Genomic DNA, 69,647 nt, shown 5'->3' with positions numbered 1-69,647 from the left:
TTTTTTTTTTTTTTTTTTTTTTTTTTTTTTTTGGTGAGACGAAGTCTCGCTCTGTCGCCCAGGCTGGAGTGCAGTGGCCGGATCTCAGCTCACTGCAAGCTCCGCCTCCCGGGTTCCCGCCATTCTCCTGCCTCAGCCTCCCGAGTAGCTGGGACTACAGGCGCCCACAACCGCGCCCGGCTAATTTTTTTGTATTTTTAGTAGAGACGAGGTTTCACCGTGGTCTCGATCTCCTGACCTTGTGATCCGCCCGCCTCGGCCTCCCAAAGTGTTGGGATTACAGGCGTGAGCCACCGCGCCCGGCCTCTCTTTCTTTTTTTTGAGACGGAGTCTCACTCTGTCGCCCAGGCTGGAGTGCAGTAGCGCGATCTCGGCTCACTGCAAGCTTCGCCTCCCGGGTTTCCATCATTCTCCTCCTCAGCCTCCCGAGTAGCTGGGACTACAGGCGCCTGCCACCACGCCTGGCTAATTTTGTTGTTGTTGTTGTTGTTGTTGTATTTTTAGTAGAGATGGGGTTTCACTGTGTTAGCCAGGATGGTCTTGAGCTCCTGACCTTGTGATCCGCCCGCCTTGGCCTCCCAAAGTGCTGGGATTACAGGCTTGAGCCACCACACCTGGCCTGATTCTTCTTTTCTTTTCTTTTCTCTTCTCTTCTCTTTTCTTTTCTCTTCTTTTCTTTCTTTTCTCTTCTTTTCTTTATTTTCCTTCCTTCTTTCTCTCTCTCTCTCTTCCCTGCCTCCCTCCCTCCCTCCCCAGTACCTGTAACTGGGATTACAAGTACAAGCCATCACATCTGGCTAATTTTTGTATTTTTAGTAGACACAGGATTTTGCCATGTTGCCCAGGCTGGTCTCAAACTTCTGGCCTCAAGTGATCCACCCGCCTAGGCCTTCTAAAGTGCTGGGATTACAGGCGTGAGCCACCACGCCTGGCAGAATCAAATGGTTTTCAATACAGTTTTTCAAATTCAGGGTCATCAAAGGAGGCTTCTGGAGACTTCTCTCATGCTTCCCCCAGCACTGGCTGCCGTAGTCCCACTGCATTCCCGTTACCCTGACCAGGACTCTGCTGCTCTCCCAGGTTGGGCCCTTGTTCTCTGGAGCCTTTGCTGCCCTCTCTTTTTGCATGTACTCCTTCTATTTTTTCAGATGAGATCTCCCTCTGTCGCCCAGGCTGCAGTGCTGTGGCATGATCTCGGCTCACTGCAGCCTCAACCTCTAGGGCTCAAGCAATCCTCGAGGCCACCTCAGCCCCCACCTGCAGCCCCCCAACCCCCCGCCCTAGGAGGAGCTGGGACTGCAGGTACGCACCACCAAGCGGAGCTAATGTTTGTGTTTTTGTTTTGGAGAGACAGGGTCTTACTATGTTGCCCAGGCTGGTCTCGAACGCCTGGGCTCAAGCCATCCACCTGTGCTGAAATTACACTGCGCCTGATTGTTTTTTTTTTTTTTTTCAGGATATCCCTCAAGCTTTCTAACTTTCCAGAAAGTCCAGTGACATTTTGATTTCTGATCCTTTGTATGTGACCTGTTTTTGCTCTTTGTAAATTAACGGTTTTGTTGAGATAGAATTTATGTACCAAAAAACTTGCCTATGTAAAGCACACAATTAAATGGTTCCTAATGTATTTATGGGGTTGTGAAACCATCAGCATAATCTAATTTGGAACTTCGTCATGATCCAAAAAGAAACCATGTACCTATTACAGTCACTCCCCTTCTTCCCTTGTTCCCAGGCTTAGGCGATTGAGAATTTCCTTTTTGTCTCTATGATTCGCCTATTCTGGACTTGGCATAAATGGAATCACGCAGCATGGGATGCTCTCTGTGATGCTCTTTCACTTAGCGTAACATTTGCAAGGTTGAGAGCATGAAGGACGCTCCACTCCAAAATATGCCTAATTAGTATATCGATTATTTCCAGTTGCAAGTCTTGGAGAAATGGTGGCTTCAGAAAGGACCAGCTGACCTGCCTCTTCCTGCATGCAGCAAGCAGTGAAGATTCCTCTGGGAGGGGTCCCCTCTCCAAACCAGAGAGAGAAAATAGCCCTTATCACCAGAGACTGGAACTGAGGATGGCAATGGACCTGAATAAACATACTTCATGAAATAACACTTATCTTCTGCCTTTTTACACCCCCTCCTGTACCTCCTAGTGGATCTCCTAGAACATTTTATCACCCTTGCCAGATTTTCTTTGTCCTATTTTTCCTCCTCAAATTTATTGTTCTTTGTCTAAAACGTATAAAAGCATCTTGCTCTGCATAGTCTAAGTGATGCAGAAAAAAAAGCGTCTTGCTTTAGCCACTTCAGACTCGAGCCTCTTGTGAAGATCTCCATGGACATGCCAAACTAATAAAATGTGTATACCTCGCTCTTGTTAATCAGCTTGGTGTCAGTTTGGTTTCTAGATCTAGCTGAAGAGCCCACTAAGAGCGAAAAGGGGGATTAGAGGTGATCACTGGCTCCCTGCGAGGCTCATCCATGGTGTAGCATATATCAGTATTGCATTCCTTTTTATGGTTGAATAATATTCCATGGAATAGATGGAGAGCTACCACGTTTGTGTATGCATCGTCAGTTGAGGGACATGGGTTGTTTCTGCTTTTCTGCTATGGGCCTTTGTGTACAAGTTTTAGCGTGGACGTATGTTTTCATTTATCTAGAGGAGACATGAAGAAGTGGAATTGCTGAGTGATATGGTAACTCCACATGGAGCTTTTTGAGGAACTGCCCAACTGTGTTCCAAAGGGGCTGCATCATTTTACATTTTCAACGCATATATAATTTTATAAACAGCTATATTGAGATAAAATTACATACAGTGGAATGCACATATGTAAACTATGTAAGTTTTGACCTGTGTACACTTACAAAACAATCACCACAGTCAAGATAGTGAACACATCAACTCAAAATAACCCTTGTGCCCCTTTGAAATCTGTCCTTCCAGCTGGGTGCAGTGGCTCATGCCTGTAATCCCAGTACTTTGAGAGGCTGAGACGGGCAGATCACTTGAGGCCAGGAGTTCGAGACCACCCTGGCCAACATGGGGAAACCCTATCTCTTAAAAATACAAAAATTAGCTGGGCCGGGCACGATGGCTCACGCCTGTAATCCCAGCACTTTGGGAGGTCAAGGTGGGCAATCACTTGAGGTCAGGAGTTTGAGACCAGCCTGGCCAACACGGTGAAACCCTGTCTCTACTAAAAATAGAAAAATTAGCTAGGCATGGTGGCGCACACGTGTAATCCTAGCTACTCGGGAGGCTGAGGCAGGAGAATTGCTTGAACCCGGGAGGCGAGATTGCAGTGAGCCGAGATCGTGCCACTGTACTCCAGCCTGGGTGACAGCGTGAGACTCTGTCTCAAAAAAAAAACACAAAAAAACAAAAAAACTAACTGGGCGTGGTGGCACATGCCTGTAATCCCAGCTACTCGGGAGGCTGAACCCGGGAGGCAGAGTTTGCAGTGAGCTGAGATCACGCCACTGGCACTGCCCCCAGCCTGGGTGACAGAATGAGATTCTGTCTCAAAAAAACAAAAAGAAATCCATTTTTCCCATCACTCCCCTATCCCTACTCCCCATTCTCCTCCAAACAACCACTGATCTGTTTCTGTTACTATAGTTTAGTTTGCATTTTCTAGAATTTTACATACATGAAATCATACAGTATATATCTTTTTTTGGTCTGTTTTTTTTTTCATTGAGAGTAATTATTTTGAGATTCACCTATATTTTTGAATGTGTCAATAATTCATTCTTTTGTATGTTTATACCACAATTTGTTTATCCATGCAGCTGCTGACGGACATCAGGTTGTTTCCAGGTTATGACAACTCAAGCTGGTGTGAACACTCATGTAGGAGTCTTTGTATGGACACATGTTTTCACTTTTCTTTCGTGAAATACCTAAGAGTGGAATGTTTGGATGATATGATAGGTATACATTTCACTTTTTAAGAAACTTCTAAGCCACCTTTGAGAGTGGCTGCACCATTTAGTATTCCCACCACCAATGTGCTCTTTCTAAGCTTTTTTTGGAAATTATCTTTGTTTTGAAATGTCATGCAGGTGCACCTTGTTGTAGGTCTGATATTGTGCCCATTATGGGCTTTTTCCATTTGGAGATGAATTTTCTTCAGTCTGGGAAATTCTTTCTCTCCTCTCCTCTCCTCTCTTCTTTTCTTTTCTTTCAGATGGAGTCTTGCTATGTTGCCCAGCCTGGAGTGCTGTGACTATTTCATAGGTGAGATCATAGCACACTACAGCCTCAAACTCCTGAGCTTAAGCAGTCCTGCTGCCCCAGCCTTCTGAGTAGCTGGTACTATAGTTCACACCACCATGCCCATCTCAGTCTGGGCAATTTTCTTGAATTATATCTTTAATTTTCTCTTTAACATTTTCTCTGTAATGTCTTTCTGGAACTCCTATTACTTGAATGGATTCTCCAATCTTTCTTCCTTTCTCTCCTTTTGTACATTTCTTCATCTGCTCTAATTTTCAGGAGATTTCTTCACCTTTATCTTCAAACTCCTGTATTGAAATGTTCTGTTTCTACTTCATTTTTATATTCCAATCTTTCTTCTTTTATGAATGGATGAAATAGCTTCTCTCTCCCCTTCTCTGAGCTAGTTAGAGTATTTTAAAAGATTCATGCCTACTCTCTCTTGTCTTTCACCTGAATTCCTATTTTCTGTTTCTCTCTGTCTCTCTCATTAGAGACATTCCTTAAATATCTGTGGTCTTTGCGTAGTCCTCACCCTTGAGAAGGAGGTGTCCAAAGCTCTTTGGAACTGTGTGTGTGAAAGAGGCATGTGGATTGTGTATCCCTCTGTAGTTGACCAGTGCTAACTCTGGAGAATGTTAAATGTTAATTTCCATTGTGTTTTTGTTTTGCTTTTTATTTTTGGAGAGATTAAATTTGTTCTAGTACATCTGGCTGCTGGGGAAGGGGCTGAGGAAGAAGGGGCTCCCAATCCTTTGTGCAGACATAGGCTTAATGCTCTCTTTGACCCCCACAGCTCATCTGCACCCTTAGCTCAGCCAGTGGTTCATAAGTCCAGAGCTTCTGTGCCTCACTATTTCCCAAGATAATGATTTCCTAAGGTAGGTGGCAGGGGAACTGAAGTCTCCTTATATAGACTTCTATCAATTCCCCCTTTTCAGTCCTTGCCTGTCCTCTTCTCTGTGGTCTGTGCCTTCGGGTCAGGAGCTCCTCTGAGGCTCTGCAGAGTGAACTGGCTTGTTCTCACTGGCACACCCTGCCTGCATTTAGGTTGTAACTCCTTCCTCTTGTTAAGTGTTTCTGCTTTGCCATCTCCTTTCCAATTGGCTGAAATCTCTCTCCCATTATTGTCTCCTTTTTCTTTTCTTTTCTTTCTTTTTTTCTTTTTCTTTTTCTTTTTTTTTTTTTAATGGAGTTTCGCTCTTGTTGCCCAGGCTGGAGTGTAACGGCGCAATCTTGGCTCACTGCAACCTCCACCTCCCAGGATCAAGCGATTCTCCTGCCTCAGCCTCCCGAGTAGCTGGGATTACGCCTCCCGAGTAGCTGGGATTACAGGCACGCACCACCATGCCCAGTTAATCTTGTATTTTTAGTAGAGATGGGGCTTCTCCATGTTGGTCAGGCTGGTCTTGAACTCCCAACCTCAGGTGATGTGCCCGTCTTGGCCTCCCAAGTACTGGGATTACAGGCATGAGCCACCGCGCCTGGCCATGTTGTCTCCTTTTACATACACCTTGCCCAGGTGGGTTTATACCTTGTTTTATTTTTGTAGAGGCAAGGTCTCACTATGTTACCCAGGCTAGTCTCAAACTCCTGAGCTCAGTGATCCTCCTGCCTGGACCTCCCAAATTGTTGGGATTACAGGTGTGATCCGTGCCTAGCCTCTACCTTATTTTTTCATTATTATTATTATTATTATTATTTGAGATGGAGTTTCACTCTGTGTCCAGGGCTGGAGTACAGTGGAATGATCTTGGCTCACTGCAACCTCTGCCTCCTGGGTTCAAGTGATTCTTGTGCCTCAGCCTCCTGAGTAGCTGGGATTATAGGCACACACCACCACACCTGGCTAATTTTTGTATTTTTTTGTGTTTTTAGTAGAGACGGGGTTTCACCATGTTGGCCAGGCTGTTCTCGAACTTCTGACCTCATGTGATCTGCCCACCTCGGCCTCCCAAAGTGCTGAGATAACAGGCATGAGCCACCATGCCTGGCCTTAATGCCTTTTCTATCATCTTAGTGGACTTTGGGGAGAGAGGAGATAAGTATTCCTTCTCTTGATTCATCAGCATATTTTTGTTGAGTGTTTACTCTGTGACAGACACTCTCCTAGGTGCTAGGACAGCAGGGAAAAAAACAGTGACAATTCTCTGCCTCCACTGAGCCCACATGCAAGGGAGCATGTAATGTAGCGGATGTGGGCTGCAGGGAGAGGCAAGCAGTGGACATACTAAGTGGATCATAGTCTGTTAGAGGGCCATGCATGCTTTGGAGAAACGTGGCAGGAATGGAAATAAAAGGTGTGAAAGTGCAGGGGGAGGGGCTGCTATTTTAAACAGGATGGATGGATGAGAGACCTCACTGAGAAGGTGACATTTGGATAAAGACCTGGAGAAACTGGAGGACGATGCTATGCATGTGCCAGGGAGGAGTGTCCCAGACAGAAGGGACTTAAGTGGGTCATGAGGCGGGAATGCATGGAGGAGTTTCAGGGATGAGGAGGAGCCCTGTGGCAGGGGTGAAGGAGTAAGTGGGAAGGCCAGGAGTGGAAGGATTGGAGACCCAACCACGTGGGACCTTGCAGGTCTCTGCATGACCATGGGCAACCTCTCTGGGCAACGTGGGGAGCGGCTACAGAATTTTGAGCAGAGGGTTGACGTGGTGAGATGTCCCTGGTTTTGAAAGGATCACCCTGGTTGCTGGGTTTGGAATAGGTGCTGGCAAGGTCGCCCTTAGGAAGCACCTGTGGTACTCCAGGCAGGAGATGGTGGCTTTGGCAAGGGTGACTGCAGTGGAGATGGAGACGACGGCTTGGGCAAGGGTGACTGCAGTGGAGATGGAGACAGTGGGAAGTGAGGGATTCTGCGTGTATTTCGAAGGATTCCTTGATCACTAGTCAAAAGACATGAGAAACGATCCCAAGACAATGATCTGAGCAACTGGAAGGTTGAAGTTGCTTTTAATGGAGGTGGAAGAGTTGTTCTGTTTGGATGTATTCCTTTTCAGGTGTCCTATCAGACGTCCAAGAGGAGATATCAGGTTGGAGATAGAAAGGTGGGAGTCCTGCCCCTTTTCAGCAGGAAGTAGCCAGAAAGAGTCATCATCCAACACTCCCTAACAGCAGTTAGGGTTACCACTTCTGAGGGGGGAATAATACAGGAGTTAAGAAGAAATTACTCAGATAGTGAGGGTATGGGAGTCCTCAGTGAGGTTTTCCTTTTTAAGAAAGCAACCCTAAAATCACTTCCTAACAAAGAGCAGCCTGTAAAATCAAACTGCAGACATAGACAAGCAAGCTGGATGCTGGCATGGGTGATTGCCGGCAGGAAGAAAGCTACCAGGGACTAGGCATGTTCAAAATGGCGGCTCCATCTTCCCTTGTCTTTGCCAGCCACATGTATATAAGGAGCAGACAGGATGTCACCAGTCAAGTGGAAAACTCATTTGTGTAATAGCATTAGGGTGGGGTGGCCAGCCTTCCCTGCGCGCTATGTAAACGTCACATCTGATGAAACCAGTCTGTGGGCCCTACGTAAATCACACACCGCCTTCTCAAGCCTGCCTATAAAATCTGGGGAGAACCCCCCACTGGCCGGTCTTTCCTTTCGGAAGCCCCTTTCCCTCCCTAGAGAGAGAACTGTTCTGCCTTCTCTTTCTCCTGCCTATTAAACTTTCCGCTCCTTAGCCCCCCGCCCCCCAAAAAAGGTGGGAGTCCTGAGATGTGAAAAGGGTATTTGATACGAACTTTGGATGATAACAATGTATCAGTGTAGGTTCCTTGATTGTCCAAATGTACCTCTCTGGTGTGGGAGGTCATATGCTATGAGAGGCTATGCGTGTTTGGGGCAGGAGGCACGTGGAATTCTACTGCCTGTTCAGTTTTGCTGTGAACCTAAAATTGCTCTAAAAATAAAATTTACTTTTGCCAGGCACGGTGGCTCACTTAATCCCAGCACTCTGGGAAGCCAAGGTGGGCGGATCACGAGATCAGGAGATGGAGACCAGCCTGGCCAACATGGTGAAATCCCGTCTCTACTAAAATACAAAAATTTAGCCAGGTGTGGTGGTGCACACCTGTAATCCCAGCTACTTGGGAGGCTGAGGCAGGGGAATTGCTTGAACCCGAGAGGCAGAGGTTGCAGTGAGCCGAGATTGTGCCACTGCATTCCAGCCTGGTGACAGAGTGAGACTGGGTCTCAAAAAAAATAAAAATAAAAATAAAAATAAAATAATAATATAATAAAATTTACTTTAAAAAACATGGTATTATAAAAATCCAGCCTGCTGGGCACAGTGGCTCACGCCTGTAATCCCAACACTTTAGGAGGCCTAGGCGGATGGATCACCTGAGGTCGGGAGTTTGAGACCAGCCTGACCAACATGGAGAAATCCTGTCTTTACTAAAAAGTACAAAATTAGCCGGGTGTGGTGCCGCATGCCTGTAATCCCAGCTACTCGGGAGGCTGAGGCAGGGGAATTGCTTGAACCCGGGAGGCAGAGGTTGCAGTGAGCCGAGATCGCGCCATTGCAGTACTCCAGCCGGGGCAACAAGAGTGAAACTCTGTCTCAAAAAAAAAATAAATAAATAAAAAATAAAATAAAATTAGCCATTCATGGTGGCATGTGCCTGTAGTCCCAGCTACTTAGGAGGCTAAGAAAGGAGGATCGCTTGAACCTAGAAATTCCAGATGAGCCTGGCAACAAAGGGAGACAGACCCCCATCTCTGCAATAAATAAATAAATAAATAAATAAAAATTAGAGCTAGGCGTGGTAGTGTTCACCTGTGGTCCCAGCTACTGAAGAGAGCTGAGGTGGGAGGAGAGGATTGCTTGAGCCTGGGAGGTGGAGGCTGCAGTGAGCCGTGATTGCACCACTGCATTCCAGCCTGGGTGACATTACGAGACTCCGTCTCAAACAAACCAGATAAAGAGTGCTGTACCAGGAAAACTGCCTGACCAGGAGTCGGGAAACCTAGTATCACATCATAGCTAAACACAAGTTCAGCTGCTGTCTGAGCCTCAGTTTCCTGATCTGCAGCATAATATGCTGATCCCCAAGGATCCTCCAGCTGTGATATGCCAGGAATGTGGGACTTGAAGTGCAAGAGAGATCGAAGGTGGGAAAGGCAGCCAGTGTCTGCTTGCTCCTTCCATGGGAAATTAAGAGTTTTAAGAAAGCAAAACTAATGTAAAAATGAAGGTTTACCCAGGAGTGGGTAGCAGTGAGCTATGATTGTACCACTGCACTCTAGCCTGGATGACAGATGGAGACCCTGACTCTTTGTTTTTATTTTTGTTTTTTGAGACGGAGTCTCACTCTGTCACCAGGCTGGAGTGCAGTGACGTGATCTCAGCTCACTGCAACCTCCAACTCCCTGGTTCAAGCGACTGTCCTGTCTCAGCCTCCCGAGTAGCTGGGATTACAGGCACATGCCACCACGTCCAGCTAATTTTTATATTTTTAGTAGAGACAGAGATTCACCATGTTGGCCAGGATGGTCTCAATCTCCTGACCTCATGATCTGCCCCCGTCGGCCTCCCAAAGTGCTGGGATTACAGCGTGAGACACCTCGCCCAGTGAGACTCTGACTCTTAAAAAAAGTTGGAGTTGGGGGAGGAGGTCGGGGACCAGATGCTCTAGCTCACACCTGTAATCCCAGCACTTTGGGAGGCCGAGGTAGGAGGTCAGGAGTTTGTGACCATCCTGGGCAGCATAGCAAGACCCCATCTCTACAAAAATAAATGAATAAATGAATAAATGAAAAAAAAAATAAATGAATGACACCTGTAATGCCAGCACTTTGGGAGGCTGAGGGGTGGATCACGAGGTCAGGATTTCAAGACCAGCCTGACCAACATGGTGAAACCCTATCTCTACTAAAAATACAAAAATTAGCCAGGCATGGTGGCAGGTGCCTGTAATCCCAGCTACTCAGGAGGCTAAGGTAGGAGAACCACTTGAACCTGGGAGGCAGAGGTTACCATGAGCCGAGATTGCGCCACTGCACTCCAGCCTGGGGAACAGAGCGAGACTCCATTTCCAATAAATAAATAAATAAAATTAAAAATAAAAAAAGAATGAATAAATGCATACATACATACATATATACATAAGTAGCAGGGTATGGTGGTGCACTCCTGTAGCCCTAGTTACTCAGGAAGCTGAGGTAGGAGGATTGCTTGAGCTCAGGAATTCAAGGCTGCAGTGAGCCATGATCACAGCACGACACTCCAGCCTGGGCGACAGAACAAGTCCCTGTCTCTGAAAAACAAAACACAAAACCACAACAGAAATGAAGCCTTATATATTTTTGTGGCATTAAACCCAGCAGAGATTTCAACTAGTCTCTAATTAGTGATTTTTCTCCGATTTAAAAGCACATACACTGCAGAAGTTTGCAAAACAGGAAAATGTAATGATGAAAAGTAAAATAACTCATTATCCTATCATCTAGAGATATAGTCTAGTAATATTTAGGTGTAATTAACTGCTAGCTTGCTATGCATAAACATACCATATTCTCCTCTTCCTCAACACTGACAATTTTCTGTATATTTGTATCCTGATTTTTCAACGAGAGCTTCGTCTAAGATTCTTTCATTTTTCTCTTTGCACCAGTTTTTTCCACCAAGTTCCAAAGATTTTTCACAGTTTTTTACAACTGTTAAATATTCTATCACAAGAATATGTTATACCTTAGTCATTCTCTCAGTGGGCATTTTTAGCTACTGTAAATAACGCTGATAAAAAGAAGTGTTACGTTGTTTAATTGTACACCTAAATGTTTGCATCATTTGTTTTTCTTTTGGCACAAATTACCAGTTATAGAATTATTCACTAGTCCAAGAGGTATAAACATTTTGAAGACTCTTACATATGTTGTCAAATACATATCTTAACACATCTGCTTCTCTTCCTTCTAGAGAGTTGCAACAATTTACTTTCCCTCTTTCACAGCATAGTAACAATGTGAACACCACAGTGTTACTAACCCTGCCAATTTCCTATAACTGAAAAGAAATCCACTTTTGACTGGCTGTATGATAAAGTTTATCATTTATTAAAACATCACTGTAGGGGGAGTAAGAGTAATTAAAATTCCAGTAATTTTTTTGTGTGCCTACATGTGCTGGGCACTATGCCAGATGCTTTTTTGTTTATTGCTATCAAACACCACTTGCTTGGAGTGTAGGTGGCACCTCTCCTTGCCCTGTCCCTTGAGGCTGCGATGTGTTTGAGGACACAGCTGGTGTGTCCACACAGCTGGTTGCTGTTTGCTCAGGATTAGTACCCAGGTCTCTTGACTTTAAGTTGGCCACTTAATCATTTTACTATAGCTTGTCTGCCTCAACTGGCCTAGAATAGTCTTGTTATATAAACTCTGGTGATGAGAGGCTCTAAAATGTATTCACGGCTTACCAATTTTTTAGTTTCTGGGTAGAATGAAAATATTGAACTCCAAAGCCAGTAATCCCTCTGAAATCTTGTGTTACCAGAAGACATCTGGGTCTCTTGCTTCTTGCCTGATGTGAACGCCCTTGAACCAAAAGTGAGACCAGCAGGGGCAGAAAAGGGGCTAAACTGCTCATCCTCTTCTTCCGCACACTGGCTACCACAGTTTGTTTGTGAAGACTTGACTTAGGAGGCTAAGGAAGGAAGATCACTTGAGAGCCCAGAAGTCAGAAATCAGCCTGGACAACGTAGTGAGACCCTTGTGTCTACAAAAAAAAAAAAAAAAAAAAAAAAAGGCTTCAGAAAGTGCATGCTGGACTTACAGGAAAAATGCCATTTGGATGGTGAGCACCTTCAATCCAATGCAAATCATGGTTGGAATTTAATCGTGTGTGTGTGTGCCTGTGTGTGTGTGTATGTGCGCGTTTGGCAAGTTTTAGGAGTTAGGAGGCTTTATACTTTTATACGTGTTTTTTTTGCACAGTGCACTTCGAAAACTGGCTTTTGAACCTTTAGAAACTTAAAACAGTTATTTACAGCAATTTCATGAGGACAATCTTGCAATGTCCCAGGCAAAAATTTTAAACTGTGTACATTAAACATTAACCATGCATTTTTTTTTTTTTTTTTTTTTTTTGAGATGGAGTCTTGCTCAGTTGCCCAGGCTGGAGTGCAATGGCTCGAGCTCAGTTCACTGCAACCTCTGCCTCCTGGGTTCAAGCAATTCTCCTGCCTCAGCCTCCCGAGTAGCTGGGATTATGGACACCTGCCACTACACCCAGCTAATTTTGTATTTTTAGCAGAGATGAGGTTTCACCATGTTGGTCAGGCTGGTCTCGAACTCCTGACCTCAGGTGATCGGCCTGCCTTGGCCTCCCAAAGTGCTAGGATTACAGGCATGAGCCACGGCGCCCAGCCTTTTTCCCCTTTTTTTGGAGACAGAGTCTTGCTCTGTCACCCAGGCTGGAGTGCAGTGGTGAGATCTCGGCTCACTGCAACTTCCTCCTCCAGATCTTGGCTTACTGCAGCCTCCTCCTCTGGGGCTCAAGTGATTCTTCTGCCTCAGCCTCCTAAGTAGCTGGGATTACAGGTGCCTGCCACCAGGCCTGGCTAATTTTTGTATTTTTAGTAGAGATGGGGCTTCACCATGTTAGCCAGGCTGGTCTTGAACTCCTGACCTCAGGTAATCCGCCCGCCTCCACCTCCCAAAGTGCTGGGATTACAGATGTCAGCCACAGCGTCGGGCCCTAACTATGCATCTTAATTTTTGTACTTACTGTCTGATGTGCTAACAGGACAGTAAAAGTGATTTAAGGCTGCTATATTTTCCCTTTATTTAAGAGATGCCTGGGGTTCTCAGCTTAGGAGGGATTCATAGCATGTCTTAAGCCACACCAGTGTTTTTCAGGACACGCTAGGGTGGACTTGGCAACTAGCATAACATTGAGCTGCTGTGCCTAACTTTTACCCCTGTGTGCCAGTGTGCTTATTTCCTGTGTTAGGATTACTTGTAATTTCGTCTCGGGGAAGTTTTCTGGGTGGGTGCGTTGCACCAATTCCCTTGTTATTGTTACAAGAATGCAGTGACCTCACTTGGATCCAGGACTCTGCCAGCATTTAAAATCCTGCTCTTACGAAAGGTGAAACTCTTGCCTATAGTTAAGTATCACAGCTTGATCCCATTACAATGAGATGGAAGTTTGTCTGCGCCCAGAGCAGGCCAACAACAGCAGTTTTAAAAGCAGAACGCCCCTCGCTGGGTCTAACCTTGTTCTTGGTCACCGCGTTCGCTTCAGGAGCCTGGAAATCCTCTTGTGGCAGAAGTGGGAGAGTGCTTGGAAATGCCCTGAGGAAAACGACTTTTAAGGGGGAATAGCGGGGAGCAAAACAAGAAGCAACCACCGGACACACTTGGGGTGCAACTGGGGCTGTGGGGTGGGTAGACGGAGAGGGAAAGTGAGCAGAACTGGAAGCTCAGAATAGAAGATACAAAAGAAAGTGCCAAGTAGTGAAAAAAACTGCAAAAGGACGGGGGGGAATGGGGGGGAGGGCGACTGGGGAACAGTTTAGAAAAACAGCAATTAGTACAGCTAAAAATAAAGACCAATTTAGAGACAAAGCCAGATACACAAGGAGAAAAATAAAACTCGCCAGAAAGACAATTTCTTGCAAACCAAATGTTCAAGAAAATGGGGGCTAATGACATCCCCTCTGGGGCTGCTCTGTAGAAGAAATGAAATAATAGGAGACCGTGGAGCGCGCAGCGCCCAGCAGGTGACGCCGTGGGGGCCTGAGTGGTCCCGGTCGTGGAGCCTGAAGGCCCTGCCAGAGGCTGTGCCCACGTGTCCCCAAAGTTCAAGAAGTGTCCCGAGAGCGCGGTTTGCCGGACAGAGCACCGCCCGGCGCTGGAAGCGGGGGGTTCCTGCGGAATTCTCTCAGGTCTCCCCGAGTCCTGGCGCCCGCGCGGCACAGCCAGGGGAGAGGGCGCCCACCCGCGGCGGCTCGGCTAGCTCAGCGCACCGGCCTTGGGGACGCCCCACACGCATTCGCGGGGCGGGAAGGCGCAGCGCCCACGAAGTCGGGGAGCAGCCAGGCCCCGGCAGGCGGGGATCCTGGTGACGAGGAGGCAAAGGCCACGGGCTGGGTCGCGCCTGAACTCTGCAGAACAGCGAGGCCTCGGCTTCCCGGCCTGTGACCCAGGAGGGGACCCCGCCTGCCACCCGCGAAGGCTCGCTGGGAGCCCCGAAGCGCGGTGCGCCCGCGGCGCCGTGCCCGTTTCTCCGGGGCTGCAGGGAGAAGGCGGGAGACCGCGATGGGCGCGGGAGCTTGAAGCTGGGCGGGGCCGGCCGGAACGGCATCTCGGGCGAGGGCCAGGGATCCCGGGATGCGCTAACCGCCTCTGCTGGGCTACTAAGTTCCCGGCGACGCGGGCTCCCTCTGGGCCGGCGCACCCCATCCCAGGCGCAGGACAGACTCCCGGCGATCGGGGGTCACCCGGGGCTGCCCTGCCCCGCCCAGGCACCCCGGAGCGGAACCGCGAGCCCCCACCGGCGGGGGCGGGCAGGGCGCACGGAGCGCGCCACGCGGCGCCTGGCTAGGAGGAGGGCGGCGGGCGGGGACTTAGCGCTCCGGGGCGGTGCTGAGCCCGCTCCTCCTCCTTGCCCTCCTCCTCCTCCTCCTCGCCCTCCTCCTCCTCCTCGCCTTCCTCCGGCTCAGCCGCCGCGCCGCCGGGTTGCTCCTGCTTCCTCCCCGGGCGCCCGCGGCGATGTTCAACCGCGCCGTGAGCCGGCTGAGCAGGAAGCGGCCACCGTCAGGTAAGCGGCTCCAGGGGCCCGCGGGCTGGGGGTCGGGGCGCCGCTTCGCCCACCCGGCCTCCTGCCCTCCCTCCTGTGCTCTGGCGCGGCTCGGCGGTACCTCCTAGACTGGAGCCCGGGCCGACCGCACCACTTCTCCACGCTGGGTCCCGCACCTTCGCTATCCCAGCTGCGACGGGAGCGCAGAGCTCCTCCGGGCGCCCCGGGGAGGAAGTTTGGCTGAAAGAGGAACAGCCGCAGTTTTCTTTTTAGTGATGGTCTGGGAGAAAAAGGAGCGCCCAAATTCCCCAAACTTTGGAGGTGACATGGGGCTCCAGATTCCGAAAGCAGAACGGCGCGCGGGCTTCTCCCTCAGTGGCCCTCTCCGCCTCCGCTGCGGGCGTGGGTGGAAGGGTGCCGAGCGCCCGGGGGAGCACGGCTGGACCCGGGCATCCGACTGGGCGCCTGGGCCTGGGGCGCCGGGGCCTTCGCTTCTGCCGCAAGGAGCCGAAAGGTGCGGTCGCGAGGGTGGCGGAACCCCAGGATGGAGAAGGGCACCTCTGCGGTGCGTGCCAGCGAAGTTCTGACGTTACGAAGGATTCGCCTTGGCTGTCACTCTGGGCCAGCCTGAGCCACCATCTGGGGCAACTTGATAGGACAAAGACCCCACGGTGAAGGTGGAGCCATGCCCTTGATTCTGGTCCTTCTACCCTTTGGCTCATCACAATAGCTACGACCTGTACAGGCCTTCGGGTGCGCCAAGGGCTTTGTCCACCGCGTTGGGTGAACTCTCCCTTCACCCCTAGGACAACCTGGTGCGCGAGAAGGGAACGAAGCCAGGCGCTGTTAGGTGACTTGCCCCAGTCACACCCAGCAGGTGATGGGGAGGCTTTCAAACTCAGGTTCGCCTGACTCTGGAGTTCAGAGGCTTTGCCGGGCTTCCCACGCCGAGATTCACTTCTGCTTGGCGCTCAGAGTCGGAACACGTTGGTGCATTTCCTTTCTGCTACCTGATACTTTATGAGGGACATTGTGGTTTAGAGACTGGGACCAGACTGGCTAGATCCGAATCTCACCTTCGCCATATTCACCAGCCGTGGGACCTCTCTGCAGAATAAGGGTCTGCAAAATGGGAATAACAGTAGCTACTCGCCTTTTTAAGCACTTAATTGGAACCTGTCTCCCATCCATCAAGTTTTGCAAATTATTGTATTTAATATGTAGGATTTCGTAGGGTTGTTATAATGATCTTACATTGTTGCCCGGCACGTACTAAGTGCTCCATTAGCGTTAGCGGTCATGTAAACCTTTTTGTGTTGCATGTGAGTCAAAGAATTCCCTTGTGGGTGTTAATGTTAACTATTCTCTGTGGTTGGCACAGGCCTGTGGAGCGCTGCTCAGAGCCTGGACTCGAATTAAACTCTTGGTTCTAACCTTGACTCTGTCATTCAGCAACACTGGGCAAATTACCTAATCTTTCTGTGCCTCTGTTTCAATGATGTGCTGGAACTGGCTCAAACTGGCTTGCAAGAGCCAGTTACTAAATATTCAAAAAGTTTGGGAACTGGTTGCTAAACCTTAGGTAGCTTGAAAGTAGTTATGATGGGATATTTACATCATGAAAATCAACAAAGCTAAAAATGAAGGCTTCATTTTGACTCAGGAGAGCTGATTTCCAGCACACCTCTGAATCACTTTCTCCATCTGCAAAGTGGGTTTCATGGGATCATGGGGTTAAATACTCAAAACCATATGAAGCCCCTAGTACAATGTGTGGCACTCAATAAATGTGTAATAATTATTAGTTTTTCTCCCTTTTGCCTGTTATAAATAGAGCTGCTATGAATAGCCCTGTACACGTTACTTATTACTTTAGATTACTTTTGGGTTGAAGACTGACAAATACAACCATTGTATCCTGGGAGATACATGGATTTGGGGTGATTTTGCATGTAGCCATGTTGCACTCCAAAAAGGCTGAATGCAGTTTTAGGGAATAAATTGTTTCAGGGCAACAAATTTTAAGCCTCATGAAATGTGGTTACATCATTGATAAAAAGGCAGTCTCAGGCCGAGCGCAGTGGCTCACACCTATGATCCTAGTACTTTGGGAGGCTGAGGCAGGAGAATTGCTTGAGCTCAGGAGTTCCAGATAAGCCTGAGAAACGTGGCAAAACCCCGTCTCTACAAAAATAAAAAATAAAAAAATTAGCCAGGCATGGTGGTGCATGCCTATAGTCCCAGCTCCTTAGACGGCTGAGATGAGAGGATGACTTGAGCCTGGGAGGTTAAGGCCGCGGTCAGCTTAGATTGTGCCACTGCACTTCACCTGGGTGACAGAGTGAGACTCAAAGAAAAGGAAGGAAGGAAGGAAGGAAGGAAGGAAGGAAGGAAGGAAGGAAGNAAAAGGAAGGAAGGAAGGAAGGAAGGAAGGAAGGAAGGAAGGAAGGAAGGAAGGAAGGGAGGAAGGAAGGAAGGAAGAAAGATCAGCCACTAAACATCGTGGATTGGTACTGGATGCCTCGACTCCAATAGCCTGATTTTCTTTGGAATTGTAGGTCTAGGGTCTTTCCCCATCATGGAAAATAACAGAAGTTCTTACCTGACTGGTCATCACCACCAAGCCATGGGCAAAGAAGAAGCCTAGTGAGAAAGGGGTCGTTTGGGCCTGGGGGCGGAGGTACTGAGAAGACAGCCAAGTGATTTTTGGGACCATGTACTGATTTTTTTTTTTTTTTTTTTGTAATTTTGAATTATTTTTCTTAAGGAGGATTCTCAAATTGTATAAACTTCAGGCTCTACAAAAGCCGGAGCTGCTCCTGCAGGACCCCTGATTTGGACCTGGTTGTGGTCCTGCCTCCCCCAGCACTTTCTATTTTACACTCTTCCTACCTTTCAGCAGAATCTCACTGGAGACACTGTCTTTCCGCGGAGGATTTGGAGCTCCTAACCCCACCTTCCAAGGTTCAGAGTGGGATTTCCTTATTCTTCTTCCTGAGGTTTCTCAAAGTGTGTTCCACCCGTCCTGTGGGTTCAGGAGGGCCTGGATAAAGTCCAGCTTCTCGGGCCTCGCCCAGACCCACTGGTTCAATCTTGGGGACGGTAGGTAGGTGGGAGGGTGGGGTGCGTCTTTGACAAGCACCCCGGGGAATTCTCAGGCCAGTGAAATGTGAGGGTCCCCCAGCAGAATTCTGTCCACTCACCCTGCCCAGTTATCAACCTTGCATTGTTGGTAACTGAAAGATGCCCATCTGAGATGCCAAGCTGAAGCCACCCGACTCCCTACCCCTGCAGCTGCACCCAGGGGTGACCTCTCAGGGGAATTCCCACCCTGCCAGGCAGGCATCGGCCTTCCCCTCGGGCCTGTCATGCAGGATCCCATTAAACCCTTGGGAACAGTTTTAAGTTTATGGCTGGGCTTGTTTTATGTAAAGATGACAGTTTGCATAGCAGTTTAATGTCTTTGTTTTAACAACGCGGCTGCAGGGTAGCCTTGGCAGCTGGGGCAACTTTCTCTGCAGAACATCACTGGCCCAGGCCTGCGGGGAAAGAGGTACCGGCTGAGGGGTGTTGTTTTCTATAGGTATGGTCAAGCCCATGAGCCAGCTGAGCCTCTGGGACCTGCTCTGGTCACCACCTAGTGCAGCCCATAGCCTGGTGGGTGTGAGGTGCTCACTGTGTTTTATCTGCGTTGGCTGATTTGTATTTGATGTGATGCCGCCTTTCTTCATGGTTAGAAAATGTAGCTGCCTGGCATGGCCATTTCCTAGGGCTTCCTGGGTGAAGTGAGTCACTTCCCTCCCTGGGTTGAGTGAGTCCCCGGACGCTGGGCTCTGGGAACCTGCTGCTTAAACTGCACTAAATTTATGCCCCCAAGTTTCTTCTGCTTCCCCCAGATAGCTCTTTGCTGCAGCAGCCCGGGGGTGGCAGCAGGAGCGGAGGAGGCCCTGGCAGGCAGAAGCAGTGGCCCCTTGATAAGAGCTGTCAGGCGGCATCCGCTGGAGTGAGACAGTCCGTTGCAGACTTGTGGGGACAAAATTTCCCTTCCAAGCAAGTTCCCATCTGTTTAGAGCCCAGCTAAGCACCCTCAGGTCCACCTCGCTGCCCCACTGCCCAGTGGGGGGCCACTTATCTGACTGAGTCCTTCCCAGCCCCATTTTTCTTGCTCCCTAGTCTATCCCTGGAGGGACTGAACAATACCTCCTCTGTGCCTTTGCTCCCCCAGGTGTCCTTTGTCCTGTCCCAAAGCCTGGGTCTCCCTGCTCCAGCAGACCCACCCTTCTAGGCCTCGCTGCCTCCCACCCTTGGCACTTGACAGAGCAGCTTGTCTGAGCAGGAGGGAACCATTTCATTTCTCCCTGGAGGGCTGCAGAGGCCACTAAGGGGCAGGGACTTGTCCGGAGCCACCCATTGCAGAAGGGGCAGAGAACTCAAGTCTTGGACCCAAGTCCACGGCCACCTAAACACAACAACCATTTAGCGACTTTGCTAAAATATATTTAGAGAATGAATGTGGAGCTGACAACTTTCCTCCCTTCCTCCATCCCTCTCTCCTTTCCTTCCCTGCCTCTGTCCCTTCCTCCCTCCCTCGCTTCTTTCCTCCCATCCTTCTTTTCTCTAGTCAGGATGTTATCTTTCGTAGGAAAGATATAATCTCAGGTAAAGAGCTGTCCTGATCCTGTAGAATCTTCTAGAGGTTGTCGCTCCTGGGGAGAGACACTGGGCACCTGAGGGACAGAGGTGTGAGGAAGACTATTACACCACACTCCCTTTTGTATGTCCTGAACTGTAATCTTTTTCAAAGCAAAAACAAAACAAGCAACCCAAGACTGTCCTTACTCTACCAGCACAGCTGACTTGGTAAGTATTTCCTTGTCTTCCTTCTTGTTTATTCGTGGACTAGTGAAGAAGACTTCTGACCAGCCTGTGGCACTGTGGGCAGGCGACCACCTGGGAACTTCTGGCCTCCTCTCCTCAATTCATTTTAAGTTCCATGAGAAAATGGGCCCCACCTTTCATTTCTGGCATCTTTCTCTGTGTTTTTCTCTCCCGCCAGACAACCTGGGGTTGAATCCCAGCTCATCCACTTCCTTGCTTGCTTCTTTGTAGCAAATTTTTTATCTCTCTGTGTCTCAGTTTCCTGATGTATAAAATGGGGCCCATGAGGAAACCAACTTCCAAGGATTGTTGTAAAGTTTCGATGAGACTTGTAAGTAAGTGCTCAGTAAATGTCAACTTTTTTTTTTTTTTTTTGAGACGGAGTTTCACTCTCCTTGCCCAGGCTGGAGTGCAATGGCATGATCTCAGCTCACTGTAACTTCTACCTCCTGGGTTCAAGCCATTCTCCTGCCTGAGCCTCCTGAATAACTGGGATTACAGGCATGCACCACCACGCCGGCTAATTTTGTATTTTTAGGTTTCTCCACACTGGTCAGGCTGGTCTCAAACTCCTGACCTCAGGTGATCTGCCCCCCTCGGCCTCCCAAAGTGCTGAGTTTACAGGCGTGAGCCACCACGCCCGGCCTCAACTATTTTTAATAGCTATCCATCCTCCTTTCTGTGCCCTCTACCCTTAGCCTGGTGCCTGACTTTGCTCATTCCTTAGCAAATATTTATCACTATAAAATATATACTTGAGTACCAGACATCATGCTGACCCTGAGGAAGACGCAGCCCTTGCTTTCAAGAAATGCACCATCCACCTGACTGACCTTGGAGGGAAAAGTCATTTACTTTGCCTCCAGGGAGGGCAGGACAGATTGAGCAGAGTAGGAGAGTGAGGGCAGCTTTACGCAGAAATGTGAGGCCCCAGAGGACACACAGGGGCTTCTGGAAGTGGAGAAAATCGATGACAGGGTCTTTGTTTTTAGGCTAGGGCTGCTGGGCCGTTTTCTTTTTTCTGGCTTTTGCCTAGAAAGTGGAGAGTCTAGGGAGGCTACAAATAACAGTTCGGCGTTCTTATTTCCTTCCCTCTGGTAGAAACTGGAAACCAGTGGCCATCTGTTGTTTAGTCCACTTAAAAGAGGATGTTGAGGCTTGTTTTTTCTTCGGACCCAAGGGTGCTGGGGAGCCCTCCAGTCCCTGCCTTTCTCACACAAGGCGTCTCTGGGAAGGCAGTGGATTGTTGGTCTGCGTGGAACTTCTCAGGTGGACCCCAGAGCATGGAACGTAAGGAATGGCCCCCACCCCTTTCCATGTCGGCAGTCGCCTTGGCCCTGGGTGGGGCAGGGGCTGGGAAGAATGTGCTGTGAGGACACAGAGGTGCACAGGTGACTTTGGAAGGGCCAAAAGGAACACTTGGCTTTCTGTGAGGCCTGTGCCCTCGTGTGCAAACGCCACGATGCCCTTTCTGAGTGGAGCCAACCCTCCGTCACCTGCTTTCCTTCTCCTGACTTGGATGCTGGCTATTACTATGATTATTGAAAAACTTTTTTCACTTTTGATGTTATTTCCTGCTAACTGCGGTTCAATCAAATCTCCCCAGCAGGGGAATTGCATGCAGGCGGGGTAGTTATTCTCAGCAGCTAGATACTGGAGCCGATAAACACTTAAGTAATATTTAGATACGATGTTTCCATGACCCAGTTTCTTGGGAGCCTTACACAGATCACCAGTTGTAACAAAATGACTCTCTGATTCCAAATTAGGAGGACGTTGTAAAAAATGTAATATACTTGATGTGGCATAGGTGACAAGAGGTTTTAAATAAGTTTTGTGGGGTGTGTACTTTCTTTGAAACTTCATTACAAAGTAGGGTATTTTAAAGGTGCACGCCTGTGCATGTGAGTTGTACCAAACCGCTTTGGAATTTAGGGTTAATATCTCTGCCTTTTCCTGGACTTGAATGTTTAATAGCCTGTGAGTTTGAGGGAGTACTTAGGACAAACCTTCTGAGGATGTAAGTTGACTCTGCTGTTGAGGAAACTGGATAGTGAGATATTACTAAAATGTTATTTGACTTGGAGAAATTGTCTATGCAGGATAATTACACAGACCTTCCTGCAGATTAACAGCAGAAATCCATGCTGTGAGCATTCATCTCTGATGAGTGTTACAGATGCCTTTTGAGTATGGATTTCCAAGGAATTAATGTCTGGAGAAGGTCTCTGTTAGATATGACATCATAGCATCTATAAATAATGCATCATAAAATAAGCTCCAAGCAACCAGCCCCAGCCATCTGCACTGTGATGCTTCACCCATCCTTGAAATAATGGCTTTTACTGACGCCAGAAGCCACATAGGGCAGCATAAGCATAAATGGAAAACGGATATACATTGTGTTTGTGTGCTAGATGATTCCACCTGGTCTTATGTGACTTTTTTTTTCCTGCATGGATTGGACTCTTACCCAGTTTTCTGTTTTTTCCCCAAAGTGTGATTGTTCTTGGTCTCTTAAAGGCTGTTGTGTTCTGGTCTCTTTGAGTACAAAGATCAGCAGATATAAAAACTAAAAATGGCAGTAGAGCCTTTGGTAAAGAGCATGTACTCTGGAGCAGGAGTACCTGGGTTTGGGCCATGATTTCCCATTTTCTAGCTGGGACCCTTGTGAGTTACTGTGCCTCAGTTTCTTCATCTGCAAAGTGGAAATAACCACATCAGTAGGTTATTGTGAGAACTGAATTATTTAATTCAGGTAAAAGCCTGGAACAGTACCCAGCACGTTGTACATCATTTGCAAGTTTTTCTTTTTTCTTTTTATTTTTTTGAGACAGAGTCTTGCTCTGTCACCAGGCTGGAGTGCAGTGGCACGATCTTGGCTCACTGCAACCTCCGCCTCCCGTGTTCATGCAATCCTCCTGCTTCAGCCTCCCGAGTAGCTGGAATTACAGGCGTGCACCACCACACCTGGCTAATTTTTTGTATTTTTAGTATAGATGGGGTTTCATCATGTTGGCCAGGATGGTCTCGATCTCTTGACCTCGTGATCCGCCTGGCCTCTCAAAGTGCTGGGATTACAGGCATAAGCCACTGTGCCAACCTTTTTTTTTTTTTTTTTTTTTGAGACGGAGTCTCGCTCTGTCACCCAGGCTGGAGTGCAGTGGCCGGATCTCAGCTCACTGCAAGCTCCGCCTCCCGGGTTCACGCCATTCTCCTGCCTCAGCCTCCCGAGTAGCTGGGACTATAGGCGCCCGCCACCTTGCCCGGCTAGTTTTTTGTATTTTTTAGTAGAGACGGGGTTTCACCGTGTTAGCCAGGATGGTCTCGATCTCCTGACCTCGTGATCCGCCCGTCTCGGCCTCCCAAAGTGCTGGGATTACAGGCGTGAGCCACCGCGCCCGGCCATGCCTCCTGGTTTCAAGCGATTCTTCTGCCTTAGCCTCCCAAGTAGCTGGGACTATAGGCACCCACCACCACACCCGGCTAATTTTATATTTTTGGTAGAGATGGGGTTTCACCGTGTTGGCCAGGCTGGTCTTGAACTCCTGACCTCATGATCCGCCTGCCTCAGCCTCCCAAAGTGCTGGGATTACAGGCATGAGCCGCAGCGCCTAGCCTTTTTTTTTTTTTTTTTTTTTTTAAATATAGATTCTTTTTCTGTTGCCCAGGTTGGAGTGCAGTGGTGTAATCTCAGCTCACTGCAACCTCTGCCTTCCAGGTTCAGGTGATTCTCCTGTCTTAGCCTCCCGTGTAGCTGGGGATTACAGGAGTGCACCACCACACCTGGCTAATTTTTGTATTTTTTGTAGAGACATGATTTTGCCATATTGCCCAGGCTGGTCTTGAATGCCTGGCCTCAAGTGATCCACCCACCTCAGCCTCCCAAAGTGCTGGGATTACAGGTGTGAGCCACCATGCCTGGCCCATTTGAAGTATTAACCATTATTATTAGCTAATGACAGATTAGTCTGAAAATAAATTTGCTGAAAAATATGCATTTTGCATGCAAAAAATTTGAAGGTCTAAAATGATTTAAAGAGCCTAGAAGCTAAGAAAACAAAACACCAAAAACTTTTATTCAAAACTTTTATTGCAAAAATGTTTTACAGCTGAAGTAAACAATGACAACAAAAATCAAACAGCATGATAAAATTGAAACAAACAAATATCACAGGCAGGTCTTCCCTAGCTGGAGAGATCGTAAAACTGCTGGAGAACATGCTTGACATTTTTTCCACCTATTCATATCAGTCCTGCTTTCTTGTGTAATCTCTCTGAATTGGAAGCTTTTATCAATGAAAAGGGATAGAAGAATATTGGAACTTTGTGGATCCAGGTACCAGTAGTTGGGCACCTGGGAAATCTTGGTTTTGCTTTATTCTTAAGTTCAGAAGTAAACCTGTTTTGCTATTGAGAAAGAGTATTTATTTCTTCTAATATTACTAGACTGGTTGTAACATTTATGTATGTATGTATGTATGTATGCATGTATGTATGTATTTACTTACTTACTTACTTTAACCTGCTTCCCCTTCCCCCTTGGTTGTAGCATTTTTCTCTCTTTTTTTTTTTTTTTTCCCTGAGACGGAGTCTCTCTGTCACCCAGGCTGGAGTTCAGTGGTGCAATCTCAGCTCACTGCAGCCTCCGCCTCCCGGGTTCAAGCAATTCTCCTGCCTCAGCCTCCTGAGTAGCTAGGATTACCAGTGCGTGCCACCACGCCCAACTAATTTTTGTGTTCTATGTTGGCCAGGCAGGTCTTGAACTCCTGACCTTGTGATCTGTCAGCCTCAGTCTCCCAAAGTGCTGGGATTATAGGTATGAGCCACTGCGCTGGGCCTCTTTTCTTTTTTTATGATTTTGTTTGTTTTTTTGTTTTATTGAGACAGCGTCTGGCTCTGCCACCCAGGCTGGAGTGCAGTGATGCAGTATCAGCTCACTGTAGTTTCTGCTTCCTGGGCTCGAGCGATCCTTCCACCTCAGCCTCCTGAATAGCTAGGACTACAGGCCCACACCACGATGCCCACCTAATTTTTGTGTTTTTTGTTTGTTTGTTTTTGTTTTGTTTTGTTTGAGACGTAGTCTTGCCCTGTCACCCAGGCTGCAGTGCAATGGCGCCATCTCGGCTCACTGCAATTTCCACCTCCTGGGTTCAAGCAATTCTCCTGCCTCAGCCTCCCAAGTAGCTGGGATTACAGGTGTGCACCACCACGCCAGGCTAATTTTTTGTATCTTTGGTAGAGATAGGGTTTCACCATGTTGGCCAGGCTGGTCTCGAACTCCTGACTTCGTGATCTGCCCACCTCTTCCTCCCAAAGTGCTGGTGTGATTCGCCATGCCTGGCCTTATTTTTGTATTTTTTGTGGAGACGGGAGTTTGCCATGTTGCCCAGGCTGGTCTTGAACTCCTGAGCTCCAGCAATCAGCCTGCCTTGGCCTCCCAAAGTGCTGGTATTACAGGCATGAGCCACCCCGCCGGTGGGCGGAGGCGGGCGGATTGTAACATTTAAAGTGAGCTGAGATGGCTTAGGAATTTATTACTTAGTATGTCCCCTGGGCAGGGGACCCTGAGTTGCAGAAGTGCCCTCGGCCTAAGGGCTATCCCTGTCTGCTCAGTCATATTGGAGGCTGGGGATAGCGACTTGGAAAAGAGAGATGCCACTTGGCGAGTGGAGTTTGCAAATGCTGTCTCATCAAGATCTGTCTATACTGATATCAGTCAAGATGGATTTTAGAAGGGTGGGGTGCAATAGCCAAAAGCCTTCAACTCGAAAGACAATCAGGAAGTCTTAGAAAAATTCAAACCAACATTTCTGGAGAAAATAAAAACTTATGACAGATAGAGAGTGGGTATCTCAGATAGAAGGATCTTCTATGCCACTTATGGGGACAGAAGGTGGGCAAAAGCAAGAAGGAATTACTCTTTATCTAGAGCACCAAAGCCAGAAAACCAATACCCATGGCTATAAAGAGCAGCTCCATCTCGGTGTACTTTCTGACCTGCCCCTGAAAATTCCATGCTCTTCTGTAATAGTGTCCATTGTAAATGTATTTCATGACATGTGATATAAGGGAGATGTTAGCCCAGGAGACAGTGGAATGGAAGGGCCCATCGGTTTTCTAACTGTGTTCCCAGGAGCCCTGGGATTCTGCAGACATGGCCCTGGTGAGGACAGCTGATGTCCCACATAGGTCCCCGTATTGGGTCCATCCCGGGATTCATTAGCTGCATCACCTTGGCTAGGCCATTTTATCTTCCGCATTTTTGCTTCCCAGTCTATAAAATGAGGTGGTGGGGGAGGTGGGGTTGGACCACATTAGTGTGCTTTGAGTTGTAAAACTTTTTGTTCAAATGAAAACAGACACACAAACCTAATATGCAAAAATGATTAGAGTATGAAATAAAGGGTGGGGGTTGGCGATTGTCTAACAGTGAGGTCAACTCTCTTAACTCTCAGACACTCTGTTGGCTAAATGGTAATCTACTGTGTGTATTTATTTGCAAGACGGTGTGACAGTGAAAACTCAAACATGGTCGGTTTATTATGGAAAAGAGTGTCCAGAGTTTTGGAATCCTTTCAGACCAAGGTTGAAAACTTATGGCCAAAGTGGTTCTGCCATGGCAAGAGAAATTTGCAGCTGCCTAGATTGTTCCTGGAACAGTGAACTTGTGTCTCTAGATTTATTTACTTAAGAGAAGATCTGCTGGGGAAATGGAGTAAATTGTCAAACTGTATTCTCTGGGCAAAGAGCAGAAGAGTAAATTAGTGGAATGCTTGGCAGAATGAACCCTGCTGCAGAAATTTCTTGTAATAATGATCTTTTAATTGGATTTATACTTTGTTGGAAAGAAACTCAGTGTTCAGGAGCTTGCCACTGCGGCATTTACAAAGAGAACAGGGAACTAATTTAATATCCACGAACTGGAGGGTCACTTTAGAAAAGCATCAGCTCCATTTGGTGATGTGTTTAAGTGAGTTTGCTTCATGGTTAGAGGAAAGGATTTGCCCCAAATAATTCTCTTATGTACTCTATTGCCAATGAGCATTGAAGCATGGTCCCTGCCGGGTTTCTGGGTTTCTGCTTTATTGATGATTGATTGATTGATTAAGACAGGGTCTGTCATCCAGGCTGAAGTACAGTGGCCCAATCATAGATCACTGCAGCCTTGAACTCCTGGGCTCAAGCTATCCTCCCGCCTCAGTCTGTCAGATAGCTGGGACTAAAGGCGCATGCCACTATGCCCAGCTAAGTTTTGTATTTTTTGTACACACAGGATTTCTCTATGTTGCCCAGGCTGGTCTCGAACACCTGAGCTCGAGTGATCTGCCCACCTGGGCCTCCCGAAGTGCTGGGGTTATAGGTGTGAACCACCGTGCCCAGCCTAGTTTTTAAATATTTTATAGGGATGGGGTCCCACTATGTTGCTCAGGCTGGTCTTGAACTCCTGAGATCAAGCCATCCTCCTGTCTCAGCCTCCCAAGGTGTTTGGATTATAGGCGTGAGCCACTGTGCCCAGTCAGCCTGGTTCTAATTTAGCTCATGTCATCTGGTGAATATCTGAAATCCTGGTAGTTTCCCCAAGTGCTTGGATTCGGAGTCCCAGGGGATCAAGAAATCAACGTGTATTTTGACCCCCCCATAGAACATCAGAGATCACAGGAGCTGTCACTGTTAAGTAAGTCCAGTGTGCTCTGATACAGATTTTCTCCAAAACCATTTTTAGCTGTGTGGCCCCCTAGCTGTTTGCAGCAATTTATATATATATATATATATTTTTTTTTTTTTTTTTTTTTTTTTTTTGAGACGGAGTCTCGCTGTCTCCCAGGCTGGAGTGCAGTGGCCGGATCTCAGCTCACTGCAAGCTCCGCCTCCCGGGTCCACGCCATTCTCCTGCCTCAGCCTCCCGAGTAGCTGGGACTACAGGCGCCTGCCACCGCGCCCGGCTATTTTTTTGTATTTTTTAGTAGAGACAGGGTTCCACCGGGTTAGAGCAATTAATATTTAGGAGACTTTATTTAAAAAAAAAAATCATGTAGAAGTTATTTGCTTTGCTGATTTATTTATTTATGTATTGAGACAGAGTCTTGCTCTGTCACCAGGCTGGAGTGCAGTGGCGCGATCTCAGCTCACCGCAACCTCCGCCTCCCGGGTTCAAGCGATTCTCCTGCCTTAGCATCCCAAGTAGCTGGGATTACAGGCATCCACCACCATGCCTGGCTAATTTTTGTATTTTTAGTAGAGACAGTGTTTCACCATTTTGGCCATGATGGTCTCGACCTCTTGACCTTGTGATCTGCCTGCCTCGGCCTCTGAAAGTGCTGGAATTATAGGAGTGAGCCACCACGCCCGGCCTTGCTGATTTCTTAATTAAAAGTTTATTTTCTCCTAGATTCGAACTTTTTTTTTATAGAAATATGTCTCTAGTTTAAAAAAAAAGTCAGTGGGGAAAAAGTGTTAGTTATGGAAGCAGTTTGCTTGATAGATGGTTATTTTAGGGATGGGGAGAAAGGAACTCACATTTGTTGAGCGTCTACTGTGTCTCAGGTGTGCTGCTAGGTGCCTAATGTGCTTCCATTTTTGAATCCTTATGATAACCCAAGAGATGGGGGATGATTTTCAAATATACACAAGAATTTTGCCCAAGATCCTAGTTTTGAATGAGGGAAACTGGTTTTGTTTTGTTTTGTTTCGTTTGAGTCGGAGTTTCCCTCTTGTCACCCAGGCTGGAGTGCAGTGGCATGACCTTGGCTCAGTGCAACCTCTGCCTCCCAGGTTCAAGTGATTCCCCTGCCTCGCCTCCCAAGTAGCTGGGACTATAGGCACCCACCACCACACCCGGCTAATTTTTGTATTTTTAGTAGAGACGGGGTTTCACCATGTTGGCCAGGCTGGTCTTGAACTCCTGACCTCAAGTGATCCACCCGTCTCAGCCCCCTAAAGTGCTGGGATTACAGACGTCAGCCACCGTGCCTGGCCAGGAAACTGGGTTTTGAACCTGGCCCCATCTGAAGTGACATTCCATGGTTCTTCCTTGACTCCAGGAAGGGATCACATGCCATAGAATGAAGCATGCTTTCATTGTTCCCTCCTCCCGCAGGGAGAGAAGCAGCTGAAGTGTGTTATTTGGAGATTCCCCATCCCCCACAGGAGACTTCTCAGTGTCTTGAGTCAGAGAGTGCAGTGGAAGATGTGCAGATGCAAAGAGTTTTCATCCATTTTCTCTGTGTACCAAAATGTAAGAGGGTTGCCAAAAACCTCAGGCATCAGGATAAATGATATTTATTTATGTATTTATTATCATTATTTTTAGATGGAATCTTGCTCTGTCACCCAGGCTGGAGTGCAGTGGCGTGATCTTGGCTCGCTGCAACCTCCGCTTCCTGGGTTCAAGCATTTCTCCTGCCTCAGCCTCCCAAGGAGCTGGGATTACAGGCGCGTGCCACCACACCCAACTAATTTTTGTATTTTTAGTAGAGATGAGATTTCACTCCTGACCTCTGGTGATCTGCCTGCCTTGGCCTCCCGAAGTGCTGGGATTACAGGTGTGAGCCAGGGCACCCAGCCTATAAATGACATTTAATGCAGTGTTTTAAAAGATCAAAATGAATGCAAAAACATCCGTGATGAACAAAATATCTGAAGTTTAAATAAAGTCAGGAAAAAATAACAGTGTAATGCTGAGCCATATTGGACCCTGAAGCAAAAGGAAAAATCAGTATAACTGATCCTGTCTTTATTTAAAATTTGGAAAATTTGGGTATTTTGTTCATCTGGATTTTTTTAGCACAAATTTTGATTTTTTAAAAAAGTATTGCCTGAGGAACCGGGCGCGGTGGCTTATGCCTGTAATCCCAGCACTTTGGGATGCTGAGGTGGGCGGATCACCTGAGGTCAAGAGTTCGAGACCAGCCTGGCCAACATGGTGAAACCCTGTCTCTATTAAGAGTACAAAAATTAGTTGGGCGTGTTGCTAATCGCCTATAATCCCAGCTATTCGAGAGGCTGAGGCAGGAGAATTGCTTGAATCTGGGAGGCAGATGTTGCAGTGAGCCGAGATTGTGCCACTGCACTCCAGACTGGGTGACAGAGTAAGACTCTGTCAAAAACAAACAAACAAACAAACAGACAAACAAAGCTATTGCCTGAAATGACATTTATCTTGATGCCTGGGTATTCTGGCAACCCTCTGACATTTTGCACCATCATGTGGGTCCAATCCTGCAATGAGTTTTTTAATCTCTATGCCAGGTAATGAACTAGGTGCTAGAGGTACAAGATGAGGACATATAGGAGCCTTTAGACTAGTGGGAGTCAGTCATGTAAATAGTCACAACAGAGCATCATAATTGTAAGTCTGTGCACAAAGCGCTATGGGGAAGCAGTTGCTGTTGAATCATGGTTCTCTGGGAGGAGGGTTTGAGGGCGACTTGAGGGCTGCCTCCGAATTGGCCAGTGGACACGAGAGTAGGGGAAGGATTTGGTGGGAAATGGCAGGTCCCTTCATCCCTCTGAGCCTCAGTTTACCCCATCTGTAAAATGGAGGAAATAGTAGTGCCTGCCTTACAGGGTTGTGTGACAAGAATGAGTCCATCATGTTAAGCACCTAGAACAGAGCCTGAGACATAACTTGGTTTATGTCAGCCGTGATGGTGATGGCAGTACCGACCATTGCATGCAGATTTCTTAAAATGACAGTGTATTTTGGCCACATACGCAATCTGAACTTTGCTTTGCAGACATCCACGACAGCGATGGTAGCTCCAGCAGCAGCCACCAGAGCCTCAAGAGCACAGCCAAATGGGCGGCATCCCTGGAGAATCTACTGGAAGACCCGGAAGGCGTGAAAAGATTTAGGGTTTGTCTTTTTCATTGTTAATCGGGATGGATGCCGTATGTGCGGAAGTTCTGATGCACGCAGGGGAGAAATAGGCCAGTTCAGCATTGTGTATCAGCTTAGCACTCTCTATGCCAGCTTAAGAGTTTAGTACTGTCAATCCCAGCTTGAGGGTGAGACTTTCTCATCTGTCATGACTGTGTTGGCAACGCTGTCACAGATGGGCAGCCTGTTTCTGGTTTTTGTGTAGTGAGGTGGGAGGGGTACAGGGTGGGAGGAGAGAGAAGGTACCATGCCCACTGGTGGAGTCTGTATGAGGAATTCCCAGCTCTGGGTCTGTCTGATGCGAAGGCTTTTTCTCTCGTGCTTGGAGGATTCTCAGAATGCATTGTTGACAGACCGAGAGAGACTGGCAATGCGAACTTGGCAAAGGGACCTCCGAGAGCAGGGCTGATGGATGGGGAACTGTCGATGCCATCTAGAAATAACTTTTCTGACCAGCAGAAGCCCCCAGTGCCAAATGGAAGACCACGTGTGTATTTCAAGAATGAGTCCTGGTCACTTCTGTCTTTAAGTCTTGGGTCAGGAATAGGATGAGTCCTCATGCAGTTGGTCCCTGTTGGGGCTCCCAGGGAGGGAGTGGCGTGTGGTACTAGGCTTCTAGTTCCTGGTCACCAGGCCACTGTGGGCAGTGTTTGCAACTCAGGAGGTCTCTGCACAGCAGAGGAGCTGGCAGTGCCATGGACTGCCCAAGATCGGCTGTAAGAAAACACACATAATTCCAACTTCAAATAGTTTGTGTCATGGTGTCTTTACACATGCTTAATGTGTTTTCTTTTCTTTTGTTTAAAAAAAAAAAAAAAAAAAGAGCCTGAGTTTAGAGGCATGTACTTTGTTTAAGCACTCTCTGGAGGGAACCAATATATCTTCCACTTTAATTTACTTTTTGGTAATTTATTGTCAGCTTAGAAATATGAGTAAATTCCTGCTTCATTTGTACTCTTCTTTACAACGTCAAAACCATTAAGGTCAAATGCATATGAAATTACAGCTTTAACATTAAACATACTCATTTGCTTTTCAGAGCGGCGTTTTCGATGGGTAATTGGACCACGCTCCTCTGTTGAATTTTGCCAAATCAGTCTTTGAAGGGAAATGCCATTTGTTTTATTATTTTTTTTAGAAGCAGAATACTGTGTGACTCTTTTTCTTTGTATCCACAGGAATTTTTAAAAAAAGAATTCAGTGAAGAAAATGTTTTGTTTTGGCTAGCATGTGAAGATTTTAAGAAAATGCAAGATAAGACACAGGTATTTCCTCTACTCTGTAATCACTTTCTTGATAATTTTTTTCCCTTTCCTTACAAAGTTACAACTGCCTGTCCAATAGATTCTGAAGTTGCCTAAAGATCCCCGATTCATATTAGTTTTGGGGGAAGATTTAAGCTTCAGATTAGGTATCTTGTGTTGATCAAATATTAATCTTTTTAGAAGGATGAGTTAACCGATTTTTAAATGGAGCTGTTCAAATGGACAATATTTAAAATAAAAATAACGATTTATGTCATTTAGAGTTCCTCACTGCATAGAATTTTTTTCTTCAGAAGTTATGAGGATGTTTCCCCCAGATTTTGACATGTTATCATTTTTGGATATGGTAAAACGATACACAGATGCGTAATGATAAAAGCACAAGGTGCATCAGAGGGATTGTCAATTATTCAATATATCGTACTGAGCGTCCCATAGTTGGCGAGCATCCTATGGAGAAAGTCTCTGACTGTTCTCCTGGGTAGATGCGTCCTCTTTGCCTTCATTCCCAGTGTCAGCTGGTTGGATATGAGGGAGGGTAGATGAGATTATGGGGAAGGAGGCCTGTGCCCTGGGTGGGTTTATGAGGCCTGGCCCTGCATCTTTCTAAGAGGCTGCTGGCTAAATGCCTGCAGGAGCCAGTAAGTCATGTGAATGAAGGAGGCTCCTGGTGTGAGGCTGGAGGGAGTGTTGGGGACTGGGGCCAGCTAAGGACATTCTGTCTGCCTGCACAGGCTGCGGCTGGTGGTTTAGGGCCTGTGGCTGTCTGGCCTTCCCTTGCTTCAGGTTCTGTCTCCGCCAACTTACTGATGGCGATCTCCTAGATCTTTGCTTGCCTTGGGACCCTGGGGCCTTTCTTCCCAAGGCATCTCTTATATTCTACCTAGTGCTGCCTGTTTTTCTAAAGAAGCTGGACATTTGGATCCTTATGTGAAACCAGATGATTTTTAAATGTTGGAACTAATTTTAAAAAAATTTAAAACCTTGCCTGCCAAACAAAACATACCCACGGGCAGATGCGGCTTGTGAGTTTCCAGTTTTTGAGCCTTCGTCTCCAAAAGCTGGAATCCATGGGCCAGGAGCTGTGAGGCGTTTGCAGACAACTGCTTGGAAAATGTACATCATGGGTTTATTCACAGGCCTTTCAGGGCGCAGACACACATCCCCCCAGATGGCACAGCACGGCCTTTTCTCTGCCACCTTCCTCTCCGGAGGTGGCAAGGGAGGATTCTAAGATGGATTCTCTTTGACTTGAATTTCCCAGGCCCACCTAGAAAGCCATTGCTGGGCGTGGCCCTTGGGTTTGGCTTTCTGACTTCTTCTCTCCTCACGGTCTCCTCTGGATGACGTTGGCCAGAGCCTCCTGGGTGGAGAGGGGTCTCAGGGGAAAGTGAGAAGCAGGTGGTGGGAGATGCTTTGGAATGCTAGGATTCAGGCTGAGGGCCTTCAGCACAAGAGCCTCGTCTTTGTCCTTTGTCCCCAGCACCGAGGACAGGGCCCGGGGACCACCATCGATAAATGCTAGACTGTGCCACTGCTGCGACCCGCCTCACCGTAAAATCCTAGCTCAGAGTCAAGCAAGCAAACAGATGTCTATTCCCCTGCCTTATTCTTTTGAGTATTAGAGGTAGGAGGGGCCTGTGGGTGGGCCGGTCCGCCCCTGCTGTGTAGACAAGGAAGTGAGGTCCCCGCACCATGGCAGAGCTAGGACTTGAACCAGCTCCCTGAAGTCACCCGTTGTTCTCTGCACCACCATGCTGCTCTGTGCCTCCGTTCAGTTGAATTCCCCAAATCTTTGTGAAGTGCCTGCTTGGTGCCTGGCACTGAACAGGAGGCAGCCCAGGGACAGACAGGTGAGCGGCTCCGGGGAAAGGGTGCCTCGAGCGGAGCAAGCCTGTGCAAGTGCGATGAGTATAGAGATGGGGAGCGCTTGTGTTGTGGGAGCAAGGCGGGGGCAATGGGGAGGGATCCAGGGGAAGTGGCTGTTTAGCTGAGACTTGGCATTGAGATCGGGAGGGCGTTCCCGGGAGCAGGGACAGTGTGTGGGCAGGCAGGGCTGGCGAGAAGAGCTGAGGGAAGACCACAAGGGATGAGTGGCATGTTTGAGGGGGAGGCCGCTGTGCTGTGCTTCAGGCTGACAGGGCAGCCACACCTGGGGACCTGGGTGCCAAGGTGAGCGGGACTGGGAAAGCCCCTGCAGGACTTCAGTGGAGTGGTTGGAAGGAGGGGTCAAACTTTCGATGTGCCGCTTCCAGCCTTTCAGGTCAGGCAGGTCTAGTGTTGGGTTGCTCTGCCCTGTCCACATCCTAAAGAGAGAGCTTCCAGAACGGGCAGTCCCTTTCCCTGCCTGTACCCCTGACATCCAGCACAGGACTTCTTTTCTTTTTTTGAGACAGGATCTGACTCTGTTGCCCAGGCGGGAGTACAGTGGTGCGATCTTGGCTCACTGCAGCTCCTCCTCCTGGGTTCAAGCGATTCTCCTGCCTCAGCCTCCCTAGTAGCTGGGATTACAAGCGTGTGCTACCATGCTTGGCTAATTTTTGTATTTTGAGTAGAGACAGGGTTTCACCATGTTTGCCAGGCTGGTCTCGAACTTCTGACCTCAAGTGATCCGCCTGTCTTGGCCTTCCAAAAAGCTAGGATTACAGGTGTGAGCCACTGCGCTCGGCCCAGCATAGGACTTCTTGAAAGTCTGTGTCCTTAAGCCTGGAATGCACCCGGCAATTGCTTTGGTGCAGTGAATGCCACCCTCCCGTCACTGCCTGAGAATGCAGATTGGGTGGAGGCATTGGTGACACCTGGGGTGTTTGGCCTCGAGTGTTTGGGCTCCAGTGTGAGTCATTGTTCCCATTCGAAGATGCAGGGATATGATCTGAGTGGCTAAGCAGCAGCTCGCCCGAGGCTGGGCACAGTGGCTCACGCCTGTAATTCTAACACTTTGGGAGGTCGAGGTGGGTAGATCACTTGAGCCCAGAAGTTCGAGACCAGCCTGAGCAACATGGTGAGACCTTGTCTCTACAAAAAAATACCAAAAAAAAAAAAAAAAAGCGTTAGCTAGACATGATGGGTTGTGCCTGTAGTTGCCTGGGGAGGTCAAGGCTGGAGTGAGGTATGATTGTGCCACTGAACTCCCGCCTGGGTGACAAAATGAGACCCTGTCTCAACAACAAAAAAAGAATTCAGAGCCACATTTCTGACTCCAGGCGTTCCCTAGTGAGTCCTACTGCCTAGGAAGTAAAACCAGGCAGTAAGCTCTAAATTACTACAGAAAGTGTGGGGCAGCATAGGCACCGGGAGAAGTTGCCTAACTGAATTTCCTTCTTTGCTTGTTTTTGTTTTTGAGACGGAGTTTTGCTCTTGTCGCCCAGGCTGGAGTGCAGTGGCGCGATCTCTGCTCACCGCACACTCTGCCTCCCGGGTTCAAGTGATTCTTCTGCCTTAGCCTACCGAGTAACTGGGATTACAGACGTGTGCCACCACGCCTGGCTAATTTTTGTATTTTTAGTAGAGACGGAGTTTCACCGTGTTGGCGAGGCTGGTCTCAAACTGCTGACCTCAGATGATCCGCCAGTCTTGGCCTTTCGAAGTGCTGGGACTACAGACGTGAGACACCGCGCCTGGCCAGTTGTTTTTAATCCTCTGTTGTGCACTTAACCTAACTGGATTTCACAGTCAAACTTATCACATCTGTTCCAGCAGGGAGACCGTGGGAGGATTTTTCTCTCTCCATCAACTAAGGCAGTTGAGGGGTCGATACAAATCCCACTCTCGCCTCTGTTGTTTTAACACCAACTTTGCGTATCCATGTCATTTACTTGCCCATCTTCTGTGTGGTTTGTCTTCTGGGATCTGGGAGTGCGGGGCCGCTTCTTCCCCACTGTCTCCGAGAGTCTAGACCCATGCCTGACACATGGTGAACGTCCTTCCTCTTTGTAGGACGAAGGCATTCCATTTCCTGGATCCAAGTCCTCTTCTCTCCTGAGTCATTCCCTCATTTTGGGAACAGCACACGAGAATGACTTCTTCCCTCCAGAATGACTCACAAGAGAAGAGCCCAAAACACAGCCGGCAATAGCTTCCAGAGAAGGGGGTCTGGCAGGTAGATATGTAAAGACCTTGTTGAGTGGAAATGTTATTTTTTCCCCTACTCTCCTACTTTACTGATAATCTGACAGAGCGTAGAATTCTGGGGTGAAACACACTTAGAAGTTTGAAGACATCGTCTCTTAGTCTTCTACTTTTGTTGAGAATCAGTAATTTATATGTAAACTGTTCTGTTTTTTTTTCTTTTTTTCCCTCTCCGGGATAGTACAGGAGCTATTTTCTTTTCTTTCCTTTTCTATTTTTCCCCTTCCCTCCCTCCCTCCCTCCCCCCCTCTCTCTTTCTCTCCCTCTCTCTTTCTTTCTTTTTTTGATGGAGTTTTGCTCTTGTTGCCCAGGCTGGAGTGCAATGGTATGATCTCAGCTCACTGCAACCTCTGTCTTCCAGATTCAAGCGATTCTCCTGCCTCAGCCTCCCAAGTAGCTGGGATTACAGGCGCCCTCCACCACACCCAGCTAATTTTGTATTTTTAATAGAGACGGGGTTTCGCCATGTTGGTCAGGCTGATCTCAAACTCCTGACCACAGGTGATCCACATGCCCTGGCCTTCCTAAGTGTTGGGATTACAGGTGTGAACTACCACGCCCAGCAATTTTCTTTTCTTTTTGAGACAGGGTCTCACTCTGTCACCCAGGTTGGAATATAGTGAGGTCATGGCTCTTTGCAGCCTGGACCTCCTGGGTTTAAGCAGTCTCACCATGTTGCTTAGGAATGAAAAGAAATTTTCATTCCTAAGCAATCCTCTCTCCGGCCAGGTGCGGTGGCTCACGCCTGTAATCCCAGCACTTTGGGAGGCTGAGGCGGGCGGATCACGAGGTCAGGAGATCGAGACCATCCTGGCTAACACGGTGAAACCCCGTTTCTACTAAAAATACAAAAAATTAGCCGGGCGTGGTGGTGGGTGCCTGTAGTCCCAGCTACTCGGGAGGCTGAGGAAGGAGAATGGCGTGAACCCGGGAGGTGGAGCTTGCAGTGAGCCGAGATCGCGCCACCGCACTCCAGCCTGGGCGACAGAGCCAGACTCCGTCTCAAAAAAAAAAAAATTAATTAATTAATTAATTTTAGAAAAAGAAATCCTCTCTCCTCAGCCTCCCAAAGTGCTGGGATTCCAGGTGTGAGCCACTCCACCTGGTCAGGTTCTTTTCATCAGTATTCTAAAACTCTTCAGTCAGGGGCTTTGGAGGCAGAGGCAGGGTTCATTCATTGTGTGAATTCTTTGTGGAGCCTTATAATCTGGAAATCTGTAGTTCCAGGAAATGGTCTTATGTTGTTATTATTATTATCATCATTTTGGTAACTTTTTTTCCTTCCATTGTCTCTGGTCTCTTTTCCAATGATGACCTTTCACTGATGCATTGAGCCCTTAATTTCATGTTTTATTCTTCCTATTTAAAAAAAATTTTTTTTTTTTTTTTTTTTTTGGCTTTTGGAGATTTTGACTTTATCTTCAGATCCTCCTATTGAGTTTTTCCTGCTTTTTTGTTTTCTCCAGACAAGGGCCCTCTAGTCTGTTCCTAGGGGGCCACAAGCCTGATGTGTTCCTAAACTAAACATATTTCTAATTAACTGTGTCAGGAGAAGTTTCCTGGCGGGTCTATATTTGGAATTTCCCTGAATCCCTTTATTGTGTTGGGCATCTCATTCTTGCCATCCTCTGTGCCTCTGTTCTGGAACCTCCCTGGGTCTGTTTCTTTAGAAAAGAAAACTCGACTCTTCTGTTGAAGGTGGGGAGGGAGCCACCTGACTGCTCAGGGTTGGTGGTGGGGGTGGAAGACCTGGAGGTCTGATGGCTTCTTTCTGCCGCCCTCATCAATTCCATTGGGCTACCCGATGCCCTTGAGCTCCTGCCATCTGGACGCGCTTCTCGTCGGCACCCCCTCCTCACCCGTGCAGGGGCTTGAGTTCATTCTTCTGAGTCTCTGCCAAGTCATCTGCTGTTCCTCCGACTGCTTCCCGTTTCCTGAGCCAGTTCTTGAAAATATTCTCGTATCATTTATTGGATATTTTCTTTGCCTCTTTCTCTTTCTGAAATTGATATTAGTAAAGTTAGTGTCTTGATCCTTTCATTTTCCTAGGAATTATCTCCCACATTCCATCTCTGGAAGAAGACGGGGTGGAGGGGAGCCGGAGGCCAGCAGATGGGATGGGAGTGGGGTTCGAGAGCTGGCGTCTGGCTGAGCATTGTCACAGCTGAGGCACTGCCAGGCCTCAAAGAAGGGCCCCAGCCTTGTGGGGTGCCTGGAAGGTGCTCACTGGGGTGCAGGTGCTTTATGGGCAGTCCCCGAGTGGATGGGCTCAGGTGGGACCCTTCTCCAGTGCCTGCCAGGATAGCCTCAGATGCTGGACACTTCGGGTCTCCCCAGGGAGAAAGGGGCTCTCTGGTCCAGGCTGTGGCCAGCCACGTGTGTCAGGGCCATGGAAGAGAAGTCAGCCACCCTTCCAGGCCACAGACACAGAATCAACTCCACCAGCTCTGTGCCTGCCCTGACAGTAGCTAGAATAGGGTTAACAAAGCTCTGGAAAAATCTACCAAAATAGCTCCAGAGACTGGTTCTTCTTTTCTGCTCCTGTTCTCGGTCTGGACACCAGGCCTTCCCGTGACTGGCTTGTGGTCGCCGTCTCAGGGTTTCCCTTTTCAGTCACACTTCCTAGCTCTGCCGAGATAAGCTGAGCCCTGCAGCCGCTTACGGTCTGAAGCTGGTCAGCCAGGGCCTGGACCCCGACACTGTTCTCACACAGGCTCGGGAGGGACAGCTGGTGGGAGAGGGCAGGGCTGAGATCCTCAAGGCTTATCTACCTGCAGTCACCAGAACCTACTTTCTTTCCCCCGGCCCCTTCTGCCCCACCTCAAAGACTCAAGCCATTCATTGCACTTTTCTATTTCAGAATCACTCAAGATATCCTGGATTCATGTGTGTATGTGTGTGCGTGTGTGCACGTGTGTGCGTGTGTGTGTGCATATAAATGTTCAAGCGGAGGGGAGGTCTAAAGTGATTTCTACCCCCAGACCTCTGCATGGAGTTTGCTCATCTGCCTGGCTGAAATTCTCCTTTCACGAAGTGGCTTTAACACAGGAAGTGGTTTTCCAAAAGCGTCGCTTCCTGACGGAATGGGGGTGGTGGGAGGGAGGCTGTGGCTTCATGGAGCTGGTGGGTCTTAGAGAGGACAGCAGGGCCAGCTCCTAAGTGCCACCCCCTTGGGTCTCGAGGATGGTCCCCAGACCTGTCCCTTAAATAGCCACACTTGTCTGGAGAGACTCCTGTGTCACTGAGTCTGGCATCAATTCATTGCTCCTATTGACAGTAAAGGCAGGGTGGACAGCATGGCTTTCGGTGTGCACCCAGCCTGGGCCATCTCCCTGCAAGTGCTGGCGAGGCTTGCTTTCTCGCAGAACAGGACATGGCCAGGCCGCGGCTTCTCAGGATCTTTTGTCCTCAGTGCCCTGAACTGAAAAGGGATCCTCTTCCTTCCTTTCATGCACCAGCTATCAAAACCTTCTGGTGGTTTCCTTAAGGGCAGAAGGTTTGCAGAGCTTGGGATTTCCCAAACCAAGCGCCACAGCACATGTGGAGCCCCAGGTGGGCTCTTGGAGAGAAAGGCAGTTTTCCAGGCGCCCCTGCACACATATGTCGTAGCTGTGTGACTGCATTTTAGAGGCATTTGTTGTCTGCCTTGCTCTGTAGGGTAAGGTCATGCTTTAGAGTCTAACGTTCAGAGAAACAGCCCCGTTTTTGCTGTTGGTGAGGTGTGAGCACAGGAAGTCTCCTTTCTCTAAGAGAAAATCGAGCCCTCAGGGGAGGTTCTGGAGAAGGCTCCTGCGCCTGCAGCCTCGCCCTGAGGCGTGCTGTCCTGAAGACACAGTTCTTACTGTGAAGTCATCTCCTTACCATCCGTGAGTGCTCCTGAGCCCGCCTCGGTTAGTTTCGAGTGGAACAGGAAACCGGTACCTATCGGGGCTCCTGCTTCCCAGCAGGACTGCACTCGGGACTTGAGGGCGGGCAGCGAGTGTTTTCTCCACTGCCTGTGCTCAGTATCTCGTTACCTAAAAGGAAATCACCCTGCCTGGGAAGGCCGCAGACCGCACAACCTGGAGGGGCCGATGTGTCTTGCAGAAGTGGAACTGAGCAGAATTCAGAGGCCTTGGAGCCAAACAGTCCTAAGGCTCCCAGAAGCTCTCAGATAAGCCACGCCACCTCTCCTGACCTCTGTGTCCTCATGGGGAGAGTGGCACTAACAGGAAAGTGCCCTTTGCTGCATGTCCAGGGGATTAAGGAAATGGGATGCCTCCCAGCAGGTGTCTGCGGCCTAGTGGGCACTGGATAACTGGTAGGGATAGGCGTGCATACTTTCACTTGATTTTTTTTTTTTTTTTTGAGATGGAGTCTCACTCTGTCGCCCAGGCTGGAGTGCAGTGGTGCAATCTCAGCTCACTGCAACCTCTGTCTCCTGGGTTCAAGCTATTCTCCTGCCTCAGCCTCCCAAGTAGCTGGGATTACAGGTATGCACCACCATGCCTGGCTAATTTTTGTGTTTTTAGTAGAGATGGGGTTTCACCATGTTAGCCAGGCTGGTCTCGAACTCCTGACCCCAGGTGATCCACCTGACTTGGCTTCCCAAAGTGCTGGGATTACAGGCGTGAGCCACTGTGCCCGGCCACAGGATGGTTGTAAATGGTACTGAGTGCTCTCTGTGGGCCAGGATTCTTTCTGTCATGGCTTCTGGATGGTTAATGCAGCAATTTTGTTCCAGGAGATGTGGCTGCGGGGTAGGGGCTTGGCAGTGCAAGTTCTCCCATATAGAAATTCTCTCTGGAGTGGCCTGAGAGCCCCCGGGCTGTGGGGGGTGCCTTTCTCTGGCCACAGCAGCTCCTGTGGGCCTGGCTGGAGGGGAGAGCAGGGCTCAGGCTGGGAAGGCTGTGTGTGCAGATAGCACACAGACCCCATCTGTCTCCTCCAGATGCAGGAAAAGGCAAAGGAGATCTACATGACCTTTCTGTCCAGCAAGGCCTCATCACAGGTCAACGTGGAGGGGCAGTCTCGGCTCAACGAGAAGATCCTGGAAGAACCGCACCCTCTGATGTTCCAGAAACTCCAGGACCAGGTAACCTGACTTCCCTGCCTGCGCCTTGATTTGAAAACCTACATTAATTCCAGGCCTGGAAGAATTTAGTGAAACACCCAATGTTAGACTCCCGGGAAACCATCTCATCCAGCCGGGCAGACCAAGGTACACTGAGGGGCCATGGTTGGGGACAGCGGGGACTGGAATCCTAAGCTCGAGATTTGCCCCACAGGAGTCTCCCCAGGCCTGTTTACTCTTGGTCTACACACAGTTTGGACTGGCAGGTTTATCTGCCTTCTCTATCCAGATTAGAGCGGGGGCTGGAGCTATTTGAGGAGCCTGTACTGAGAAAGCAACCTATAATTGCTGAAGGTAAGAATAGATGGAAAACTCCAGAAAGCAAGCAGGAGAACTCAAAGTGGCAGGAGAAACAGGCTGTTTCTGTGCAAATATCCAGACACCGCCACATACTTTTAGTGGCCCCATACTGTAAGCTATTAATAGTTCGTCATGTAGCCCGAGTCATAATGAAAAGGTTAGCATCGGGCAGCGTATTCTATGTGAATTCTGATTCACATTTGGCTATTAAAGGAGACTTGCAGTGGGCCTCCTGGAAGTGGTGACTTTGAACCAGTAGGAAGGATTTCCATGGGCGTTGATTTGCGGTGGCAAAAGGAGTGGAATGTATGGGGAAAAGGCAGTTTTTGTGACTGTAGCCATATGGGGATATCGACCCCAGCCTGGTCCTCAGAATCTTTTCAAAGCTCCCTAAGACACTCTAAAGTGCAGCCAGGGTTGAGAACCTGTACAGACCACTGTGCTCTCGGTATTCTCAATAATGACAGCACTAAGTACCATTTCGTTTTTGGTTTTGTTTTTGTTCCTTTTTTTTGGAGACAAAGTCTCGCTCTGTCGCCCAGGCTGGAGTGCAGTGGCACAATCTCCGCTCACTGCAAGCTCCGCCTCCCAGATTCATGCCATTCTCCTGCCTCAGCCTCCCGAGTAGCTGGGACTACAGGCGCCCGCCACCACACCCAGCTAATCTTTTTGTATTTTTAGTAGAGACAGGGTTTCACCGTGTTAGTCAGGATGGTCTCGATTTTCTGACCTCATGATCCGCCCACCTTGGCCTCCCAAAGTGCTGGGATTACAGGCGTGAGCCACCATGCCCGGCATTTTTTTTTTTTAGACCGAGTCTTACTCTGTCTCCCAGGATGGAGTGCAATGGCTCGACCTTGGTTCACTGCAATCTCCACCTCCCAGGTTCAGGCGATTCTCTTGCCTCAGCCTCCTGAGTAGCTGGAATTACAGGTGCCCGCCACCATGCCCGGCTAATTTTTATATTTTTAATAGAGACAGGGTTTCACCATGTTGGCCAGGCTGGTCTCGAAATCCTGACCTCAAGTGATCCACCCACCTTAGCCTCCCAAAGTACTGGGATTACCAGTGTGAGCCACTGCACCTGGACTTTCTGGGTTTTTTTTTTTTTTTTTTTTGAGATGAAGTCTCACTCTGTGGCCCAGGCTGGAGTGCAGTGACTCCATCTCAGCTCACTGCCACATCCGCCTCCTGAGTTTAAGCGATTCTCCTGCCTCAGCCTTCCTACCAGCTGGGATTATAGGCCTATACCACTACGCCCGGCTAATTTTTTGTATTTTTAGTAGGGATGAGGTTTCACCGTGTTGACTAGGCTGGTCCTGAACTCCTGGCCTCAAGTGATCCACCCGCCTCGGCCTCCCAAAGTGCTGGGATTACAGGCGTGAGCCACCACGCCTGGCCCTAACTACCATTTAGGATTGCCCATTTGAGCCTGATGCCACACTTGGTGTGTACTGTCTCATTTTATCTCCAGTGAGTATTATTATTCTCATTTTGCTGATGAGAAAAGCAAGGTTCAGGGAGATTAAGTGGTTTGTTACCATTAAGTCATGCAGGGAGCAGAAAGTGCTGGAAGCCAGATTCCTTCTAGTCCATCTGCCTTCAAAGACCATGCTCCCCTGTGACCCCCGTGGTCTGTGTTGCTCTGCCAGGCTCCTGGGCAGCCTCTTGATGTCTCTCAAAGCTCGGAGAGGCCCCTGGAGCGGAGGGATTGGAAAGGCTTTGTGAATGCAGATCATCTGACTTCCCAGGACTGCGGGAGCCAAGGTAGGATGAGGAATGGGAGAGTTCTGACTCCATGTGGTAGCACTGCAGGCTCTGAGATCCGGCTCGCCTGCCCAACAGCTCAGAATGGAGCTGGACCTTATGACTAGGCATGCCCCTTCGACTCATTCAGCGGGAGGCTTAGCCAGCACAGAAAGGAAGAAACACAGGGGACAGAGGCTGATTGTTGTTTTTTTTTCTTTTTTTAATGACAAAGAATTTTATTTATTTATTTATTTATTTATTTATTTATTTATTTTTGAGACAAGATGTCCCTCTGTTGCCCAGGTTGGAGCACAGTGGCATGAACACGGCTCACTGCAACCTTGGCCTCCCAGGCTCAAGTGATCCTCCCACCTCAGCCTCCCAAGTAGCTGGGACCACAGGTGTGCGCCACCATTCCCAGCTAATTTTTGTATTTTTTTTGTAGAGATGAGCTCTCGTTATATTGCCCAGGCTGTTCTTGAACTCCTGAGCTCAGGCAATTCTCCAGCCTCGGCCTCCCAAAGTGTTGGGATCACGGGCAAGAGCCACCACGCCCAGCCTCAGAAAAATTTTAAAAAATAATTTATTATCCAACTGTAAGCATCACGCATGCTCAAGAAAAAAAACTTGGAAAACAAAAATATAAAGAAGAAATCATTTCTTTATTGCATGATTGCACACTTGGAGATAACCACCAAATAGCACTTGATCTGTAGATTTTCCATCTTTTTTCTATAAATAAATGTATGCACATGCCCCTAACAGATGTGGCCTAATAAATGTAATAATAATGTATGTGTTTATGCACACCAAACAGATGTGCAGTCCAAACTGTTGAATGTAAAGCAAGTACTGTTATACTCTGGTGTTCAAAACCTTTTCTTGGAAGGCTGGGCTCAGTCGCTCATGCCTGTAATCCCAGCACTTTGGGAGGCCAAGGCGGGTGGATCACCTACAGTCAGGAGTTCCAGACCAGCCTGGACAACATGGTGAAACCCCCTCTCTGCTAAAAATACAAAAATTAGCCAGGCGTGGTGTTGGGCGCCTGTAATCCCATCTACTCGGGAGGCTGAGGCAGGAGAATTGCTTGAGCCTGGGAGGCTGAGGCTGCACTGAGCCGAGATAGTGCCACTGCACTCCAGCCTGGGCAACAGAGTGAGACTCCATCTCAAAAAAAAAAAAAAAGCAAAAGAGTGTTTTAATTGGATAGAGAGAAAGAGCCACGACCTTGCCTCCTAAGGCATAACTGGGTGAAAACAAGGTATTTGGAATCAGAGCCGATTTCACAGTGAGTCTCCAGGTGAAGGGCCCCTGGGTTCCATTTTGCTTTGAAAACTCTCTCTCCGGGTCCTTGCTGTAACTGTCAAAATGCGTGCTCAGCACTAGCCCCGGTTTGTTTCTTGCAAAGGCTCCCTTGAGAGCTCTGTTTTCCTAAGTGAAGGAGATTGAAGCTGAGGGGAACATGTTTGGAGCCACAGGATTTCACGGAACTTTCAAAAGCCTCTCCCGTGGCTTTGGCTTTGCTGAGCGCTGCTAGGCTTCATGGTGGAGCCTCAGAGCAGCCGCTTTCCGTGTGTTCAGCACCACCGCCCTGCCCCGGGACTTAGCTCCTCATCACCACGTGCATGTCGGGCGCCGCTGCTCTCTGAGCTTCTAGGAGGGCAGCTCTGACTTTGTAGGGCACAGCTGGAACCTAGAAGGACGGGAAAATCTTCCCTGAGCCCCAGGCTGGATGAGCCCACTCCCATGCACCCTGTTTAAAGGAGAGCTTCAAGAGTTTTCAGTCAGGTCCTGTTTATTCTTGCTTTGCACACAGTTCTAACAGGTTTTTCGGTTCATAGCAGATTTGAAGTTGTGGTAGAGACTATGGAGTGATGAGCAGCAAGAGGTGACCACTGACAGCTAGGGAGGACACAGAAATGACACTGAGCACAAGCACGGCATCGAGGCCTGAGCCCCTGGGCGTGGGGACCTCCAATGCCACACGCCACACCATGGGCATCCCTGCACTTTTGGACAGTGACATGATAAGTGAGCCTGGTGACCCCAAACCATCCAGTAGAAGTTAAATTGAGGTTAGCGTATTATGTGAAGAATGCATTATTCATTTTAATGAGCACTTCATCACAAACATTTTTTTTTGGAGACATAGTCTCGTTCTGTCACCCAGGCTGGAGTACAGTGGTGCCATCTCTGCTCACTGCAGCCTCTGCCTCCCGGGTTCAAGTGATTCTCCTGCCTCAGCCTCCTTGTTAGCTAGGATTACAGGCGTGTGCCACCAGGCTAGGCTAATTTTTGTATTTTTAGTAGAGATGGCATCTCACCATGTTGGCCAGGTTGGTCTCAAACTCCTGGCCTCAAGTGATCCACCCGCCTCGGCCTCCCAAACTACTGAGATTACAGGTGTGAGCTACTGTGTCCAGCCAGAGGCATCTTAAGAGAAGCTTGAGGGGCTTAAAACTGCTACCTGGGAAATTCATGTAAGCGGCAAGATGGTTCTCTGATTTAATTCAGTTCTGCAAGCTTGGTGTGCCCAGCCCTTTGGTGGCAAAGCCAGGAGAGGCACAAGGTGGTACTGTGGGTATTTCCTTAGTACGTTAGCCTAGAGTCAGAGGCTGCTGTTGGACGAATTTAGGTTGGAGGAAGCAGGAAGGAAGGGGGCTACCTTACAAAAAAATTCTTCAGGGAATTGCAGTTCCTTATAGTGTCTCTTCTTCTTTAAAAACGTATATTCCGGCCGGGCACGGTGGCTCCTGCCTGTAATCCCAGCACTTTGGGAGACCGAGTTGGGCAGATCATGAGGTCAGGAGATCCAGACCATCCTGGCTAACACAGTGAAACCCCGTCTCTACTAAAAATACAAAAAATTAGCCGGAGTGGTGGCGGGCACCTGTAGTCCCAGCTGCTCGGGAGGCTGAGGCAGGAGAATGGCGTGAACCCGGGAGGCGGAGCTTGCAGTGAACCAAGATCGCGCCACTGCACTCCAGCCTGGGCGACAGAGTGAGACTCCATCTCAAAAAAACAAAAACAAAAACATCTGTTCCTGGGAGATTTGATTCTGTCCTGGTTGGTCTGCTGGTTTGTGGATTTGTTGTTTTATTTATTCCTTTATGCTACAATTATGAATTGAGGCCCTACTCTGTACCAGGGACTGTGCTAGGAACAGGGAAATCAGCATCCGCCCCACCAAGGAGGGCAGAGAAAGATCAATGCTAAGAAGGAAATGCAGCAGGGGATGGGCTGAGAGGGACTGGGAGGGGCCTGCTAGGGTCGGTGCTCAAGGAGGGCTCCCTGGAGAGGCGACTGGGACCTGAATGGCAAGCGGGATCTGGATGAGAGGACCTGGGAGCCAGGACCTTCCAAGGAGAGGCAAGCGCAAAGGCCCCCAGGCAGGGGCAGCAGGTGTGTTGGGGGTCAGCGTTGTCATCGGAATGCAGCAAATGAGGGGGTGGTGGAAGCTCAGTTGGGAGGGACTGGCTGGGTCAGGCCCCAAGGCTGTGGCAGACAGTTTAATTGCAGGGATGTGAACAGTGGCTGTTTATAGAATGTGCTGGTTGGGCTGGTAAGTCTTGGACCTCTTAGAGCCTGAGCACCTTGGCTCAGGTCCCTAGCTCAGGGCTGTGCCTGTCACACCAGCTGGGCAAGAGAAGGTGGATGGCTCAGTGCAGAGACAGCTCTGTTACTAGAAAGTCAGCTGTGAAACCCTGACCTCCTGACCTTGGCTCACCATTTGTATGGTGGGTGGGAGTGGCCTGACCTCTGCCCCTCCCCACTTTCCCCTTCCCTCTCTCCCCCTGTCCAATAGTCCCTGGATATGGAGCTCCCAGATTCATCACCATTATGACAGTGCACGAGCTTGGCCCTGAGCACCAGAGGCAGAAGTGGGGGCTTCTAGCCCAGCCTTGCCTCTGTCTGACCCCAGGAGGGTTCTGTTTCTTACTGTGGCTTCCGAGTCCTCATCTGTAACATGGGGCTTTGGGCAAATCCTCTGCTACCTCTCTGAGCTGTGCTGCAAAGCAGCGTATGAGCGTTCAATGCCCTGGTGTTAAAAAGTCACTCTCTGATAACCACAATCTTACTTCCTTAGATCTGACTCCCCCTGCTGCCCCTACCCCCAACTTCTTTGACTTTATTTATTTATTTTTTTGAGTCAGGGTTTCACTCTGTCACCCAGGCTAGAGTACAGTGGTGTGATCTTGGCTCACTGCAGCCTTGACCTCCTGGGCTCAAGCAATCCTCCCACCTCAGCCTCCCAAGTAGCTGATACTGCAGGCGAGTGTCACCAGGCTCGGCTATTTTTTTATTTTTATTTTTTGTAAAGATGGGGTCTCACTATGTTGCCCAGGCTGGTCTCAAACTCCTGGCCTCAAGCAATCCTCCCGTCTTGGCCTCCCAAAGTGTTGGGATTGGAGGCATAAGCCACTGTGCCCAGCCTTCTTTCACTTTAGAATGTAGTTACTGTGAGATTGCGGGCAAGACTTGCTCCCTCTCTGTGCCTGGCTTTTCTCATTTGTGAAGCGGGGGTATTCATGAACTGACCTCAAGTGATGTGCCCACCTCAGCCTCCCAAAGTGCTGGGGTTACAGGCATGAACCTCTGTGCCCTGCCTATTTTAATTTTTTTTTATGCTGGGGCTCCCCCTGTCATCTAGGCTGGAATACAGTGGCACCATCATGGCTCACTGTAGCCTTGACCTCCCAGGCTCAAGCCATCCTCTAACCTCAGACTGCCAAGTAGCTGGGACTATAGGCGTGTGCCACCACACTTGGCTAATTTTTAAAATATACTTTTCTAGGGGTGGGGTCTTACTATGTTGCCCAGGCCGGTCTTGAACTCCTGGGCTCAAGCAATCCTCCAGCCTTGGCCTCCTAAAGTGCTGCTGTGATTACAGGCGTGAATCACAGTGTCTGGCCCAAAATTATCTTAAATTGTTAAATTAGTACATGCTCATTGTTAAGATAAAAAAAATTCATGTATCCAGGAGGGTATGAAGTGAAAAGTTAGGATCCCCCAGTGCTGCCCCTCCCCCTCTCTCCCCAGCGGGAAATCGATGACATCATTGGTCCTTTCAGGCTCTACTCAAACATTGAAGAATGGAACACATTGAAGTCTGCTCAGTGAATTACAGTTGTTCCATATGAAAGATTTAAAACAAAATTCTCCTCTGGCACATTTCTTAGCCCCAGTTTATACATCTTTCTTGCTCAGAAGCCTTTGGTTTAAGTTCTATAGCACAGCATGGTCTGGAACAGCCATGAGCTTGATGAAGATAGAAAGGTCCAGATCATTGCACATGGCAGCTTCGTGGTTTTCTCAGTCCATGGAAGAGAAGGGCATGGGTTTGGGGGAGTGGGGTGTTCATTCTTCTTCCGTGAATATCACGGGTCTCCATGCCTACACTTAAAAGCAGATTTTGGGCCGGGTGCAGTGGCTCACGCCTATAATCCCAGCACTTTGGGAGGCCGAGGCAGGTGGATCAGCTGAGGTCAGGAGTTCGAGACTAGCCTGGCCAATATGGTGAAACCTCGTCTCTATGAATAATACAAAAAAATTAGCTGGGCGTGGTGGCGCACACCTGTAATCTCAGCTACTCAGGAGGCTGAGGCAGGAGAATCGCTTGAACCCAGGAGGCGGAGGTTGCAGTGAGCTGAGACCATGCCATTGCACTCCAGCCTGGGTGACAAGAGTGAAACTCCATCTCAAAATAAATAAATAAATAAGCAGATTTTGCGTCTATTAGGATGCCTTCCCCGGGCTTTGGGTCTGGTGCTAAACTCTAGCCTGGAAAAGCAGAGATGAGGTGGCCTTCTCCACTCAAAAAGAAGTCCTTAACCTTTGGTGCTTACAAAAAAAATGGAAAACCAGCACTTTGGGAGGCTGAGGTGGGTGGATCACCTGAGGTCAGGAGTTTGAGACCAGCCTGGCCAATGTGGTGAAACCCCGTCTCCACTAAAAATACAAAAATTAGCTGCGCACGGTTGCATGTGCCTATAATCCCAGCTACTTGGGAAGGTGGGGCAGGAGAATCGATTGTACCTAGAAGGCAGAGGTTGCAGTGAGCTGAGATCACGCCACTCCACTCCAGCCTGGGCGACAGAGTGAAACTCTGTCTCAAAAAAAAAAAAAAAAAAAAAGGAAAAGGCTTGGGTGAGATGCCAGTGCTCCCAGCCACATCCTTGACAGAGAAAGGAGCTATGAATGGGGTCCCTTTTTAGCAATGCAGTTTCTTTTGAGTTTCCGCAGAAAGTAAGAGGTGAGAAATGCTTCCTTTTTCAACATAAGTAAGAGGGGTGGACCAGCTATTGAGGGCCTGGGAGGGTGAGAGGGGCTGTCCGGCCTGTGGCGGACATTTGGGGGCCCATTCTCTACCCAGCTCTATTATTTCTCCACATGGGACCTGGGCCTGAGTGCCCCTGCATGACCCTGGTCCCCTCTCCTGGGTGGTGGCAGAGGCTGTGGTGGTGGCCAGAGCAAGGGACTTAGGATGTGTCAGTCTTATGGGTGCCAGGTGACATATGCTCCAAAAGATCAAACGCAGGGCAGAAATGAGTATTTTCCAGCATGCTCCGCCAGAAAAGGCAGGTGTGGTTTTTTATTCAAACGGAAGGGAGGTTGGCTGTCTGCATACACCATAGCCATCTGCCTCGCAAGGGTCACGGCGGGAAGGGCAGTATTCGAGATACTTTGAGATGTTTCTTGCAACTTTAAAATGGTATTTGGTGCTGGGCACGGTGGCTCACGCTTGTAATCCCAGCACTTTGGGTGGCTGAGGTGGGAGGATGATGAGGTCAGGAGATTGAGACCATCCTGGCCAACGTGGTGAAACCCCATCTCTACTAAAAATACAAAAATTAACTGGGTGTGGTGGCACATGCTTGTAATCCCAGCTACCTGGGGGGCTGAGGCAGGAGGGTTGTTTGAATCAGGGAGTCGGAAGTTGCAGTAAGCCGAGGTCACGCCACTGCACTCCAGCCTGGCGACAGAGTAAGACTCCGTCTCAGAAAAAAAAAAAAAAAAAAGGTATTTGGGGGAAGAGGAGGGGAGAGTGGCACTCAGCGGGGCATTCAACTCCCCTTCTGATGGCAAAAGGCAATATTAAAATGCCTTCACCCCCAGCAGAAAGTGAGTCGTGTCATTTGGGCCTGGAATTTGAGTCGTATGGACTGCAGAAAAAACAATCCGAACAATGGGCTCCACACGTGTGACGGCACTGAACCCGTGAGCTTGGGAGGGGATTTCATCCAAGCAAGGTCTCTCTGATCGTGTTGTGTCCAGACTCCTTCTGGATTTCCAGTCCCACCCCTGGCACACTGTCATCTCTGGCTGGTCTGTCTATGAAGCTGGAGCACCATGCAAGACAATGGAACCTTCTGTGTGGCCCGTCCTGGCGCTCTGGGGCAAGGGCTGACTTGAGCTGCTTCGTCTGCTCATCTGCTCTCTGCCAGCTGCCCTCAGACCTCCTCCTGGGTGCAGCAAGTTCCCACTTGAAAGGGAGGTGGTCTTTACTTGAGGGGGTGGGTACATGCCTGTTTGCGCCTTGCCCCAACAGCCTTGTCAATGCCCAGCCACTTCTGAGGGCTGGAGGGACAGGAGCTTCCTTTTTTCTCCCTTTGTGTCTCCTCGCATGGGTACACAAGCCCGTCTGTAGTCCATGTACGTGGAGAGAGGACGCCTTCTAGAGCCGCAATTCAGAGACGGCAGTGCTTCCACCTTTCTTCAGCCATTTTCCTGTAAAAACGAAACCAAGTTCTTAAAGCAAATATGATATCCCACTAACTAAACTTGCATTGCCTTAAGGAATGATGTTTTCTTCTCGTGCCTGAAATAACATGGCGGAGGGTTTTGAAGAGAAGAGAGGATGCGTGTTTTGTTTAGGTCTTCTGTACTTGTCTTCTGAGAAGTGTTAAAATATTTATTAGGCTTGAAATGCAATGAATGGAGACAGACGCAACATTCCCAGAGGGGCCTCCAAGGCTGGTTGAGCTCCTCGTTTTTACACAGCTGAGTGTGCGTCAGGGCGACGTCCTTTCCTGGAGCGGCACGTTTTGAACAGTCTGAAGTTGGAGCACTGCGTGGATATTTTTCTTTCCGGAAGGCAAATCCTGCTTGGTCATGGCCACGTCTGGGATCTGGAGAGGAGGTGGTTTGGCGATATAAAGACCTGGTATTGCGGGACGGTTGTACAGAGCTGCACATCTGCAGGAAGCCTCCCTCCTCGTTTTTGTCTGAATCTCACTTCCAGCGGCCTGTAGGATTGGATCCCAAGGCAACGATGCTAAACAGTTTACAGTCCAGGCGTGCAGCTCGCAGATGTGGGGCTGCCAAAACCCCAAACCTTGCTAAGCCGCAGCTGTCTTGGCCAATAAAAGAAAAAAAAAAGATACAGAATGCAGCTCAGCTGCCAACTTGAGTTTTCCGCTTCACCAGCAGCCGCTCGTTGGACGGATGGCTGCCTCAGCTCTGCTGCCGTGTCTTCCAGTCACCTGCAGCCTCCCGCTTAGCCCAGATGGCTCCATTTTCTTCTTTCTCTTCCTTATGGACACTTAAGGAGTCTGACCATGTTGTTCAGGTGCCCATCACAGTCCAGCCCTGGTGAGGTCATTTCTCCCCCTCAGGGAGCCCTGCTTGTTGGAACTGTCTGGGACCCCTAGGCCCATCTCATTTTCTGTGTTTGAGCAGGGGTGAGGTAAAATCAAAAAGAGGACTCGATGAGCCTCCTTGGGCTGTCGTAAGCAATGACCCCAGGCCAAGTGGCTTCAAACAGCAGAAACGCATTCGCTCAGCAGAAACATTGAAAATCTGACATGACGGTGTTGGCAGGGCCCTGTTCTCCAAAAGGCTCTGGTGGGCGGTGGCGGGGGGGTGTTGGGGGTACTTCCTTGCCCCTTCAGCTTCCAGACTGCTGGTGGCTGCCGGCACTCCTTAGCGCTGCTTGGCGCATGGCTGCATCACCGATGTCTGCCTCTGCCTTCACATGCCTTCTTCCCTTGGTGTGTCTCTCTGTGTCCCCTCCTCCTCTGATGAGGACACCCAGTCCTTGGATTTAGGGCCTACCCTAAATGCAGTGTGATTTCATTTTGAGACCCTTTTCCAACCCTCTTTTCAAATGAGGTCAATTCTGAGATTCCAGGTGAACGTAAGTTTAGGGGAGCACCACTTACCCCACTACTGACCTTTAGGGACATTTGTTTCTCACTTAGACACATGGATACACTCTTAAAGAATGTATTTGGAGCCAGGTGCGGTGGCTCACGCCTGTAATCCCAGCACTTTGGGAGGCCTAGGAGGGTGGATCACCTGAGGTCAGGAGTTTGAGACCAGCCTGGTCAACATGGTGAAACCCTGTCTCTACTTAGCTGGGTATGGTGGCGCACGCCTGTAATCACAGCTACTCAGGAGGCAGAAGTGGGAGACTCGCTTGAACCCGGGAGGCGGAGGTTGCAGTGAGCCGAGATCGCGCCACCACACTCCAGCCTGGGTGACAGAGTGGGACTCCATCTCAAAAAAACAAACAGCAACAACAAAAAAGAACGTATTTGGGATCATTGTTTTTAGACAGGGTGTGTTTTAAAAATTTAGCATCAGTCATTTAACATTCACGGGCAGTTTTCCATGTTGCTCTCTTTGCAGCCCTCGTTTTTATTGTCCTGCCATGCAAGTGGCAGATGGCCTCATGGTTGGGAGTAGGGGCTCCAGAGCCTGCCCGGGCTGGCCTCCCGCCCGTCTCTTTTGCTCATTGTTATGAGCTGACCTGTGCTCCCCTCCCTAATTCATATGTTGAAGTCCTAATCCCCAGAATGTGACTTTATTTGGAGATAGACCTTTAAAGGGGTAATTAACATTAAACGAGGACATTGAGGTGGGCCCTAATCCAGTCTGACTGGTGTCCTTGTAAGAAAAGGAGGGAAGGATACACCTGCACCCGGGAGACCCCGTGAAGACGCAGGGAGAAGGTGTGGTCTGCAAGCCAAGGAGAGCGGCCTCAGGAGAAACCAACCCTGACGGCATCTTGACCTCGGACTTCTAGCCTCCAGAACTGTGAGGAACCCCTAAGCCCCTCGTTTCCTCCTCTGTCAAATCAGGGTCTTCAGAGCGCTGGAGGGAGGACTGAAGGAAAGAATGCCCACACGCTGCCCAGCGCGGGGCTGGAGGACACAGCGGCCGGGTGCTAGCTGGGTTCAGTTCCCCAGCCTCTGCTGCTGCGCAGCGAACGGTTTCTGTTCAGTCAGTGGTAAACATTTACTGGACCCCAGTTACAGCTCTTTTCCTTATGACAGATGAGGCTCTGGCCAGTACCTGGGCACACTATCTCTGGCCGCTTTCTTGGAAGAAAGTTGTAGGTGCATTTTTCTTTCTTTTTTTTTTTTTTTTTTGAGACAACGTCTGACTCTATCACCCAGGATGGAGTACAGTGGCGTGATCCTAGCTCAATGCAGCCTCAACCTCCCCAGGCTTAGGTGATCATCCCACCTCAGCCTCTTTAGTAGCTGGGACTGCAGGTGGGTGCCACCAAGCCCTGCTAATTTTTATAGTTTTAGTAGAGACAGGATTTAGCTATCCCCCCCCCCACCCTCCCAGAGCACTGGGGTTTCAGGCATGAGCCACCGCGCCCGGCCTTGGTTGCATTCTCCATCCTCTAAGTCACCTTTGCTGAGCCCTGTCCCAGGAGCACCCTGTTACTGCGTGCTCCTGAGCCAGGCCCAGGGGGTCCTTGGCCGGTGGCAGTCAGAAGTCTGCCTGCGCACCCCATGTAGAGCAATCGGGCTTCCCACAGCCCAGGCACATGAAGGCTTTGGGGGTGACATCCTCTCTTTCTCCAGGCTGTCTGGGTCCAGCGGTCACAGCTGCCTCCCAGTCACTGCAGCAGCGTGGGAGATGGGCGAGGGCTCTCAGAGGACGAAACCTCTGCCTGAGGGACTTCTGTACTTGTAGGGCATTTCACACCTGCCCCAGTAGGGAGTGGCCCTTATGCTCTTAATAAATAGTTTGCAGCCCCCTCCCCTCAAGCTTGCTGGCAGCCTCCGGATCTCAGGGTCGAGTCCTGCCAGCCCGGGGCAGTCCCTGAGCTTCCTCCCAGCTGAAGCAGCCTCCTCCCCTCCCCCTCCTCCTCTGCCCTGGGTGCCCCCAACGCCAGCCTTTTTTCTTCTCTACTTTGAAGTCTGAGCCTCAGAGCCACTACAGGCAAACAGGATGTTCTTCTCCCACGCGCAAAGACTTCACACGAGACGCCTGGGTCGCACCGCATCCTGCTCAGAGTGGCGGGTCCCGTCTGCGTGGACCTGGGGTGGGAGTGGGCACAGGACTGAGGCTGGGTGCCAGCCGGGACCCTGGTGCCACTGGTTTCTTTAGTCACATTTGAGCGTTCATTGCAAACTTTGAACTAGGTAAGCCTCGAAAAGTTTCCCTTGGGGGCTCTTGTGCTCGGAAGGGCTGAATAAGGCAGATGGTGGCGCTTGCTTAGCACCTTGGTGGGACACCCTGAAGGAGTAATGGTGTTTCTCATCCCCCACCTCACCCCCGGCTATGATTTTTGTATTTTCTGGGATTAAATTTTTTTTTTTTTTTTTCTGTAAACCTCAGAAAATTACAGTCACACCTGGAATTCCAGGATGGCTACAAGATAGATGATTGCTCTAGCGTGGCATGGGACAGGGCCTTAAGGAGGCAGGGCCTTGCTGAGCAGCTGGAGGACTCGGGCAAGACTAGAAGGGCACCAGGGGATGGGCAGGCGCTAGTTTAACAGTTTAAAGAAAACCTGAAGTCCCAGGTCTTTCTCTGGGTTGTGGACTCTGTTTTTAGTACAGTGACTCAGGCGGTTCTGCTGTGGTTGAAGCCATCTTGGGAAGAGGAAGGTGTAAAATTTGAGGGTTCCAGTTCCCTCCTGAAGCACCTCCTATCTGCCAAGCAGATGTTCTGAGTCCTTTGAGTCCCTCAGATGTTTATTTATTTTTTATTTTATTTTATTTATTTATTTTTTTGAGACAGAGTCTCGCTGTGTTGCCCAGGCTGGAGTGCAGTGGTGTGATCTCAGCTCACTGCAGCCTCTGCCTCCCAGGTTCAAGTGATTCTTCTGCCTCAGCCTCCCAAGTAGCTGGGGTTACAGGCATGTACCACCACGCTCGGCTAATTTTTGTATTTTTAGTAGAGACGGGGGTTTCACCATGTTGGCCAGGCTGGTCTTGAACTCCTGACCTCAAGTGATCCACCTGCCTCTACCTCCCAAAGTGCTGAGATTACAGGTGTGAGCCACCGTGCCCGGCCCCCTCAGATGTTTCATTTATAAAATAGTGTATGTGTGTTGGGAGAGGGCAGCCTTAAAATATGTCAGGGTTTTACCATCCACTTGACAACCCCGTCTGGCAGTCAGCGACATTCTAGACATCTCTGGAACTTTCCACTTGGTTGTTCCGTGTACCAGGGTGAACTGTGTGGATTTTTAGTTGCAGAGCATACTGAAAGTTAAGTGGAAAGGTCTGAGGGGGGGGGGAGAGAGAGAGAGAGAGAGAGAGAGAGAGAAAGATGAGGGGTGGGAAAGAGATCATACTTCTCAACAGCTGGAAAAGGGACAAGGGAGGTCCTTTCCTGGGACAAGGGAGGAGGGCAGATGGCACAGGATTGGGGGAAGATGAATGCTGGTCACAAGGACCATGGCCCAGAAGAGGTTCAGTGGCAGCCAAAGGAAGCTACTGTGCCTGTGGACAGCCTTCTGAGTGTCTGCTGTACCGGCAGGGGCAGCCCTCTAATCTGGGGCACTTCAGCTCTGTCGGGTGTCTTCTTCGCTCACCTGACATACCTTAGAGTTGTTTCATTCTGGGGATGTGCTCCCCAGCCTGTCTGATGGCACAGATGTTGGCCTGCTGCAGCTGGCTGCTCTGTTCTTTATTTGGGGCCTGTTCCCTTGCTAAGATCATAGTTTGACTGTCCTGCCCTGCAGTGAGCATGCCTCATTTTGACTCTTGGCACAATAATAGGTTTGTTTGAGATCTCGGATGCCAGACTTACTGGGAGTCTTAACAATACTGGCATCATATGATATATCAGTGATCTTTTTAACACCACTGCCTCTGCAGAAATGGTTTCTATCCGGCTGCCTCAAGCTCTTGGAGAAATACATCCTTGTGTTATCTAGGCAAATAAAGGGGAGAGTCTTGAAGGACTTCTTGATACAAGGGTCTGAATTAGTGCTGTGTGAATCTATATTTCCGTGGAAAATAAAGGCATATTTGTTCATGTGACTGTCTATATATTCCATTGAGATTATTGCATAATGACCAAAAATCTCCAGGAAATCTGCCTTGTCTAGCAGATGGCTTATTTGAGCTTTCTTAGTGTGTTCTTTGCACGTATTAGTATTCTTTGGCACATGGTAGGTATCCAATACTTATCTGATGAGATTATTTATGGCCTGGATTAGCCTCAGCCTTCAGACTCTTTTTTCTTTTCCTCCTTAGATCTTTAATCTCATGAAGTACGACAGCTACAGCCGCTTCTTAAAGTCTGACTTGTTTTTAAAACACAAGCGAACCGAGGAAGAGGAAGAAGATTCGCCTGATGCTCAAACTGCAGCTAAAAGAGCTTCCAGAATTTATAACACATGAGCCCCCAAAGAGCCAGGACTGGCAGCTTTAAGAAGCAAAGGAACTTCCTCTCAGGACCGTGCAGGGTTTATCATTGCTTTGTTATTTGTAAGGACTGAAATGTACAAAACCCTTCCATGGGATATGTGTGTTTTATTAACTGCTTCACCAGTAAATTTTGCATGATGGCTAAGCTAACATAAAAAAAATAATAATAATAACTTGGAAGTTTTAGTTCACAAAACAGAGATTCCTTCAACACTGGACACGTCGAGCATTTTGTAGCTTAATTAAGCCTCATATAAGGCCGCAGGGTGAAACACATCACTACCTTTTACCTTGTAAGTGTTTGCTCTACCTCTCTGGTGAGTGGATGCAGGTCCACAGGTCACTTAGTAAATTAACTCAAGCATGAGTTGATCCGGCAAACCCAGGCTACTGGGGGTATTGTCTGCCAGTCGCCTTTTGGGTTAAATATTTCTCGAGAGCACGTTCAGTGCTGGAAAAAGAAAATGAATCACTGACAGCCTCTAAAGATTTGGGAAACTTGTGTGTGAGTGTCATCAAAGGGTTATTATTTCTTGTGTGTGGGTTGGTCCTGGTTTTGACCACAACCCGTGACATTTCATGCAATGCAGATAAATAGTTCATCTTGACAGAAACAAGATCTCAACCAGGAAGGAAAAGAAACACAAGTGGGAAATTGTTCGGGGTCCCCCTGGCGAGTCAAGGTGGTGTTGAATGGCATTGCAGCACAGGTACGTGCCAAGGATGGAGTTGGTGGGGCTCTTCCTTTCTCCTGTACCCATCGTGGACGTATCATAATCCTTTCCTCTCTGCTCCCACAGAACTTACTAACTCTGGCTTGAGACTTCACCAGGAAAAAGAAATGCTGCCTTTCAGCCTGCTCTTCTTGGATGGGGAGGCTGCGAATGGGCCATGCTTGAGCCAGGCTGTCCCCGCCAGCCCAGGAACTCCACTTTTAGAGCAGAGCCCACCAGGGCCAAGGTCAGGCTCAGTTCCCTTCGGTGAATTGTTCGTGCTATTTGTAGGGGGTTGGGTGCTGCCACCAGGCCTTTTCCAGGATGTTTGCTAAGCCCTTTCTGTTTGTACAAAGTGACCAGCTTCTGTTGCGTGTGAGCCTCCCAACTCAGACTTTCCTGTTTGCAAAATTCCCTAGTGTTGAAGGTGGCTGTATAATTTATCAATCAAACTAGGACAGTTTTCTGAGAGAAGAGGGATTGAGCTTAATAATTAGACTGGGATAATGCCTATTACAAGCCCTAATCTGGTTCTATTCTGGGTCACAGTTACCCTACTGATGGCTGTCCCCCACATGAGCTCTTGGGCAGCCCCCCGGATTCCCTAGCCTCGCAGTCTAGACACTGTGGTCAAATGTTTCCTGCCCTTCCATCCAGGGCCTGGGAAAGGGATGGCCTTCAGGGAGCCGTTCACCGCCAAGCACTAAATAACCCAAGGACATTCATCAGAAACAGCAAACACAGGCTTCTCCACCCTCCTCAGGTACTTCCCAGACAGGCCTACTCTGCACCTGTCTTCTCTCTGCCTATTTCCAGAACCTAGGAAGGAGACGGTGATACTGAGAATGATACCCAAGGGCCCTGTGATCAGAGAAATTCAGTTCATTGTCAAGCAGAGCAGATTGGCGCATTATTTATTTATTTATTTATTTATTTATTTATTTATTTTTGAGACAGAGTCTTGCTCTGTCGCCCAGGCTGGAGTGCAGTGGCACGATCTTGGCTCACTGCAATCTCTGCCTCATGGGTTAAAGCGATTCTTCTGCCTCAGCCTCCTGAGTAGCTGGGATTGCAGGCACATACCACCATGCCCAGCTGATTTTTGTATTTTTAGTAGAGACGGGGTTTCACCATGTTGGTCAGGCTGGTCTTGAACTGACCTCATGATCCTCCCACCTTAGCCTCCCAAAGTGCTGGGATTACAGGCATGAACCACCGCACCAGGCCTATTTTTTAATTTTTGAGATGGAGTGTCACTCTGTCTCCCAGGCTGGAGTTCAGTGGCATGATCTCAGGTCACTGCAACCTCCGCCTCCCAGGTTCAAGCGATTCTTGTGCCTCAGCCTCCCAAGTAGCTGGGATTACAGCACCCACCACCATGGCCAGCTAATTTTTGCATTTTTAGTGGAGTTGGGTTTTCACCATGTTGGCCAGGCTGGTCTTGAACTCCTGACTTCAAGTGTTTTGCCCCCTCAGCCTTCCAAAGTGCTAGGATTACAGGTGTGAGCCACTGCGCCTGGCTAGATTGATGCATTTTTAAAGAGTAAAAATTAAAAACAACACAGGTTCTCTAGCTCAGCTTTCAGTTTATTAACCGGATGCAGTTCGGTTATTCAGGGATACAGAGACAGCCCACTGCACCACTGCAGACGTAGGGAGTCTTCAGGGTGACCTGACTGGCTGCCTTTGGAGAGCCTGTCGTGGGCAGGTCTCAGAGACTGAAGGTGGGCTAGGAAGCCGCTCTCTGACTTTTCCCCTTTTACCAATGGGCGCAGAGACCCTTTGAGATGGCCATCTCTTTCTAAGAGTTTGAATAAAACAAATAGCCAGAGTTAACCAGAAGATCAGCCATTAAAGGAATATTCTTCCCCCTGCCCCCACTTAGGAGTTGCCTGAAAAGCTGAAAGGCAGCGGGGTGGTGAGCCTCAGAGTTTAATCACTGCTTACTCCTACTAGTGTGAACTCACGCCACTCCATCTGGCTTGCTCCTGCCTGATTGCCTACATCTATGCCAGCCGCAGCACTGAGGCATACGCAGAATTTAGTGTCCTGAAGCAATTGCAAACGTGAAGCTGAAGTGTAGGGAACCCACATAGCCAAACAAATGCTTCTACCCAGCCCTTTGCTTTCATCCCTGTGCCCATCCATTCATCGATTAGGGTTGAAATTGTGTCTTTGGCTGGGTGTGGCGGCTCACACCTGTAATCCCAGCACTTTGGGAGGCCGAGGTGGGTGGATCACCTGAGGTCAGGAGTTTGAGACCAGCCTGGCCAACATGGTGAAACTCTGTCTCTACTAAAAATACAAATACTAGCCACGCATGACTGCACATGCCAGTAATCCGGCTACTCAGGAGGTAGAGGCAGGAGAATCACCTGAATCGGGAGGCAAAGGTTGCAGTGAGCTGCACTCCAGCCTGGGTGACAGAGCAAAACTCTGTCTCAAAAAAAAAAAAAAAAAAAAAAAAGAAATTGTGTCTTCAATGTGCCAGGGACTGTGCTAGGTGCCAAGATTCAGAGGGCAATAAAGCAGCAGTGGCGAGCTGTGCTCCAGCGGGGTTTACAGATGTATGAAAATACAGATTTTCTTACTGTTCAGGCCTAATGAGGCCAGCAGGTCAGGAGATAACTGCCATTGGAGAGACAATTTGTTACAGTTCCTAAGCAGAGGCGGCATGCGATAATCATGCAGGGCCACGTGGGGGAAGCATCAGGGTCAGGAGGCAGCCCAAGGGGAAAACATGGGCAAGAGCCTTTACTGTGGTTTCTCTGGAAAAGGCAAGCAGGGTAAACAGGCTTCAGATGGGCTGGTTTGAGTCATTTCAGCAGGTTCTGGGGTATAGGGACTGTCCCTAGTTGTCTGGCCAGACTCTGGGGTGCTTAAGGCAGATGGGTAATGGCCTCCAGTGTGACAGCCTGATCAAGGAGGCATCTGGGTTACATCTCTGGATTCATAGCTTTGCACGTTAAAGGCATACTCAGCTGTTTACTATCTCTAGGAATTAGGGGGCCCTGCCTGGGAGGGGCAGTCTCTCCAGTGTCAGCAAGGCCCCAAGTGAGCGTTGGAATAAAAAGGCATGCTAGAGGCCCGGCACAGTGGCTCACGTCTGTAATCTCAGCACTTTGGGAGGTCAGGGCGGGCGGATCACCTAAGGTCAGGAGTTTGAGACCAGCCTGGCCAACATGGTGAAACTCCGTCTCTACTAAAAATACAAAAATTAGCTGGTGTGGTGGCACACACCTGTAATCCCAGCTACTAGGGAGCCTCAGGCAGGAGAATCACTGGAACCTGTGAGGCAGAGGTTGCAGTGAGCTGAGATCATGGCACTGCACCCCAGCCTGGGCCACAGAGCGAGACTCCGTCTGAGAAAAAAAAAAAAAAAAGAGACATGCTTAATACAGCCATCTGCAGGGGTCTCAGACTCCCAGCCAGCAGGCCGTAGATGCATTTTGCTGTTTCATGGGGTGTAAGTTTTAAACCTTTTTGCAAATGCCTGAGGCAGCGTGTGATTGTAATCTCTAGTTGGCTGCAGGTCCCACCACTCCCTATTGCCTTACCTTAGACCACTCCCATATCTGTGTTATCTGCTGGCTCCATAGTTTGTACTCTGATTTCTAGTTCCCATGTGCAGAGAGCACAGCCTGGGTGGCCTTTGCAGTCATTCATTATACCTCCAAATCCACTCTGCTTACCTGCTGGCTTTCTGAGAGTAAGTTGCACACCGTTTCTAACCTTGGTCCTGCACTGCCCCGCCTTCTCAATTGCAAAACTCCCCTCTGAGGTGTGAGGGGAATCATATCACACTTGTGGAACCTCTTTCCAAGTGCTTCTTTCCCATCATGTCATCGCAAACCCTTAAAAAGTGGGGGGACAGCTATTCCTCCTGTTTTAGAGATGGGAGCACCAAAATGATGACATGACTCACCTGAGCACATGCTTGTGAGTGGCAGAGTCTGTGACAGGAGCCAAACTTGTCTCCTACCCAGCTCCCTTTTTGGTCCATCCTTTGCTTGGACAGGGCCCCTGAGAAGTCCAGGGCTGGGGTGAACATTGGCCTTTTGGGAAAGATGCTCATCCACTCACACAACAGATGTTTAATGTGCACCTACTATATCCAGGCCAAATACTAGACACAGGAATGTAGGGGTGAAAGAATGAGGCATTAACCCTGCTCTTGGAGAGCAACTGGCCAGGAGAGGACATGAGGTCTGCATCAACAACTGCCATTAGAAAGAAAGTGACCAGCCCCCGGGAGAGGGACCGATGGGACATGCCTGGCTGGTTGGGCTCATCTCTTCAGTTTACGAGTGGGGTTGTTTTGCCTTTCCCATAAATGTCAGGATGTTAAGCTTCATGTTGACACTGGCAGTGAAGTGATTCTTTCAAACAATGTGAGCATGAGTGCTCTGTTCTTCAGGGGATAAGCTTTTTATTTCAGTTTTAAGTGAACTCCAGATAATAAAGTGACAATCAGTTAGTAAGTTCCCCTCATGGCTTGCTAATGAGGACACGTGTCCTTTTGTGTGTGATAGAGCTAAGGGCTGATTAATTGGTACCCAACTCTCAGGCCATGGCTCTGAATTTGGGAGGATGCTTTGTTTACAAGCTTTGCAAACTACTCATGACTCACATTCTGTCATTATTTACTTTCATTTTGGCTGCAGACGTTCTAGAACTTGCATTTATTTAAGTGCTAAATGGTCTTGTACCATTAGCTCCCAGGGTTTTAAAAACTGTTTTCTTCACAAGGTTAGTTGCGTCCAATGCAGTGAGTACTGTAAAAAGCCTGGTGTCTGGGCAGGGAGGGAAGAAGCTTCACGCACAGCCGGAGCCAGGGGTAGAACCACCGTGTTCAAATGGTCCCTAAACCTTGGGCAGAGCCCAGGGCTCCCCTTGGATTGCCACAGACACTACAAGCTTTGCAAGTCCAAAGTTGCCCAAGTCTCTGAGTGAGGATCAGGAGCTTGAGCAACTTTGCACTTACAGGTGAGGGCCTCAGGGTGAGGGCCTTGCACGAGTGCCCTGTGCCGCACGCTTGTCTAGAGGAGCCCTTTTCCTGATGTCCACAAGGCCACTGGGTAGGGGGAGCAGGAAGTGGCCTGATAGTCTCCTCTGTCCTGCAGTTTGACATCTGATCATCAGTAAGTCCTCTAGATTCTTCTCCAAAATATAGCTTCACCGTGTCCATGCCTCCGGTCTCCATGGCCACAGGTCCTGACCAGGTCACCTTATCTCTTGCCTGGAGGATCCTCCTCCTAGCTGGTCTGTCTGCCTTGCTCCACACCCCTGCTCCTCATCTTCATCTAGTATCCCTTTTTTTTTTTTTTTAAGAGACAGGGTCTCAGTCTGTTGCCCAGCGGGGAGGGCAGTGGTGTGATCGTAGCTCACTGCAGCCTCAAACCCCTGGGCTCCAGTGATCCTCCCACCTCAGCCTCCTAAGTAGCTGGTGCTATAGGCACACACCACCACACCTGGCTAATTTGTTTTATACATATACACACACACACGCACGCGCGTGCACACACACACACACAGACACACACACACATATATATATGTTTGTTTGTTTGTTTGTTTGTTTTTTATAATGGGGTCTCCCTATGTGGCCCAGGCTGGTCTTGAACTCCTCACCCTAAGCGATCCTCCAGCCTTGGCCTCCTAAAGTGCTGGGATTATAGATGTGAGCCATTGCGTCTGGTATAGTATCCAGCTTTTAAAAGAACAAACCTGGCCATACTGCTCACTCCGCTTAAGCCCCTTTTGTGCCCTTTTCTTGTTCTCAACATAAAAATTCAGATCATAACCAAGGCCTGGGAGACGTAGCTCAGCCCCACCTCACCCTCCATCCTCCGCAGTTGGCCCTTCGCAGCCTCACAGGCCTGAAGCCGACCGGGAGCAACACAGGATACTGCTTCCCGCAGCCTTTGCCTGGGCCACGGCCAATGCACAGAGTGGCTTCCTCCTGACCCTGGTGTGGCCGGCCCCTTCTCATCCTTCAGGTCTCAGGCTGTGTGTTAGCTCCTGAGGAGGGGACCAAATCCCTCGAGGCAGCCCCTCCTCCCTCATGCTCCTGCACAGCCCCTTCAGAACCCAAGTCTGACTGTTAGCAGTTTGGGCCTCTCCCCACAAGGACAGGGACCAGGTCTCTTTCCTGTGCTCCCAGCAGCCAGCCTGGTGCCTGGCCCAGGGTAGCCACGAGCAGGCACTCCAGAAATATTCCTGGAGTGAGCAAATTAATACCACATGGGTCAGGATCTAAAATTTTGGTTAACCTCATTCACAGCCTGCCACCCCAGGGTTGCCCATGCGTCATGGCTGATCCATGTCATTGTCACAAAAACACAGATTGGAGGCCAGGTGCAGTGGCTCATTCCTGTTATCCCAGCACTTTGGGAGGCTGAGATGGGCAGATCACTTGAGGTCAGGAATTCTAGACCAGCCTGGTCAACATGGTGAAACCCCGTCTCTACTAAAAATATAAAAATTAGCTGGGAGTGGTGGTGGATGTCTGTCATCCCAGCCACTCGAGAGGCTGAGGCAGGAGAATTGCTTGAACCTGGGAGGCAGAGGTTGCAGTGAGCCAAGATTGTGCTACTGCACTACAGCCTGGGTGACAGAGTGAGACTTTGGCTCAAAACAAAAACAAAAATAAAAACAGATTGGAGGGAGAGAAGCCCACCCTTTCATGAGCACCTCCCCTGTGCGCAGGAGGTGTGACTTCCACTGTGTCAGTGGAGAATTGAGCTCCAGCAGCATTGAACCTGCACTAGGTCAGCACGACCCATAGTTAGTGGGGCTGGGACCGGAACCCAGGTCTTTTGGATCCCCACAGCCCACTATCCATCACTACGCCAGGCTGGGCTCATCCAGCTCAGGAAAATCTTTGGTCATTCCAGCTAGAAAATGTGACTGTGTCTCTGTTCTCCCAGGGAGAAGGCTGCTACCCGGCCAGTCTCGTCCCCTTCTAGCCTTTCTTCTATGGGATACACAGAGGGCCCCGGCCCCAGTCAGGGAGACAGAGTCAATGCTTCTTTAAAAAGCCTGGTTTGTGTTTGCAACCAGTTTTGCTTTTTGTTTTTGTTTTTGTTTTTTCCTTTAGGAATATATCATGAGCATCTTTCCACGCCAATAAACATAATTATATACAATCCAAAAAAAAAAAGTCCTGTTTTGAGATTATCTAGGAAAGATAAATGTTTCCCTTGTGCTAATTCCAGCACCGTTTATACGCTGCTTTGCAACACAGGCAAACTGTTTTCTTCTTCTTTAAGCATTTAAACTCTGTTTTTTAAACTGTTATGGCATGCAGATCGCGAAGAGTAACAGATGTCTGCCTGCTAGACTTCTTTCCCAGGAAAAGAATCTGCTGCTTCTTGGTCTCCAGAGGAAGGATGACTTTGCAAGTATGTGGCTTTCGGTCTCCTGCTGCCCCTCTCACCCCCATAAGAATGGGGGAAGAAATAGAGCGCCGCAGGCTGCCTCATAAATATCTTTGTCTACAGATCCTGGCTGATTGCAGAGGCAGAGGCGAGACTCTGAACTCCCAGGAGGCTGTCCCTGTCCCTCCCAGAGGGAGGATTTCTTTTTTCTTAAGGGAGCGGGGTCACTCATCATGACTTAAAAACATGAAAATGTGGGTCCACCTTTACTAAATTTGTAGGTTTCCCCAGAAACTTAGCACTAAAAGAACCTCTGTCAACTATCATCATCATTATTTTTGAGACGGAGTCACGCTCTATCTCCACCCAGACTGGAGTGCAGTGGTGCGATCTTGGCTCACCGCAACCTCTGCTTCTGGGTTCAATCAATTCTCCTGCCTCAGCCTCCCGAGTAGCTGGGATTACAGGTGTGCACTACCATGCCCAGACAATTTCTGTAGTTTTAGAAGAGACGGGGTTTCACCATGTTGGCCAGGCTGGTCTTCAGGTGATCCACCCACCTCAGCCTTTCAAAGTGCTGGGATTACAGACATGAGCCACTGTGCCTAGCTTCATTGTTTGTTTATTATTATTATTTTACTGTTGGTTAGCATGAGAATTGTGGTTATGTTCATGTCATGAAGTTCAACTGCCTATATTTTATCCCACCTCCCTCGCTTGTTAGCCCTGTGAGTTTGCATAAGCCACCATGGATGTTTTCAAGCTCAAGTTTTCTCATTTATTAGATGGGATAATATTGGTCCCTATGCTTTAGTCTGTTTCAGCTGCTGTAACAAAATACCTGGGTAACTTATAAACAATAGATATTTATTGCTCACAGTTCTGGAGGCTGGGAAGCCCAAGATTAAAGACACGGACAGATGAGGTGTTTGGTGAGAGCCTGTTTCTCATCAGTAGTGACTTTTATGTCCTCACATGCTGGGCACATGCTCAGCTAGAAAGGACAAGCAAGTTCCCTAGGGTCTCTGGGCACCGATTCCCATTCATTCAGGTGTCGACCCAGAGCCTTCATGACCTAATCACCCGCAAAAGGCCCTGCCTCTTTTCTTCCTTCTTTCTTTCTTTTCTTTCTTTCTTTCTTTCTTTCTTTCTTTCTTTCTTTCTTTCTTTCTTTCTTTCTTTCTTTCTTTCTTTCTTTCTTTCTTTCTTTTTTCTTTCTTTCTTTCTTTCTTTCTTTCTTTCTTTCTTTCTTTTTTCTTTCTTTCTTTCTTTCTTTCTTTCTTTCTTTCTTTCTTTCTCTTTCTTTCTTTCTTTCCTTCCTTCTTTCTTTCTTTTTCTTTCTCTTTCTCTCTCTCCTTCTTTCTTTTTCTTTCTTTCTTTCCCTTTCTTTCTTTCCCTTTCTTTCCCTTCCTTCCTTCCTTCCTTCCTTCCTTCCCTCCCTCCCTCCCTCCCTTCTTTCTTGCTTGCTTGCTTGATGGAGTCTTGCTCTGTCACCCAGACTGGAGTGCAGTGGCATGATATGCGCTCACTGCAACCTCTGCCTCCTGGGTTCAAGCGATTCTCCTGCCTCAGCCTCCTGAGTAGCTGGGATTACAGGCATGCACCACCACCCATGGCTAATTTTTGTATTTTTGGTAAAGAGGAGGTTTTGCCATGTTGGCCAGGGTGGTCTCGAACTCCTGACCTCAAGTGATCCACCCGCCTTGGCCTCCCAAAGTGCTGGGATTACAGGTGTAAGCCACCATGCCCCAGCCAGCCCTGCCTCTTAATATCATCACACTGGAGATTAGGTTTCAACATGTGAATTTGGGGCAGGGGTGGGGGGCGGTACTACATAAAATCCAATGAGATAATACATGCAATGCGCACAGCACAGTGCCTTGCACACAGCAGCTTAATAAACCTTGGTGATTATTATGAGGCCACAAAACCAGGGAGAGGTCGTGTGATCTGCCTAAGGTGCGCAGGGAAGGGTAGCAGATCCCCGGCTGGGTGTGACTCCTGGCTCCTTGCCTGGGACTCTTTCATTGTCCCCCCCAGTCCCCCGCACACACATGCACACGATGTTACCCTGCGTTCGGGTCGCTGATGGATGGGCAGCCAGCTGGACCTGACTGTCATTCAAATGATTGCAGACTCGAAACCAGGGGTGGGCGGGGGGCTCTCAGGAGAGGGTTAGGGCCCAGAAGGGGACATGCAGGCGGAAGCCAGAGAAGTGAGAGGGAGATCTGGGTGGTGGGTGCCCCAGCAGTGTAATATGGCTCCATTTCCAACCTGGAGCCAGGTTGTTGCCTCTCCAGACATTTTGCGTCCGAAGGAAGGGGAAGGGAATTCAGTAGACACTCTTTGGAGGAGCCTCTTGGACCTTGGTGACTTTTTCTTGACAAGAACCATGGTTTCCCAGGGCAAAGCTGCCCACATGCTTTTCTGCGGGGTCCCGGGCTCCCCAGGCTCCTTGGAGTAGAAGGAAGTCTGAGGACCCCGAAAGCCTGCCTGAAATTCCTGGCTTGAGCTCACGGGGGAGCTAGTGAGCTGTGGAGGGAGGGAGCTCCCGGGCTTCTCGCGGGTCCCTGCAGCACGCGAGGACCCTCCAAGGCCCTGGGCACCCATCTGGTCAGACCGTTCCCCCCACCAACTTTTCTCCTTCTCTCTCCCAGAAGGGTGCCCTGGGGAGACCCCTTCCCTAGAGACTGGGACTGGGCAGGAAGGTGGGGCAGCTGCTCCCATCCTTTCTGGCCCCCACGGTTCAGGCAGTTCATCTTCCGGCAGGAAGGTGAGGTTTTGAGGTACTTCCTGGGCTTGCACTGACGTTTTCTTCTGCCTCCTTTCATTGGTTTTCGACTACCACCCCCGCACCCACCCCGCCCCACTCTCTACTTTGGCCTTTGCTGGCTCCAAACCCTCTCAAATATCCCACAAGGGCCATTAGTGGGAGACCTTTGTTCATTTCATTCATTTTTTAAATCAATGCTATATATATATATTTTTTAATGCTCAGAAACAGTGTTTTGATGTGAGTTTGTTACTTGAAGAACTGCAGGGCTTTGTGCAACAAACTGCCTGGTACTAAAGTTGTATTAACAAAGAGATCAAGAAATGACTGGCGATGTGCGCAGAGGCTTAAAGGTTTAATATGGCTGAGATACTAAACTTCTCTCTTTCCCACCACTTTATTTTATTATTATTTTTGAATCAGAGTCTTGCTCTGTCACCCAGGCTGGAGTGCAGTGGCATGATCTTGGCTCACTGCAACCTCCACCTCCCGGGTTCTCGTGCCTCAGCCTCCCGATTAGCTGGGATTATAGGCGCACACCACAATGCCTGGCTAATTTTTGTATTTTTAGTAGAGATGGGGTTTCACCATGTTGGCTAGGCTGGTCTCAAACTCCTGACCTTAGGTGATCCGCCCAACTCAGCCTCCCAAAGTGCTGGGATTGCAGGCGTGAGGCACTATGCCCAGCCTCCAATCACTTCATTTTAAAATTGTATCTCCAAATCCTTGTCTTCTACCTCGGGGTGGTCGTTCCAAAATGTTTTATTTCTGAAGCTTCCCAGATAAGAGGCTACAATTTCACTCGTTCCTCCCCAGCTCACTGAGATGCATTTTTTTTCTTTCCTTTTCTTTTTTTTTTTTTTTTTTTGTGGTGGAAGGAATTTTTTTTTTTTTAAACTAAGACATATCTAATTTCAGTAAAGTACACAAATCTTAAGTGGACAGCTCCATGGATGTCTCCATTTGTCTACACACTCGTAACTACCACTGCATTCAGCTATGGAATATTTCTAGCATCTGGGCTGCAGGGTATTTTTGTTGTTGTTTTTTGTTTTTTTTGAGACAGAGTCTCATTCTGTCGCCCAGACTAGAGTGCAATGGCACAATATCGGCTCACTGCAACCTCCGCCTCCCAGGTTCAAGTGATTCTCCTGCCTCAGCCTCCCAAGTAACTCCTGACCTCAAGTGATCTGCCGCCTCGGCCTCCCAATAGGCTGGGATTAGAGGCATGAGCTGCCGCACCCAGCCTGGGGTGCAGTGTTTTTTTGTTTGTTTTTGTTTTTTTGAGATAGAGTCTCACTCTGTCACCCAGGTTGGAGTGCAATGGCGTGATCTTGGCTCACTGCAACCTCTGCCTCCCGGGTTTAAGCGATTCTCCTGCCTCAGCCTCCTGAGTAGCTGGGACTACAGGCACATACCACCATCCTTGGCTAATTTTTGTATTTTTAGTGGAGACGGGGTTTCACCATGTTGGCCATGATGTTCTCAAACTCGACCTCAAGTGATCCACCCACCTCAGCCTCCCAAAGTGCTGGGATTACAGGCGTGAGCCACTGCACCCGGCTTTTTTTTTTTTTTTTTTAATTGAGGATCATGCACATAGGTGTGGAACATCCATGTGGCTGATCTTAGTGACTCAGTCTCTAGCTCCTCCAGAGGTCAAACTGATACCATATGGCCCATGTCTCTAACCATAAACCACACTGCCTGCATAAACTATCTGGCATGGCCCAGGCCTCAGCGTGAAAAGACAGTCTGATTAGACTGGATATTCTGAGGGCCTAGATGTCATCTCCCCGGAGCCCGTCAAGGGCCAGACCAGTCTACGGAATGTGCAGGGTTTGAACACTCTATGTTTTCTGTGTTCAA

General features: G+C 48.9%; 1 protein-coding gene across 2 annotated transcripts; it reads left to right on the top strand.

Annotated features, from left to right (window-relative positions):
- The first annotated feature begins 14,864 nt into the window (after window positions 1-14,864).
- Window positions 14,865-57,131, top strand: RGS10 (regulator of G protein signaling 10). Of its 2 annotated transcripts, none has more exons than XM_025397850.1 (5): window positions 14,865-14,994; window positions 30,591-30,709; window positions 31,912-31,998; window positions 41,057-41,200; window positions 56,740-57,131. In XM_025397850.1, exons 1-5 carry the CDS (start codon window positions 14,946-14,948, stop codon window positions 56,884-56,886), a joined length of 546 nt encoding a protein of 181 aa, XP_025253635.1. In that variant the 5' UTR covers window positions 14,865-14,945; the 3' UTR covers window positions 56,887-57,131. The 2 variants fall into 2 exon arrangements, with proteins under 2 accessions (XP_025253635.1, XP_025253636.1); XM_025397851.1 differs by lacking the exon at window positions 14,865-14,994 and adding an exon at window positions 21,039-21,141.
- Window positions 57,132-69,647: the final 12,516 nt, after the last annotated feature.

Source organism: Theropithecus gelada, chromosome 9, assembly GCF_003255815.1.
Source record: "Theropithecus gelada isolate Dixy chromosome 9, Tgel_1.0, whole genome shotgun sequence".
Taxonomy (NCBI): Eukaryota; Metazoa; Chordata; class Mammalia; order Primates; family Cercopithecidae; genus Theropithecus; species Theropithecus gelada.
This window is presented reverse-complemented; position numbering and strand designations above follow the sequence as displayed.

What these genes read in the sequence shown, in the direction of transcription:
- RGS10 (XM_025397850.1), top strand. Translation starts at nt 14,946, where the DNA reads ATGTTCAACCGCGCCGTGAGCCGGCTGAGCAGGAAGCGGCCACCGTCA. An exon ending in CAGGAAGCGGCCACCGTCAG is followed by an intron (nt 14,995 to 30,590) that starts GTAAGCGGCTCC and finishes TTTGCTTTGCAG; the next exon opens with ACATCCACGACAGCGATGGT. An exon ending in AAGGCGTGAAAAGATTTAGG is followed by an intron (nt 30,710 to 31,911) that starts GTTTGTCTTTTT and finishes TTGTATCCACAG; the next exon opens with GAATTTTTAAAAAAAGAATT.